At 37.5% G+C, this 72,089-nt stretch overlaps 2 protein-coding genes across 2 annotated transcripts; one reads left to right on the top strand and one right to left on the bottom strand.

Moving 5' to 3' along the window:
- The first annotated feature begins 35,718 nt into the window (after positions 1–35,718).
- LOC105060959 (protein BZR1 homolog 1) lies at positions 35,719–38,737 on the top strand. Its single transcript, XM_010944855.4, has 2 exons — positions 35,719–36,230; positions 37,687–38,737. Exons 1-2 carry the CDS (start codon positions 36,012–36,014, stop codon positions 38,395–38,397), a joined length of 930 nt encoding a protein of 309 aa, XP_010943157.1. The 5' UTR covers positions 35,719–36,011; the 3' UTR covers positions 38,398–38,737.
- A 149-nt stretch (positions 38,738–38,886) lies between these two features.
- LOC105060960 (uncharacterized) lies at positions 38,887–71,034 on the bottom strand. The gene is made up of 4 exons (XM_010944856.4): positions 70,541–71,034; positions 42,278–42,419; positions 42,030–42,171; positions 38,887–40,549 (listed from the first exon to the last, which is right to left on the bottom strand). Exons 1-4 carry the CDS (start codon positions 70,902–70,904, stop codon positions 40,217–40,219), a joined length of 981 nt encoding a protein of 326 aa, XP_010943158.1. The 5' UTR covers positions 70,905–71,034; the 3' UTR covers positions 38,887–40,216.
- Between the last annotated feature and the right edge of the window lie 1,055 nt (positions 71,035–72,089).

Below are 72,089 nucleotides of genomic sequence, written 5' to 3'. Positions count from 1 at the left end.
ATTAGAAGATCAAAAAGACTCAAACAACTCTCCACACATTATATTCTCCTATTAGGACTAACATTGGTTTGTTTAGCCTAAAACTCATCCTAAGCTAAATTGGATCAACACATAAAACAAACACAACTATGCTTTAGAGTTGTTGATGGACTCCAATTACCACTACTATTGTCATCATTATCATTGCTACTATAGCTACCACCTCTACCACCATCTTCACTGCTACGATCATCATCACTTTCGCCACATCACTAGCACCTCAACCACTACTATTGTCACTATTACTATTGCCATCAATACCTTCTCTACCATACCACTGTTGCCATAACTATTGCCTTCATCATATTATTGATGCTCTCGCCACTACCAATATCGCCTCCTAAAGCATTATCATCACCTCATCTTTGTCACACCATCATTGCTATCATCATCATCATCTCTGTCATACCATCATCATACTTGTTGCTTATAACATCACCATCTCCATTGTCTTTGCTTAACTACCACCATGCCCAACACAATCAAGATATTTATTTAAAAAAGATAATTATCTAATAAAGCATATTTATATTTTTATAAATTAGTATAAAATAAAAATAATTTTTTTATTTTATATTATTTGAAAATAGAAAAATAAAAGTGACATTGAATGAAATCTTAGCATGTCCATTACTTTGTTATTATTTTCACTTGAGGAAGTAGAAGCGTATGCTCTCATAGAAATATTATTAGCATTGGAAAAAACTAGTATCTCAAATGCTCATTTAGCATGATGCAAGCATGATTTACAAATTTTTGTTAGGAAATGGATCTAACTCTTATTGGCGCATCTATCATATCATTTCATATTGTAAGAGCCTCCTTTAAAAATCTTGATGAAGTGAATCATATACTTGGAATTCAAAATCACTGTGCTCATATTCTTATCGCAAAAGCTTTAAACATCTCAAGTCTTTAGTTTGGCATCACCAACACGTTCTTGAATGTATTGTAAATTCTTATAATACTAAACTGGTGGACATAATTATTCTTGAGAGTTGAATGAATTTTGATATTTATAACCTTTTTATCAGAAAATAAAACAATACACAATATATCAATTTTTTATATTTGTATTTCGAGTTTATAATCTAGCCTGGTTCAAACTAAGTCAAATGGTAGTTCCACTTGTTGACAAATTGGATAAGCCAAGTGGGAGACAAACATGAGCTGGCTTGATAACAGCTTAATTTTTTAGCAATTGGAGGCTTTTGTGTGTGTGTGTGTGTGTGTATGTGTATATATATATATATATTGAAAAATTATCTACTCATTTTTTGATTATATAATTGAAATATTTTTTTTTCTTTTATAAATTATCTTTACTTATTTTTACTTGGAGTGAGACAAATGGACAAAGAGGAATTTTATCATTGAAGAATTAAATCAAGACTCATTGGTTGGAAAGCTTGCACACTTTTACATGCTGGTAAAAGTTTTGATTAAATTTGTTCTGGCAGCTATCTCAGTCTGTCATATGTCCACTACAATATTCCCCAAATATTTATGTTCTGCACTTGATAATATCCAATGTGACTTTTGGTGGGTGCTATTGAGAAGAAGAAATATCTTTCTAAGAGATAAATAGAGCATTTTTCAAGGGTTATATTGCTCCATGGATTCAAATGTTTATGGAGAGAGGACACCTTGTTGGTTTTCAAAATATTGAGCAACTAACTAGCAAGATAATTAGGCATTCCCCACTGATGCAACAATATTACTCTAGTGCATAATAAACATTGGAATGAATATTATGTTTGCTTAGGCCAAGCCTGACACATAGCGAGTGACTGTAGGTTGAATGCTCTAATTAATTCTTTAGCAAATAATCCTCCTCAAGCAGTACAATCTAAGCTACCTCAACAAGCTATCAATAATTGGAAACCTCAGCAAATTGGATTCCTTGAATGTAAAATGGATGGGGTAGCATCTACCACTACTTTTGGTATTGGTTTAATTATCATAGACCCCAGTGGAAAGCATATACTTAGGGACAATTTGGCATCTCTTTATTTCTTGTTTTTTTTATTTTTAAAATAAAAATATAGAAATCAACACAAAAAAAAATATGTTTGATATTGTTATTTTTATTTCTATTTTTTAAAATATCATTTTCATTCTTTCTGAAAAAAGAAAGTAAGAAAACCTTAATTTCAATATTTTCAAAAATAAAAAAAAATACATTATATCAAAAAAAACTCATCCTCTTTGCTATCACAAACACCACCCCTAACACCACTTTCACCACCTTAGCTACTATTGGTGTTGTTAGTATAGAAGAGCACATTATCTAAAATAGATCGATCCGATCAACCCAAGATTCAGAACAGATACCAAACACAAAAAACTGTTTACATAGAATTATGAGAAAAAAAATAGTGGAAGAAAAAAAAATTAAGAGAGAAAAATAAATTTATTTGAAAGAAAATAAAAAATAAAAACTTTGGCTTTTTTATAAAGAAGCCTCATGTCTCTCCAAAATGCTTCACCTTACTAAAAAAAAATCTCTTTTGTCTTCCATCTAACTCCTCCTATTCATAAAACCGCACTTTTACTAAAAGAAAAAAATCACACTGCAAGACAAAATAGAATCCTATTAGAAAATGGAAGAGACCCCAACAATATTCCATACATCATATTCTCCTACTAGGACTAAGATTAGTTTATTTAGCCTAAAGCTCATCCTTCACTAAATTGATCCAGCATATAAAACAAAAATAATTATGCTTTGGAGTTTGTGGTAGACTCCAATGCTCTCCCTCGTTACAAAATCCGTGATAACAATTCTAAGCTTATTGTACAAATCTTCAAAAGGCTCAACTATCAATTCTTTGGTGAAGATATCTGTCAACTAGTTTATGAAAATCTCTCTCATTCTCACCTTATGAACTCATAAGAAATAAAAGAAATATCATTAGGCAAAGGACTCAAAGCCCATGTCTTATTCTTCTTAAGAGCTAAAATCTCTTCTTTCATAGTATCCTCCTAAATACTAATACTTTTGGCCTTATCATATGAAGTTGGTTCTAGTTAATCAATAATAATAAAAGCATAACAATAAGTAATAGAAGAATAATTATGATCAATTGGTTTCTTTTTTCTCTTACTTCTTTGTAGGCCTGCAAATGGGTCGGGTCGGACCGGGTCTTGAGTGATCCCAACCCGATCCGATTTTTTGATCGGGTCTTGATATTAGACCCATACCCATCCCAATAAAAAATCGGGTCGGGTCGGGTCGGATCCATGGCCGAATTTATTGACCTATTAAATCATTCGGATCGAGTCGGGTCCATATATAACCCAGTCCCAATCTATGAAATGCAGGTCCGGTTCGGATCTAATTCGGGTTGGATCGGATTATGGGTTTAAAAATCTACATAAAGTGGAATTAGAGTTCACATCGACAGCAAAATAGCATATCTATCTTTTCATATAGATATTCTCTCCTCTCCTCTCTTCCCACGTCTTCTCACTTCACCATTGATAGTGGATATTGTATACCATCCCTAAGGCAATAGTAATGTACAACAGTAAACAAGTAACTGGATATTTTAATTATGAACAACTGTTGGTATATCCCCAGTTTACTTTGTGTTTGTGGAAGGACTTTTAAAAAAATTTCGAGATTAGCTGTAAGAATGGTATTTCTTGTGCAGTGCATTAATGATCTTGTGATAGTGTGACAGTATTAAAGATTTTAGTAAGAGATTTAAAAAAGAATTTGGGTGAGTCACTCTTTTGGCCCAAGCCCAAATTCTTATTTGGATGAGTCATTCTAACTGAGTTCGGGTCTTATATTTGGATCCGGTTCGAGTCAGATCGGGTCGGATCATATATTTTGAGATCCAAATTAACCCAAAAATCTCCACGGGTCGGGTCGGATCAGATCGGGTCCAAATTCAGAAAATCCAGACCCGACCCGGAAAGATGTACGGGTCCAATTTTTGAACCCGACCCGGCTCCATGGGTCTTTTAAATGGATTCGGATCGGGTCTAATCAGATCGGGTCGGATCGGATCACGGATCAATCCGATCCGTTTGCAACCTTACTTCTTTGCAATGGTGATAGATCATTAGGAGCTTCAAGTTCATCTTCAAGTAACTTCTTGTTTTCTTCTTCCGTAATGATATGTTCCTTTTTCTTAGAATTTGAGATATGTACACTAGTTTTTCATAGATTTTTATGAGCATTTTTAGAATCAATTGGTTCTTCAATTATGATCTTTTTAGAACTTGATACAACATCCAAATGATTGGGTTGCTCCTACTTTAAATTTTCTTGTGAACTTGGTTAACCCTTGGAACTAATCAAACTTGCCATGCTTAGAGTTGTAATTTAATTTAATCTCTAACTGATCAAGCTCCTCCCACTTTAAATCATCATATCTAAACCAATTCAGTTCTTTTTTTAGATTTCTAGGGAAGCCTAAAAGTAGAATCCACTCTTTAGATAATTTTTGTTTGTGATATCTTATCTTGCTAGAACTTGAATGGATGATTGCAAGAATAATACATGCTTTCTTTGGCTCTTGTATATCTTCCATATGGAGGTAATATTTTTCTTAATTGAAATTTGAATAATCCACATCATCTTCTCAGATTTCAGATTTCACTTTCTTTTTGCAACCTTATTATTGAGAGTGTCCATTAGCATCATCTCAAACTCATTCAAGATATTCTATAAATCTTGTCCTATCAAATAAGACTTGACAATAGATTTTCAAATTGAATAATAGATGTTGTTCAACTTATAAAGAAAAGCAGTAGTATAAAAAACAACCATAATGATATTAGCGGGTCAGACATGTTAAACCTATTAAGATAGATAGTAGTAGCGTCAAAAATGATATTTCATCTCTTAAAACACTAAACAAAAACTCTCACACTTGTATCATCGCATAGTGAATTACTGTAAGTTCTTCAACTACACTGACCTACAAACAAACAAACTATCAATTTTAAAATATATAGCTTCGATACCATATAGAATGACATGCTACCAAAAATAAATTGACCGTGCCAATCCAAGATCCAAAACAAATATCAAAAATAAGAAAAAATTATAAAAAATTTGGGAAAAAAAATAATAGTAGAAGAAAAATTTGAAAGAAAAAAATAAATATTTTCAAAAAAAAAAAGTCAAAAAATTTCTTTCTCCTTACAAAAGAAGCCTCCCGTCTCTCCAAGACACTTCACCTCACTAAAAAAAATTCTCTCCTACTTTTCAAATAACTCTCTCCCCTTATTTATAAAACCACACTCCTCTCACTAAAATGTAAAATCTCACTACAAGAAAAAAATAGAGCTGTATTAGAAGATAAAAGAGACTCTAACAACTCTCCATATATTATATTCTCCTAGTAGGACTAAGATTGGTTTATTTAGCCTAAAACTCATCCTAAGCTAAACTGGATTAACACGTAAAACAAACACAACGATACTTCAGAATTGTTGATGGACTCCAACAACCACTACTATTGTCACCATTATCATTGCCATCGCAACTACCATCTCTACCGCCATCTTCATTGCTATCATCAGCACCACCTTTGCTACATTGTTGGCAACTCCATCACTACTACTATTACTATTAATTTCTCCTCTACTATACCACTATTGCCATAGCTATTGCTTTTGTCGTATCATTGATGCTCTCACCACCTCCACTATTATCATCTAAAGCATCATCACCACCTCATCACTATCATACCACCACTGCTATCATCATTATTTCTGTCATACCACCACCATACATGTTGCCTATAACATCATCATCTCCACTGGCTTTGCTTAACTACCACCATGCCCAACACCATCAAGATATTTATTTAAAAAAGATATTTATCTAATAAAACATATTTATATTTTTATAAATTATAATAAAATAAAATAAAATTTTTATTTTATATTATCTGAAAATAGAAAAAGATAAAAGTGAAATTGAATGAAATCTTAGCATGTCCATTCCTTTGTTATTATTTTCGCTGGAGGAAGTAAAGCATATGCTCTCATACAAATATTATTAGCATTGAAAGAAACTAGTATCTCAAACACTTATCAAGCATGATGCAAACATAATTTACAAACTTATGTTAGGAAATGGATCTAACTCTTATTAGCGCATCTATCATATCATTTCATATCGTAAAAGCCTCCTCTAAAAATCTTGACAAAGTGAACCATATACCTGGATTTCTAAATCACTGTGCTCATATTCTTACTCTGAAAGCTTTAAACGCGATCTCAAGTCTTTACTTTGGCATCACCAACCTGATCTTGAATGTATTGTAAATTCTTATAATAATAAACTGGTGGATGTAATTATTCTTGAGAGTTGAATGAATTTTGATATTTATAACCTTTTTATCAAAAAATAAAATAATATAGAATATATCAATTGTTTTACATTTGTATTTCTAGTTTAATCTAGCCTGGTTCAAACTAAGTCAAACGGTAATTCCACTTGTTTACAAATTGGATAAGCTAAATGGGAGACAAACATAAGCTGGCTTGATAACAGCTTAATTGTTTGGCAATTGTAGCTGTAACATGGCTAGTGTGTCAATTTTCCATGGATTTACAAGATTTTATATTTGGCCATTCCACGTCCACTTATTTACACCAAGAAAATATCAGTCCCACTCATTTAGTGGACAAAAATTATGATATCCTACTTTAATAATATTTTATTGGGTCCATTTATGTAAATTAGTTTGTTTGCGGACCCTTGTGGGCTGTGGTGTACAACGTTGGAAATAGCTGAGCCATATTATATCATACACTCTAGGTTTCTGCTTTTTTAATTTTGAGTTGATATCTCTCTAATTTCGTATTCCACTTGACATGCTATTGGTGGAAACCTCAAGGTCTCGTTTGGTTCATTGGCAGGATTTTTTTATTTAAATATTTCTTTAAAAAAATTAATATCTAGATATATGATAATTTTAAAAATTATTTTTATATTTTAATTGATCATAAAAAATGATATATTATAGAATAATTTATATTTGATTGAGTATTTTTTAAAAAAATTATATAAAATATTTATTATGTCTTTAATAAAAAAAATCTTTTTTCATTCTATCTAAAAGCATAAGGATATTTTTGAAAAAAATATCCTAATTTCCGGCCATAAAAAAATGACTTTTTCATTTTTCATATGGATTTTTTTATGAAATATAAAAATTTTATTTCTTTGAAAAAACTACTTTTTCTTTTTTTTTTTCTTTAAAAACTCTAATGAAATATAAGATATTTTTTCATTTTTTCATTGGCATACTTTTCTCTCTCCTCTTCCGGCGAATCCAATGAGTTATAAGAGTAGAAATGCCTTAATATAAATATTTACAGTGAAATTTTACACAAGACATATCATCTATTTTACACTCTGCAACATTCTCCTACTCTAAATTCGCGTGTAACTGTCAAAACAAAACCAATGTTGCAGCCTAAGCTCATCCAAAGTGAACATTCTTAGTTTTCATTTGCACCAAATAGAGCTCTTTATAAGAAAATCCAAAAACCGCTTCCTAAAAGATAGGACATCAAATTGAGGGCAGCCATCCATCACTTTGTGTAATATAAGCCGGCAGCTTTTTCCATTTGATCATTATCTTGCACTCTACATTTCTATATAGAAATGCCCTTGTTCTTGTTTCAAGAACCAATCCAAGAGACCTGCCATTTGCCAATAAGCTAAGACTCAAGTCATAGACCACATCTAATTAATTCATGCATTTTATCTAGACCACAAGCATTGACCAAATTTTTGTAATTTTATTCAGTATTCTTCTCTCAAAATATTCATAAAAATAGTTGCATTTTATAAATCATGTATGATTATAATGAATTACATAATATCTAATGGTTTGTTTGGATTTTCCTATAAGATTTGGTTGACAATCCTGTAGAATTCGTGGATTGGGTTAATACAACTAACAATATTGTAGGCTACATGCTGGGATATGCCTGCTACATGCTGGGATATGCCTGCACCTATAAAATACCTAGAAATAAATTTGGAGTAGACCGGCCTAAATCCCATAGAGAGAGCAAGATTTTAATAAACTTTTTCTCCCTATAAGATTCGGACCAGTCCACTTCAAAGTTATTTTTAGATATTTTGCTTAGCTTGGCCTGTAATATGTGACATTGCTAGTTCTACTACCCCAATTAACAACTTTTGCAAGTTTTCAGCCCATGTTATAAGAAAATCCAAATATGCCCTAAAGAATTTTTTTAAAGAAAATTGAGATTCTTGATTTCTAAGAACAATAAGAATTGCATTTTAGATATTAAAGTTCTAATTGTTTATATTTTTCTCCTATCCAAATGTACAAGGATTTGGATAATTAGCACATAGAGTTTCTTTACTAAAAGAGTGAAAGGACAAAGGACTTCCTAAATCGGAAATTAAAGGATTGTGTGCATGCATATGATGCTTGGTTTTATATATATATATATATATGCTAAATTTTTTGTCTCAAATTGGAAGAAAAACTTATGTATCAAAAAATAAAAATGCATGCAAAAAAAGAAGGAGAAAAACTTACATTTTTACCTGGCTAAATGTCTGCACATTTCTATAATATATATATATATATATATATATATATATATATATATATATATATATATATATATATATATATATATATATATATATATATATATATATATATATATATATATATATATATATATATATAATAATGAGTAGAGATTAGGGGTGAAAGTAGTATGGTTAATATGCATCTGAATCTATTTTTATATCCGAATTGATTTAGATATTAATAGAAATTTGATGATCCAATTAATATCCATATCCGTATCAATATCCGATAGAGAAAAATGGATAAGGATATGGATAGATAACTATCTGATCTGTATCCGAATTTACTTGTAATCCTATATAATTTTATATAGTACTTGTTAATTTTTAAAAAAAATATATAGCCATATAAACATGCTATTAGCTTAATTTATTTTTTTATTTTATAATATCTTTAATTTTATAGTTATAAAATTTAATTATCCAACTTACATCTATAATTATATCCATCCTTTTAATCTCTAAATTATATCTATATCCATTTAAAACAAATAGGGATATGAATTTTTGCATCCAAATAATATATTTATCATATTTGTATTCATCGGATAAAGCAAATATAGATATGGATATGCTGGTGTTCAATCCATATCTATTTTGATTCCAGTCCTGGTAGAAGTGCAACATTAAGGACCCAATCCCATCCAACTTTCTTTCTTTTTTTATTGGGGTGTTGTTCTTTAATGTGCATCGCCTCATTATCCAGACAACCTCATTAGTACAAACAACTAGAGTTGAAAATGTTTAAGATATCTTCTTCTAAAATAATATAAAAGAAAATAAAAATAGAGCCCTTTACTACCATCTTATAACATGCCTAAGAAAGATATTTTTTTTGAATAAACAAAGGTAAGAAAGTGTATTTTTAGCTTGACTTCTCATGAAGTAGAATGATCTTTTTTTTATTCCTTAACAACTAACTTTATCCTCAAAAAAAGGTTTGCTTACAATTAACATTAATGTGCATCATATACCACAAGATTCCTTGAACAATGGTAGCCTATACTTCTATTAAGCATCAGCTATCAACTGCAAGTCGGTTCTACTTGAAACAAAAAAAAGAAGAAAATTTAGTTTGAACTTAGAAATAATTTAACTTGATATCCATTTAAAAATTTCAAAGTGGTTTCTAAAGTTAGTTTAGTAGTCCAATATAGTTTGAGTCCCATCGAGCATCCAACACCATTAAAATACCATCATATAGGATAATTTTACCTTCACTAGAATGAGCATTTATCAAAAAATGTTCGTTCTTCCTTTCTTCTTATCCCTCCTCACTCTCACCACCACCTTCTCCTTCTCTCTAATTATCTTCTTGTTATTCTTATCTTTCCTTTCTATCTGCACTATAACAAAAATAGTCTATAGCAATAGAATTTTAATAACACTCACAAAAATACATTGCTATAAATGCTCTCTAGTTTTTTTTTAAGAAATATCATAAAAGGTACATAATATTATAGCTATTGATCAAGAGTATTATTAAAAGTTATTATATAGCAACGATATCTTACAATCACTATAAAAATTATATTCTACTATAACAATTTTAAAAAATATGATGAAAGGTTTATAATATTATAATGATTATTTATAAATATTGTTAAAATTTTTATGTTACGGCAATACCATGAAAAAATGATATTTTTGATTAAATAAACTTAATCAGCAATATATAGTTTAAATATAGAATACTAACTATTTATTAACGAAATAAATCTTATCATGCATATGTCATTGTATAACTAATAATTTTTAGAAAAAATCACAGAGAAATCACTTCAAATTTGAGCCTTTTGTATTTAGGCCTTAAAAGATTAGAACATGTCAAGCAAATCCCAAAATTTTAAAATTATTGCAAAGTGGCCTAGCTATCTATCTTTGCTAGATAATGTTTTAATTTGAAGATCACTTGATAGCTTAATTTTATAAATTTTCATAACTACCATTTCCAAAAGATCTCGTGTTTTGGTGCAAATTAAAGGAGAGGGAGAGAAGAGTCACATGGCTCTCATAAGATTATCTTCTCTCATCTGACTTTCCTTTTTCATGGGGCCTTTGTGCCCTATTGAATATAGTAAAGGGAATGATAGAAAGTAAAGAAGAGAGAGGATGATAGAGTAGATGAAAAGAAGAATATGGTGTAGAGGGATAGAAAGGAAGATAGAGTAAAAGAAGAGAAGAACTTGAAGTATAATGGCTTCGAACACCAGCAGCAACTATGGCTCCATCCAATACTCCAAGTAAAACTCCATGGTCTATGGTGATTGTGGGTTAAGCGAAACCTTGAGGGTTTTATTGATTATGGCTAATCCTAAATGAAGGTTCTTTGGTTGCTCCATTTATGAGATAATGGGCCTCCTAATTTCTCGTTGATTTTCCATCTCTCACTCACCCCTTTCTTCAATTTTCTAATACAGGAAGAAGAGGATGAAGATTTTTTCAGTAGTATGATCCTCCATCAATACTACATATAAGAAAACTATCAATAAATTGATCTAAAAAAATAAGAATTCGAAGAGTAATATCCATATCTACAAAGGGAGCAAAAATATTTGGCATGGTATCTACTTGCTTCTTAGGTATTCTCAAGGATAATGTTGGTACTAAAGTGGAGAATAGGACACTAGGATCTGAAAGAGTTTATTATACAGATAAAACAATCAAAGGAGGGATAGTTTTGGAAACTACTAGGGCCCAAGTGTTTGCAATGAAAACTTTTGAGATCTATGTATAATTTATTTAAAAACTTATAAATAAAAATATTTAATGTTTAATGCTTGTTGTATCCTTATATTTCATTTTTATAGTCGAGAACAGCACATTATAATATGTTTCAACTAATACCACATTAATGTATAGCTTCACCAATATATGGCACATATGAACTAATACAACACTGATTAATAATCTAACTAATGCAATCAAAGTGAACACATACAGAAGTGATTTAGTTGTATTGATTTTTGATATGTAATCAATCATAAACCAGCTATATTATGGTCTGACTAGATACAATCACCTGTTTAAATCTTGTTAACCATATCCTTAATTAATACAATTATTTTTTGCACCATGCACATCCATACAATCAATTTTGCAAATGATGTTAACAATTTATCATTGGTGGTGCTCTACACATTTATGCAATCACCTATGTGAGTCCTGCTAACATTATGCTCAATAAAATTATCATTTGTGCATACAATTATACCATACACATATGTACAATCACCTGTGCTAATCCTGCTACTAGTATGCTCAATACAATGACCATTAACATATCCATACAATTATGACATGCACATCCATACAATTAAAATTAGCACATAATATAGATAAGATTATACATGTACAATTACACATTTGTATCACATTTGAAACACATTTTTCATACAAAAGTAGTCAAAAAGACACCATTAACTTCATCAATTGAGTTCACAACACAATCCAATAAAGACATATTTCAACATATACAATATATCAATCATGTAACACCAAAATCTTTTGAATCAATAATATATCACCACATACAATGCATCAGTCATCATATATATATACAATGAATTAATAGATATATCACTATATAATTATCACTAAAAAGACAATGTCTACAAGAAAAAAGTTTGAAAAAATATGACATCAAGGTCTTCAAGAGAGTATTTGGGATGGATGATTGAATGTAGAGCTTGAGACTGATACAAAATCCTTGGAGGTTGCTGCTGCTAAAGCTGAGGCTATTATTGAGGTTGGTGAAGCTACTGTCAAAGATGGTTGGCTACTACTAGGGATGCTTGAATGCACCAAAAATTGGTAGTGACAAAATAATAGCAATATAATTGGTAGTGACAAAATTATAGCAACATATCAAACCAGCAAGAGATCAAATGTAAATAAAGAATAATCAATGTACGTCATGTTCATTTACTCTTAACGTGCCAACTTGTTGTTCTACACCTGAAAATGCAAATCAAGCATATTTAGTTGGTACAGTTAAAACAATAACTTAGGAGCATATTTTCATTGGATGTTCTTCATTACCTTTCTTGGCCTTCTCTTTTTTCCACCTTTACCATCAGATGTCTTGCTCTTTTATTTCAATGTAGCTTCTCCTAATTTGGAAGATTCTTTCCTCATGATTTTGTCATTCTTAAGACCTTTGCAGGCCCTAACATTGTGTCCTCACCATATACAGTTGCTACATCTAAAACTCCCTCTAGTTTTATGAACTTATGAGGGTCCTGCACTTCATCCTCCTTTTTTTTCTTGACTTCTTGGGCCTGCCAAGAGGCCTCTTAAGTACAAATGTAGCTAGTGGCTTAAATTAAGAGAGCTCTGATGATTTCATATTAGGTACAAGATTGATATATAGTTGCCTTGTATGCTCCTATGAATATATCCTTGGAGTAGCAATAATCTATATAATGCTCAACTTCTTTCTTAGAGAATATGATTGCTACCACTAGACGATAGTATGATATACTAGTAAGCTAAAACTTTCTACACCAAATATATTTTTCTCTAGGTCACCACATAGGTAAAATCATAGTGATCTACATTAAAGTTGCTTTCTCTACCTTAGATGATGTGGCACTACATGAACTGCAATTTTGCTAACTCCAATTTTTTTTTAAGTCTTAGGACATATAAGACTATCATGCTTCAATGCAGCTTGCCTCTTGCTATGGAACCTTGTCATTAAAAGTCTTCTAATAGTCTCCAAACATGCGATAATTGGCTTGTCTCTGGCTTCCAACATATAACTGTTAAATAATTCATATATATTATTGAGTATTATATCACACATCAACATGGGACTGAACGCATGCCTACACCATAAAGATAATTCTTGTCTAAGTAGCCCAATTTGTTGCTTTTTGATTCAAGTCAACTAATGCCTTCATCTTCAGTTGGAATTCAGATTTAGGAGAAACCCTAGCTACTCCATATAAGGCATCTTTGAAGTCTTGTCCTAGAATAACTTTCTAAAGTTTGATGCAAATATCTCATAAAAAATCTATGATCAATAGTTGAATGTCTTCACTAACTTGTACAAATTAAAGTAGATAATGGTTAGTGTATACCATGAAATATTAGAAAGGCTAGCAAATTTAAATGGCTAGCCCTTACCTTCTGCCTGTTTGAGATAAATATTCAACCCCTTTATCCCACTATTCCTATATCTCCTAAAAGATTATTAATAAACTAAATCCAGCTCTCTTTGTTCTCGATCTCGATAACTGTCCATGTAATGAAAAATATATCATCATTTTCATCTCTCCTAATAGTTGATAGTAATTATCCTCCCATGGCTCCTTTTAAGTGGCACCCATCTAAGTCAATAATGGATCTACATCCATTAAGAAAGCTCCTCTTGCATGCATCAAGATAGACAAACAACCTTTGGAAGAGGGATGGCTGTCCTTGTTAAAAAATACTATGGTTTCGTACGTGTAGTTCAAAATTTTTTCTAGATATCTATGCAGCGAAAATAAATAAATTAAAATAATTTTAATTTATTCACATATCAGATCAGATTTGAAAACCATAGCAAAGATTTTGATACGAACATGTATCTATGATCTGATATCAAAAATAGAAAAATAAACTATTAGAAAAATAAAACGAAGATCGAATCTCCATACCTTAGATCCTATGGATGTCTCGAATTCTGATCGTAGCCGCGCACGTATCCGACCTCTATTAATATCCATATAGAACTGTCTGATCGGAGTATCGAGATCACCGATGTGCTAGCACCTTACAGATCTCGCTCCTCATCCATAGATCTTGATCTTGAAGAAGCAGATCACTGTGCGAACTCTTTCGACAGATCCGACAGGATCTGAATCAGATCATCATGAAAAGAAGAAGAACCCTTCTTTTCTCTCTTCTTATCTCTTAGATCTAATCTCTATTAGATCTGGGCATGGACATGAAGTGGAGAAGGAAGGAAGAGGCATTGGGGAGGAGAGAAAGATGTAAAAAAGAAGCCTCTCGCATCTAATGCACGCCATCACCCTTCACGCATCCTCTTTTAATTTTTTGTCGCACCACATCTCAAATCCCACGCACAACTCCTTCTTAATACCCAAGAGATCTCATCTCTTTTAATCCAAGGCATTCAAAAACAAATCAAAGGATAGATGTGCATTGAGATAAGGGAAGAAAGAAGGAGAGATGTCTCATGCCAACAATTAGTGCATGCCGTCTTTCTCTAATTTTTTTTGTCACACAAAATTATGCTTCCATATCCTAATTTGAAAAATTCCTATCCTATTTTAAATTAAATTTAAATAAAAAAAATTAGATAAAAAATACTTCCAGATAAGGTGGGGCGCAACTATTGGCACCCCCTCTCCTTTCACACATGTGAAGAAAGAAGGATGAGAAAAATAATATCTCACTTCTTTTTTTAATATGATTTTTAGAGAGAGAGTCTCAAAAAACTTAGGCTCTTCGAGTCATGGTTCATCTGATTCAAATAGAGCCTCAATCGGATTCAAATCAAGTTCGAAACAAGCCAAATTCGAAAAGACTGTCAAGCATGATCCAATCAGACCTGAAATCTAAATCTGATTTGGATAATTGAATCCAATTAATATTAAATTAAATTAAGTTTAATTAACTTAAATTTGATTTAAATTAATTAAAATTTAATTTATAATTTAATCAATTCTAAAAAAAATTACAACATTTGTAATTAAGTCCCTGCGCTAACAAGTAGCAGCTGCCAAAACTGTAACGCTTACAAATTAGCAGTTTTTAAAATTCAAACTATCAATCCAATTGATAATTCAAATATAATCCAAGCCATTGATCAGGTCAAGCTTTTTTTTGTGTGATCTCTTAGGTTCTATTCTATCTGGTAGTGAGACATACCGTGATCTCCATTATAGTATCATCGAAACTCTTTTCGATGGACTGAAATGATTCCAACTCACCTCAACAAAGATCGTTGATCCAAAAATGATCTTAGCGAGTTCTCACGATCCACCAGTGACGTCTAGTAACATATAGTAATAATCCAGTAGAATAAAAAAGTAAACCCCTAGGTGCAATTATCGTGTGATACAATCTCTCTATCGAGAATTTCGACTGGACGGAGGTCATAGAGAACTCGTCAAACTCCATCGTCAATCATATGCTAGATTGGCTCGACTCGAGTTCATTTGTGAATCTCGTGGAAACTCTTTTTCAGTATTCACAGTTACTCTGACCAGAAATTTTTCTGAACTTAGTCTTACGAATCGCATAGGACTTCTCCTTTTCTACTAAGGTTGATAGATTCCATCTAGGTGTATCCTACTCCAAACAGCGAACCTGAACTTACATAGCTAACATACACAGCAAAGACCCATATGGCTAGGGACCAAGAGAATGTGCAGTCAAACTATGTAGCCCTACTGCGAATAGCCAACACACCATAGGTCAAAAGATCAGTCACACCACTGCAGCATCAAGAAAATCACTGACGAGTGAGTAAACATCCAAGTAATTTTTCGTGTTGGTCACGCTCAGTATAAGTTATTCTCTAGCAACCATCTGCACTTTCACTCCAGTATCTCTACACTATAGACTCGAGACTCATCTGTCTTAAAGGAAGATGATCCGTGAACCGATCTCGAATGGATTGATCATTGTCCTCCGTAACGATCCTTCAATCGGGAGTATTTAAAAATTAATCACTAATGATGTATGTCTCAAATTCTCAATACTTTGAGAATATATAAAATTATCTTTGTTAATTTTTAGGACAAATCATGGACATATAAACATGATTGATTATTAAGAATATCCAACAAGTACAAAATATGCCTTAAAGAAAAGTATGTGTCAGCCAAGATTAGCTTCTAGGACACACATTCAACAAACTCCTACTTGCACTAAAGCCAATCTACCATATACTTGAGCTCCATCTTCTGGAGATAGGCTTCAGTGTTTAGCTAGCTAAGTGACTTGGGCCTACCACATTCTATGTGGAGTTTACTCTCTTCACCTTCATGTATTTCTACTTGAGGTGATCGCATATATCTATTTTATATGCATAGACTTTTGGTGAGACCTTGGCTCCTTAGCGAGGGTTATGGACCATTATCTTTGCGGTACAATATCATAGCATCTAATAGTATGACATCTAAGTTTGTAACTATCATAAGAACCAAAATACATCTTACACATCTATAATATATTCAGCTTCCACTGATCGATTATTTAGAATACTTCCAATAAATCAAACTAATATAACTTAAGAATACATGTTGATGTAGACATTCTACCATCAGCATCAGTATATCCTCTCACTCTTAGCTCTAACCCTTCTTCAAAGATGAGGAATAATTTTTTAGTGCTTCTCAAGTACTGAGGGATATTTTCATAGCAATCCAATACTCTCAGTTTGGATTCAACTAATATCTACTCTTGACTTTTACAGTAAGATATAACAAGTCGAATACATAGTATAGCATACATCTATGTCCAAGAGGATAACAGATCCCTCTTGAAGGTTTCAATACTGAATTCTTTCAGCACCTCTTCTATGTACTTATCTATAAAAATCAAACATCCTTTTAGGATCTATCTCTATAGATCTTTTATTTTCAGAATGTTTGACCTAGGTCTTTGAAAAAAATTCTATATATAACCACATCATAATCGATGTCAGCATAGGATCCTCCCACTGACCTTCATGTAACTACATGATTCCTCATATCATGTCGTTGTAGGTTTTTGAGATCATCCCTATGTTCCTAATCTCACTCGAGAAATACTTTCTCTGAATCTTTTGTAAGAATACCAAGTATCTTTCTAAAGGATAGGAGATCCTACTAGATCGATGAGGTGGAGAAAGTACTATATATACTATCTCATATTAAATAGATTGTATAGGTCTTGTGACTCATTGTTCTTTAGAGATTTCTCTTTGATTTCATCCTCTCATTGTTTTCAAAAAAATAGTATGATTGCTCACAATCATATTGTGAACCACTGGGAAGAAAAAGTGATATCTCAAACATCTTTTGGGATACTCTATAAATGAGTTCTCACAGACCTATCCTCTAACTTATCCATCATATCATATCTCATATGGTGTGGTAAAACCAACTTTAGAGGAAACCTAATTTAAATTTTAGAAATTAAATCTTGTTCCTAAGGAAACAATAATTGAGCTAGTGATATTTATGATGGACGGGACCATATCTCATATAGTGCCATCACTTCTCATAGATACATCATTGAGCTGAAGTGTACAAGGAGAATTCTATCATGATGCTATACTATTTTCTTTAGATAATCGATAAATTCTCTATTTGGTATTGCATCCTCAATCCGATCGAAGTATCTTTAAAAATTTTTTGATTTATCTTTTCTACTTTATATCTGAATTCTTTAAACCATTCAAAATCTTTCAGATTTGTATCTCACATACATACCTATACAATGACTGCTTATCAATAAGGATAATAAAGTAGTGATAACCTCCTAATCTGGCTCACCAAATAGATCATATACATCGTATGTATACTATGATAAGTATCTCAGTAGTCCTATTCTTTTAACCCATAAAGGACAGCTTGGTCATTAATTCTTAAAGAGATGATTCACAGATTAGATATGACTTAACAGTCAATGAGCCCAAAAGTTCATTTTTTTCAATCGACAAATTATTTTTTTTCATATATGACCTAGCCAAAAGAACCATCTATACACTTCAAGTTATCTAGTTTTGAATCTCTCGGACCCAATGGCATTCACTATTTTGCTCAAATAATTTTTACAAATGCATCACACCATACAAATGATAAAAATTAAATCCAAATGGTAATCATCGAGTTTAGGTGCTCACAGCTGCAGTGCAATTTTTGCATAATTATCGACTCAAAAGAGTCACTTTACCTTCCCTCAATCCTCTTTCTTTCTTAGACCTTATATTAAAGTGCGTAATATGCACTAGAGTCTAATGAAAAAAAGAAAATCATAAAATTAATTTTGAGCAATTCGACATACTTTTCAAAAGTGTGTCAATATTTCTTTAGGTTCTCCAGGTATGTACCTCTGAACTTTTGAAGATTCCTTAGTTACCAGTATATCAACAAATTCAGTTAAGGTGCTATAATATTTATTCATATAATAGTTTCACAAACTATCCGTATGAATCAAAAATTGTAAGATCAAATTTATTAGTAATTTCTTATGTATAGTCATGTCGAACTTTTCAAGTTCTTTAATATCCTTGATCATCGATCTGGACAAACTGCCCATCACGTATCTCATGTATTGTACGACTCTAATCATCTCACAACTATTGTAGATGAATCAGCATGTCATTGGCAGTCTACATGTCCTTATGCATATATTGAATTTTTCATCGACTATGAAATCTAATTTATAGTATCTAATCTAATTATCAATGTCCAACTATTTATCAAGTATAACTCGTTGACTATGGATTGGATAAGCTGATGATATTGGGTTAACCTGATTAAAAATATGGTTTAATTTCTAAAAGCTAAAAACTATTCTTAGATTTATGAGCTAGAATATGTAATTGATTTCGATTAAGTGGTTAATATCTAAGATTCGAGCTAGAGAGTTGGAAGCTGAAAGAATTAATCACAGAGAGTAAAGATTTAATTAGATGATTGTACTTATAATAGTTTATTCTAAAGATTTTAAAAATAAACAAAAAGCTTCCACTAATTTTTTGAGTCTCTCACACTCCTCGGGTAGAGAAACGAAAATCCTAATGCGATAAATAGTTTTAGTGGATGCTGCAGTCCCATTGATGTACGGTACCTCACCTAACAGTTATTGGTGACACATATATCAATGCATGGATAATTTTTTATCCAAATGCTTCTCCAAGCATGTTGCAACGACTTGGTTTCTAAGTCCTGTGGCTTCACCTAATAGTTATTGGCATATTTCTTAGTTAAGTCCGACCCACCGTTCACCAGCGAGTGCAAAACCGTCATTGGATCCCTCACCTAACAGTTAGTAGACCCAATCCTATCTTCACCTCGGGGCATCTGATGCCAATAGAGTGATTGTACCTTCTCGATACAATCGAACTACTATAACTAGTCGAGAACGATCAACGTCAGAAAAGGCACTCGTATCTCTACAATGGTGGAAGACCAGTAGACTTAATATTCAATGAGGAGATTTGGGTTCAGATCTCTTCTAATTAGTCATATATATTTGATGTAATGACTAATCTAGTTTAGGTCAGCACATTTCATGTCTGACCAACCTAGTCGGTATGGGTGAACTCGGATCAACAAGTAACTTAATACAAAACATAATCTCTCAAGATGGCCAGGTAAGTAAATATGAGGGGGGGTCCCCCCGTTGCTTTCCTTAGACACCAATGAATTGGCTAGCTCAGACAACGAAACTAATTAAATAACCATCATTTAATACTTATCTTAGACACCAAACTGATTGATTAGAATTAATTAGGTTAACCTATAGATTCGGACTCAAATCGCTGAGCCAAATTCGATCTTGACTTAATCAAGTCACATCATATGTGAATCAATTTGACCAACTATAACTAAATTCAATTTTGAGCCCCTTTGACCTAATCCCTATCAACTCATGATTATGTTCGATCAACTGCTCAAAATCGAAAATGGGTTCTAATCTGATCTAATCAATGATCTTAGTTGTAGTTTAGTCTCTAAACCTAATTTGTTCAACCCATATCCGAAGTCCATATTTTATGCATTAAAATTTAGATCTTAAATTCGTAATTTTAGATCTTATAATTTTAAATCTTAATTCTTAATTAAGTGCATTATGTATATAGATTTGGATTTAGATCTCGAAATATTTTCTAATCTAAATTATTTATATTGTATCCCATATAATATGATTGTTTGCATAGTCGAATCGATTCATCCTGGTACATGAATCGATTTGTCACAGTGAGTCGGCACATACTGAGACAAATAGAAATCTATAGATCTAGAATGCACAATTGAGTCGATTCATCAGCAAATAAGCCAACCTATCAGGATCTTGAGTCGACTTCAACAAAAAATAAGTCAACCCACCAAGCACTCGAGTCGACCCAATTAAAAATTGAGTCAACTCCACAGGCTTACCAGTCATAGTTTTATTCTCTCATGCAAATAAAGCTTAGGATTTTGGATGTAGAATTTTGTAGAAATTAAGTTTTAGATCGTGTGTCAAACAATATATCAAATATAATATTTTAACGATCTAAAATATAAAAAATATATACATAATCTAATTTAAATTAAAAAATATAATATTTATATTTTTTTATTCACTATTCATCTACATAGAAAACATCACAGTCAGCACCCCTACACATCATAAGAGAGAACTCATCAAATGGACAAGAGAGGAACTTTGATCCCTTCATCATCTTATGACCGGACGACCATAGTGACTATCCTAATTCGATTACTAAGCTACTAAGAATTTAATCTAATATATCACATATGTAATCAATTAAAAATATATATTAAAATACCTTTCACATGTCAAACATATAAACCATAACTTTGAATCTATGCATGTAAGAAAATTTCAGCAACTATACTAGATCCAAATTACACCCTAATTAAAATTTTTTGACCTAAAATCAATTTTAGATCTGAATAACTCATGATTTATTTCAAATTTAAAATAATTTTAAATCCAAAATAAACTTGTAATCACATTATAGCATGTACAAAAATTAGATCTAACTTTAATCGATGTTCTACATCATTCTAGAACAATCGTTCAGCATAACAGGAGTTATGCCAGGGCAACCTTATTTCAGAATAATGTGATCAGTTTATTAATCTTTAGATCTGATTTTTATAAATCAAATATCAGATCTGAGAGAATTTCATGTTCGTATCAAAACCTATATTCTGATACAACTATTAGAAAATGCTACGATTTTGTATGTATAGTTCAAAACTTTTTTTAGACACCTATGCAATGAAAATAAATAAATTAAAATAATTTTAATTTATTCAAGTATCATATCAGATCTAAAAATTATAGTAAAGATCTTGATACGAACATGTACCCATGATCTGATATCTGAAACAGAAAAATAAACTGTTAGAAAAATAAAATGGAGATCGAATCTCTATATCTCAGATCCTGCAGATGTCTCAGGTTCTGATCGTAGCCGTGCACGTGCCCGACCTCTGCTGGTATCCACATGGAGCCACTTGATCGGAGCACCAAGATTATTGGTGTGCTAGCATCTTACAGATCTCGCTCCTTATCCATGGATCTTGATCTCTTCTTCTAGATCTTGAAGAAGCAGATCGATGCACGAACTCTTTCGCACAGATCTGATAGAATCTGAACCAGATCCCCATGAAGAAAAGAAGAACCCTTCTTCTCTCTCTTCTTCTCTCTTAGATCTGATCTCTATCAGATCTGGACATGGACATGAAGTGGAGAAAGAAGAAAGAGGCATTGGGGAGGAGAGAAAGATGTAAGAAAAAAATCTCTCGCATCTAACGCATGCCACCTCCCTTCACGCATCCTCTTTTAATTTTTTATCGCACCACATCTCAAATCCCATGTACAACTCCTTAACGCCCAAGAGATCTCATCTCTTTTAATCCAAGGCATTCAAAAACAAATCAAAGGATAGATGTGCATTGAGATAAGAGAAGAAAGAAGGAGAGATGTCTCACACCAACAATTAGCACATGCCTTCTTTCTATATTTTTTTTTCACACAAAATAATACTTTCATGCCTTAGTCTAAGAGATTTCTATCTTATTTTAAATCAAATTCAAATAGAAAAAAATTTGAATGAAAAAGACTTCCAGGCCTCTCCTTTCACGTGCATGAAGAAAGAAGGATGAGAAAAATAATGCCTTACTTCTTCTTTTGATATGATTTTTGAAGAGAGAGTCTCAAAGAACTTGGACTCTCTGAGTCATAGTTCATCTGATTTAAATAGAACCTCAATCAGATTCAAATCGAGTCCAAAATGAATCGAATTCGAAAAGGCTGTCAAGCTTGATCTAATTAGGCCTGAAATCCAAATCTGATTTAGATAATTAAACCTAATTAATATTAAATTAAATTAAATCTAATTAAATTAAATCTAATTTAAATTAATTAAAATTTAATTTATAATTTAATCAACTCTAAAAAAATTATAATATTTATAATTAAGTCCCTGCACTAACAAGTAGCAACTGCCAAAACTGTAATGCTTATAAATTAATAGTTTCTAAAATTCAAACTATCAATCCAATTGATAATTCAAATATAATCTAAGCCATTGATCAGGTCAAGCTCCTTTCGTGTATGACTCCTCAGGTTCTATTCTGTCTGGTAGTGAGACATACCATGATCTCCATTATAATATCATTGAAACTCTTTTTGATGGACTGAAATGATTCCAACTTACCTCAACAAAGATTGTTGATTCAAAAATGATCTTAGTGAGTTCTCACGATCCACCAGTGATGTCTAGCAATATGTAGTGGTAACCCAGCAGAACAAAAAAGTAAATCTTTAGGTACAGTTATCGTATGGTATAATTCTTCTATCGAGAGTTCCGACTAGACGGAGGTCATGGAGAACTCATCAAATTCCATCATTAATCATATGCTAAATTGGTTCGACTCGAGTTTATTTGTGAATCTCATGGAAACTCTTTTTTAGTATTCACACTTACTCTGACCAGAGATTTTTTTGAACTTAGTCTTACGAATCACATAGGACTTCTCCTTTTCTATCAAGATCGATAGATTCCATCTAGGTGTATCCTACTCCAAACAGCAAATCTGAACCTATATAGCCAACATACACAGCAAAGACTCATATGACTAGGGATCAAGAGAATGTGCAGTCAAACTATGTAGCCTCGCTGTGAATAGCTAACACATCATAGGTCAAAGGACCAGTCATACCACTGCAGTATCGAGAAAATTACTGACGAGTGAGTAGACATCTAAGTAGTTTTTCGTATTGATCACGCTCAATACAAGTTGTTCTCTAGCAACCACCTGCACTCTCACCCCAGTATCTCTACAGCACAGACTCGAGACTCATATATCCTAAAGGGAGATGATACATACACCAATCTCGAATGGATTGATCACTATCCTTCGTGATGATCCTTCGATTAGGAGCATTTAAAAATTAACCACTAATGATGTATGTCTCAAATTCTCAATACTTTGAGAATATATAAAATTATTTTTATTAATTTTTAGGATAAATTATGGACACATAAACATGATTGGTTATTAAGAATGCCCAACAAGTACAAAACATGCCCTAGAAAAAAGTATGTGTCAGCCAAGATTGGCTTCTAGGGCACACATCCAACAGTTCTTCCCTGGACAATGTACTGATGAGCATGATACTACTAGGGTTAGTCCTTTTAATAATGTCATAATACTCCCACGGCTTTCTATATTGCTCTTTATACGACCAGCAAATGTTTAGGTGTGCCTTCTTTGCCCTGTAGACTTCAACCTTGAAGATCAGCTCCAAATTTTCAGATATGGATTTCTTCAAGCATATAGATTTGAAGATGAGAATGCTATTTTCTTCAATCAATGTATTTAAAAAGGGTTTGAGGTAGTATATTATACAACAAGGGTTTGACATATGTACAAGCACAATGAAAAATCTTAAATCATGGTAGTGTGCAAGAAGAATTATGGTTGGAAGATTTATGCCTTTCTCCTATAAAAGATATCCATGTATCAGGTTAGAAAGTTTGAATCCACATATAAATATGAGAAATATTTTGAGGATCATCTTATGAACTTCAGATAGTTGTTGCAAGCCTACATTGAAGATATTAGGTCTGATACTAGATAAAGTATTAAAGAATTTATTACAAGGGTTAAGAGGAATATTATGGTACAGATTTTCTAGGTTGAAGTCAGCAGGGCAAAGAAGAAGGCACATCTAACCATTTGCTGGTCGCATAGAAAGTAATATAGAAAGCTGTGGGAATATTACGATATTATTAAAAAGACTAACCTCAGTAGTACAAATGTCAAATCCTTGTATCGCATACTACCTCAAAGTCTTTCTAAATACATTGATTGAAGAAAATAGCATTCCCATCTTTAAATCTATAGGCTTGAAGAAACCCACATCATTAAATTTTGGGAACTTGAAGCTGTCATCTTTCCTTTCATATGTGCTACCAATACTTCTGTGATGATCACTATGACCAAGCTTATAGGCTCTTCTCCAACCATTTCCTCTTCTTCTACAACTCTTTTTTGAGGATACTGAATATCTGTATCAATCATTGAATTATCAACATACTCCTTAAATAACTCATCATCCCCATTAAAATACAGAAAGTCACTCAAAGATAGACTACCATCACTATTGAAACTGGTTGTATGATACTGTTACTTCATCCATAGGTCTTTTACTAGGCCTTCTATCCTATTTATGCATTTTTCAATCTTTGCTCTTGCTTCTACTCCTGCCATTGCTTCTGCCCTTGCTCCTGTCACTGCTTCTGCCCCTACATCTTCTACCCCTACTCTTGCCATTGCTCTTGCCCTTGTTGTTGCTCTTGATCATGCTCTTGTTCATGCCCTTGGATGCTAGCTGTCTCATCAATCTTTTGAGTGGACAGAAGTGCAAAGGGTGCTAATACTTTATCCAATTCTATCTCATACATAAACTACTAAATTGCTCTCCTTCTTATAGACAACCATCATCTGAAACATATTTTGAATAGTATATAAAGGCTTTAGTCTCTCTTTCAAAGACTATCTTGGGATTATATAGTTCAACTAATTTATCTTTTGATAATCAAACTGCTTTATGAGATTTTCCAACTCAATAAATTCATTAAGTCTGGGTTGCAATTGTTAAAGTAGCTATCATTGTCGTTGACACATTGCATAATGGGGGAGAAAATAAGATATTGTCCATGGTGGATTTCTAGATAAATAGGTCATTCATGTTGTACAAATACATAAAATCATTATTAATGCCACAAAGTACAAAATGTATCTAACTTACACAAGTTATCTAACAATACAATACTGCTACAATACAATAGCATACCAACTGTAACTAATTAGTTTTCATTAAGATAATAAAAAATAAAGTAACAATATAATAGAATAAAAGAGTATCAATAATAACTAACTATACCTAACTTATATAATAATACTTAGGAGAAGCCTCTGATTATTATCTAACTATACTAAATATCGGATCCTACCTTTCCTAAGGGATCTACAGTGGTTCCTTGCTAGTTAACTATATTAACAACACCTATGGAAGGTTGTTAACTCAAGAATTAATTTTAATGAATATAAAAAATTTGAGTATTTATTTTGATACTAATATATTGTTGAAGTTCATATTAAGAATATTTCAAAAAGTTAAAGCCATTATGAGAAAATATTTCATGAATGCCAAATTAAGGAGTCAAAAAAATGGATGAACAAAGCAATATGAAAGAGGTTAAGAGCTAACTTTATGCTTTAAAGAGTCAACTCTAGCATACAAATGTCAAATGGCATAGTCCATAAGTCGATCTCTATTTTTATCAAGTCGACTCTCTCAAGCAGATAAAGAATTGGATTTTTTAGTACTGGCTTCAAGTCAACTCCCTTAGAAAGATAGAGAGTTATATTTTTCAGATCAGAGCTTGAATTGATCCCTACTTCTGTCAAGCCGACTCGTAGATATCTCAAGTTGATCCCTACTTAGGCTTAAGTCGACTCCACTGTAGCTAATAGCTCCAATAGATAATTCTATAAAAATTTTAAAAATATGTAGAATATGTCTAATGACTAATTTTTGATTTTTAATGGCTAGAATAGCTTTCTGGATATTTTAAAAGATTTTAAAGGCTACCAAATAAATAGAAGAGCTGAGAGAGAAAAAAATAAAGAAAAAATCAAACAACATTAAGTAAGCATTCAAGAAAGAGTTTTAGACTTCCAACCATCAAAAATCTTGAAGTATTTAAGTGGTTTTTAGTGAAAGAAAAATGTATTGATTGTCAAACTCCTAACATAATCTTCAAAGAGCTTCATCAATTTTTCTTTTGTTCTTTTAGGAGCTTTTATTATGCTTTTCATTGTTTTTCTTATTTATTATTGTAAATAAGTTTTAATTGGGATTGAACATAGGGATAGGCCCATTTAAGGCTTGAATTAGAGTAAGATTATTGTGTGAGCCTGGGATTGGCTTGAGGATATAGTTTTGATTGATTTTTATTGAAAAATTCAACTAGATTTTTATTATGAGTCCAAAAAAAAATCAAGCTATAATCTAAGAAAGAGTATAGTGGAATACCCAAGAATGGCTTGGAGAGTAGATGTAGGTGTTAAGTTTGATGCCGAACCACAATAAAATCTTTATGTTTGCTTGTACCTTATTGTTTATTTTTCATTGCTCATTGATTATATCTTGATACTATTATTTATAGTTTAACTCTTACTCATATTGTCTCACTTTATTTAATTATTGAATATAATAAGTTTTAAATTTAAAAAAAATCTAATTCACCTCTCCTCTTGGGCTGCCTATTTGGGTAATAAAGATGTCCATAAGATTCTGCAACTTTTTTCTAGAGTTGTTGCCTTGCTACCATATCATATTTTAAGGGTTTGGAAGGTGGAGTGTTCCTCTGTCTTTACCACTTCCAACTTCTTAAAGCAATTGAAAAGTGATGGCCCACGGGCTAAGGCCATAACACCTTCCAATCCATATGGAAAGTGGCCCCATGATGGCTTCAATCGATTTACTACAATCCCTAGAAAAAAAAAGCTAATTTCTTACTCTAATTCCTAAAACCATACTCCAAACTATACAATCTTATCCATTAAGAACACCACACCAAATCATAAAACATCCACGATTGTCAAACACAAATAAATTGGAAGGAAAAAATCCAAAACCGTACATATTCATTGTATTCCTTTCAAAGAATCCTTTAATCCAATTGCTGATAAGGAGTTCAGGTTCATGAAATCGTACGATGCTTCTAAAGATGAAATTGGAACGAAGAGGGCTCCACTAATTAGGATAAGTAATGGTAAAGAATTTTGAAGAGATTAAAAGGCTCTAGACATGAGCTCAGTAGCTTAAAAATTTTTTTCCTCAAAAAAACCTTCCGTCTAATCATTAACTATCCGATATAAACTAAGAATATTTTAGTCATTTTATCTCTTTCTATTAAAGTTGTTAAGTTGTAGATAGATAGCTAAGCCACTTTGTAATAATTTTAAAGTTTTGGGTCTAATTGACATACTTTAAACTTTTGGGGTCCAAGTGTTAATACTAAAACCTAAAGGAATATCTCTATATTTTTTTTAGTTTTTATTTTTAATTATTTATGGTTTATCTTTGTGATAAATTAGCATTACTACCGACTAACTTGGATTTTTCTGGTGATAATAGTATATCTGTAAATATATATTTAATTTTTTTAGCAAAAGATATTGCATATGTTTAATAAATTTTAAAAATATTGATATTTTTTAATAACAATATGAATAAGTAGAATAAATATAATGAACCATAATTTTGTATTAGAAGCTGATGTTACTATGGTGGCTAATGGTAGGCAAAAATCCAAGAGATTTTAGGTTCAATTTCTTGTATAAATAGTATTTAATAAAAATTAGAAGCATATATTTGAATCTAATTAAATATAAAGATTTTCATTCAATTTTGAACAAGTATAACATATTCGATGCCACTTGGTATGACAGTTTACTAATCATCGGTATAAGTTTTACTAATGATTTTCTATATTTTTTGTTATAATTTTTATTGCTAATATATATATATATTTTGCTATAGCTCTAACTCGATTCCATCCAACCCATCAACTCTAACCACCTTCGTTTTCAAAATGTAATACTCATTTCTAAACTTTGCCCCCAATATCATCTCTTCCTTCCATCTAATCTCGAGCCTTATCAACTCCCATCTATCTCTCCTTTCAACACCTTCTTATCCTCTCTTAACCCCACTACTATCTCATCTCTTCTCTCCAACCTAGTCCTAAGTCTCACCCCCTTCCACCAGCTCTTCTTTTAACACCTTCTCCTCCTCTTTTTTCTCTCTAAACTTTACTACCATCTTTATTTTTCCTCTCTATTTAACTTTGTCGTGGGCCCCACTCGATATCTTTTTTTCATCCCTCTCCATCAATATTTACCTTTATTTTCTCCTTTCCTTCCCTTCTCTCCCACATCACTAACATGCTCTTCTCTACTATCAACTTCACCACTCTAGTGCTATCTTTGACCTCAACATCCTCTAAACTACCCTCCATATTGTTGTCATCCTCTCCACTTCTTGCTTTGTCTCTATTGTTATGGACTACATTAGTTTTGGACTCACTGCCTTCATTTATAGTACCATTAAAAAGTGCGACCAAAATAAAAATATTTTAGGCTTAAAAGTCTCACATGACTATCATATGATAAAATCCAATAAATCTGAATAAATAAAAATGAACAATAGAACCATATTAAACCATTTAACTAACTTGAAGAACTATTTCAAGACTTTTTAAATTTGAGTGGTACTAGGTAAAAGTGGCTCTAAGTTGAAAAAGTGTCTATGCCTTTTTTTTTTTTTTTTCTTAAGAAAATGAGCCTCAAGTTGCTTGTGTTTTAGGTTGTAACTGTAGCATATAAAAGGACAAGATGCCTCCTCCAACTAGAGATATCAATACCAAATCATGGGATAAAGTTATGCAGATACAATATGGTCCAGCATATTTTAAGTTGTATTGTTGGATGCAACCTATCAGTCAATTAAAATCCACATATATCACTCCAATTGCTTGGTTCTAAGTGGTAGGAATTTTTTGCTCAAGTTATGTAGTTGTTTCAGGGAGAAAATCTCCATAAAATCTCATTGTTGTATCTACTTTCTTATTAAAAAAAAAAAAAAATCCGTTTTTGTATACTTATACTTTAAGGTTCTCTTTGGATGAATGGATTAAAAATTTTATTGGGTTTGTGGATTGAGTCAATAAAATTAATTAGACAATAGACTTACGAATTGGACTAAATTGATATCCAGAACTTTTCATAATTGATTTTGAAATAGGATGACCCAAATCCTATAGGAAGAAAAAAAAATCTATTGTGGCTAATCCAGTGTGTAAACTTATTGTCCAATTGATTTTATTAACCTAATCCATGAATCCCATTTAATTTTCAGCTAATTCATCCAAATAGATCGATTTTTTTTTTTGTATCCACCCTTACGATGACTAAGGATCAGGGTCATATTTTTCACATGAAAGAAGGATTCATCTTTTTTCACATGAATCCATAAATGGATCATTCATCGATTGCTTTGAGATATGTGTAGATGGATGGAAGATGAATTTGGAGTGCTTCGTGATTTGTGCCATGGGTGATTCAATTGTAGATTCATACAAAGGAAGATGAATCCTTCTTTCGTGCATAAAGATACAACCCCTTCCTAATCCCCCTCTGCCATCCTAAAATTGGTACAAAAAAGGAAAAAAAAAAGCGCTTACAACTTGGTTGTAGCTATTTTGGCACTTCCAAAACCAAAAGATCCGAAACGGCAGCGCATCTAGATTTGCTAGGAGACCCATCCACATCATGGCATCTCCAATGTCTCCCCGGTTGCTCACCAAATAATACCATGCGTGTTGCCTCTCCCCAAACCTGACGGTGGATTTCGTCGGCATCCTCTCACTAATAATTTGATATATAATCCTCCCAACTTCCATCATCATCGCATATATACTACTAATCAAACATTTGTTAAACCATTAACAAAACAATCCATCGCTATTCCTGGTATTAAACAAACGACTCGGCAACTGTTTCGACGACTTATATTTAATTCGCTGCGAAGTCTAAATAAGGCACGCCACCACGTGCCCCCCGGTCGCTTTCCCCAAATGAATCCGCCCGCTTACCGACACGCGTTCCCCCGTGAGCGATGGCGAGGCATCTCGGTCACGTCGCTCTCGGCTTCGCTGCACCTACACGTGTGTTGCCTCCAGCATCCGCTGGCACCGTCAGGGAGGTCCTAGCCGTTCGATTAAGATCGGCCGGCCTTAAATTTGTTGTGACAGAAGACGGCCTTATCGGAGCCATCTTCCGAGATGCATGCGTAAATATTTCTATAAAATTTTGCCGGCTCTCACAGTTGTGTTTATTCTCGTCTGATTTAATTTATTTGATTTATCAAAAAAAATATAAGATTTCCAAAAAATGATCTCGATATGATGTGTTTGCTTGTGGTGGCTTGACTAACAGATGGCAATGAGCTATAAGGTGCTATTTGTCACCACAAAAATCAAACAGTTTATACAATAATTAATACAATTTATCATGGATCGTGTGATGAAAGCCATGGGTCAAAAATTTTATTCACTACAAATTTTATATAATTCAATATATTCATATGTATATGATTGGATATATATTGGTGTCCTGATCGGTTTCCAATCTTTGGTGTGCTATTAATAACTGCAGCATAAAGTAGTTTTCTCGATATAATGCAATGAATTGTCACTATGAAAATATAAACCCCAACTTTATAAGTCCAAGTTCTTCTAGTTTGTATGTAAATCATACCTCTCCAAAATCTTTGGCATCCATCCACGCCCAAGCCAAAGGCGAGGGATTAAATAGGTTGGGCAGCTGTAAGTTCTATTGGTCATCCACCACTCGCAAATGATGAGATTCTCAATATTTTTTTTTAAAAAAAAATATTGAGAGCATAAATCAGTAGTGAAAACAGGATTTTATCTGGATGATTTCTATATCAACCCAAATCAGATATATATATATATGATAGGAAGAGATTAACGTAAGTTGCAGATTTATTGCTATACATGAGATGTTAGTTAAGATTGAAATCGGATCTGATACGAATTGGTATCAGTACATCGATATTTATATTTATTTTATTTGATGAATATAAATAAAAAAATATAAATATTAATTGGATGCAAAATAATTTATATTTATATATATTTTAGATACATATAGATATAAATTGGATACTAAAAGTATATATATAAATATGGATATAAATTGAATAATTAGATTTTGACTACAGAATCGAAAAAATATTATTACTAAGCGGATATAAATTGAGTTGGTAGCATGTTAATGTAGTTATATATTTTTCTTAAAAATTTGTAAGTGCTATATAGAATTCAATAGTGTTACGGATATAATCAGATATTTTGATATGAAATAGATTGTTGTCTATATATATCTATATTTTTTTTAAAAAATATAAATATAAATATAGATATTATGATGTTCAAATTTTTATCTATACAGATAGATTTGGATATAAAAATAGATTCGAATAGATATTATTTAATCCATTATCATCTCTAATGTTAGTTAATGATTAAATTATCAAATCAATATTTGCAAGCACAAGGTATGTTTCATGTCAGGACGTAAATATTTTTTAGATAATATTTTAATCATTGTATTTATAGACCATTTTAATAAGGATTATCGTTTGCAAACTAAAACGCTAATAACTCATGGAGGCAGTCACATAAATTTCCGTGGGTGGCTGGTGAGCTTGTCACAGTTTTACTGAGGACATGGAAGCCATTGGGTTCTTAGCTAAAGGCCAATGTGGGCATAACGAGTGCCCTCCGAGTTCCGTTACTTCCTCCAACTGGAGTCCTCCTCGGCACGTGTGAGGTCTGCGGTCCCGCCGACGCGGAGCCGACGCGTGGCCGGAGTAGGTGCCGCCTGGCACGTGCTTCGCCGCCCGGCCGCGCCGCTGTAGCGACGTTGACGGAGATCTCTTCCGATATCGACCGGTGCGGACCACGGCGATTTCACGGTCCACAGCAATTATGAGCTTCCCCTTGTTGGCAATGCAAAAAGTTGAATCCATCCTGGCCGTCTGATAAGTACTCCGTCGAGTGATCTCATGCAGATCTTTGTTCCCCATGGGATTGAAGGTTGTGTGCCCACCGTATGCGAGAGAGGTAGCTGCATGTTTGGCCCAATTAGAAATATGAATCGTAAATTAAAAAATAATAAATAATTTTTTATAATTATATTATAATATATATTATTAAGATAAAATATAATTCGAGGACACTTGGTGAGTGAATTGGCAAGTCTTTTATGTTGATGCAATAACTTGGACTGATTACACCCGGGTGACATTTGGCCAGGCTTACACATCGAAGTAGTTCTCGACCAAAAGAAAAAAAAGGGAAATCTAGCATGGTTTACATAAAAAGTAATGTATTGAAAGTATAAATTTAGGACTTAATCATATTAGCTAAAAGTATACAGAGATCTCTCCCTCCTTCAATCTCTTAAACAAGCTATTTTTGGCTAACTTTAAGTTTGGCTCACAAACAAGCGTGTTGGTTCAAGTTCTACTCCAAGTCGCCGTCATCTACAAAGAAGATTATCTACATCATTCATCTCATTAGTATTTGATTTTTCAGATAATTTTATAAAATTTTTATTTTTTATACATTTTATTGGATCCACTTTCATCTTAGGTTGTGTATTTAAATGTGCAGCGCTATGGGTAAGAAGATGCAATTTTTTTTATAATATTTTATAAAAATTTAAAAATAAATCATGGCTTACTTTTTGAGCCTTAGAAAATGATTGGTTAGTTACGGGATTTATGACAGTTTGATTTTTTTTTTACTTTTGAAAATAAAAATAAAATTTAGTCAAATTACTTTTGAACAAATTGATATTTATTACTATTACCACCACCAATATGACTTATTTTTTCTCTGTTTATAAGAGTCATTGGTTCCTAAATGCACTTGACCAAATGACAATTAAAAAATAAGATTTATCAAAATGAAATAAGAATTTATCATACCGCTAAATACTTCATGAATCTACCGTTTTGATGTGAAATGTGGTTCACCATTTCTATTTTCTTATAGAATATATATCATCTAGCATCTCTCCGGAGGATATCAAAAAGTTCTTGAAATATATTGAAGAATTAAGCACATGCTCTAGATTTGTAATGCACGGCGAATAAGATAAACATACTCTAGTTTACGTTAACCTTAAAAAGTTAAAAACGAAAATCCCTACTGCATTTCATTGCAATACATACCCACTTTTGGGCTATCTAATATAATTTTCCTTCAGGTGTATGTATGTATGTATATATATTAACATGTTAATGACAAAATTAACAATGTAAATGCTTTGCTTTACCAATAATAACATTTACAAATTTCAAAAATTTAAAATAATAGATAGGAAGATGCAAGTATTGAAGCTAGAAATCACATTGGAATTTTAATTTATGTATAATATAGTAGAATAAATAATGATGCATATATAAATGGATGTATTTTCTAGTTTATGGTTCTAAATTTTTCAGAAGTTTCAACACACGCACACACGAAAGAAACAAGAAAAATCTTCATAAACTAAATGGACAAACTCATATGCTTATTTAAAAACCAAGGAGAGAAATAAAAACTCAGAATGATATAGTAATAATGTGGTAAAACTTTGTTAAAAGATAGATGCCTATGTAGAAGGTTTTTGTGGGCAAAATTATTTGGGCAACATATAGAAATATGACGAGGAGTTTCAATGTTATGGTCGAGTAGCTTTATTAATCATATCAAAGTCATGAAATCTTAGATTTATTTTTTTTTTCATCTGAGCATGTAGCTTTTTTTATTAACCCTGGCATGTGTCGTTGAAACTTCTAAAATAGATTTAGATACTTGGTTATATAAAATTGTCATCAAATTGCAATCTACTGGTTAATCAATCAGCAAACTTGAAAGTTGAACCACTTATATGCTACCCAATCCAAGTAGAATAGCGACAAACATGTTGTTAAGTCACATTACCAAAAAAATAAATAAATATCCTATATCATACATTGTATAACTTTAGCAAATGATAGTCAAATGATTTTAATCAGTTACTCTTGGAAACACTTGGCCGAGTTTGTAAGCTAGATCACCAATTCTCCACCAAAAATTATTAGGCTCAAAAGCTAGCAATTTGTCATCAATTATATATATATAGCAATTTTTCCATTGCTATCAAATCCAAGTGCTTTTCATGCTACATTGCAGGGTTTAAATAATAATCAAATTAAAATTAATTTGGAGTCAATTTGGATATTTTTATAGAATTAGGTTAAAAATTTCATAGGATTCGTGAATTGGACCATTCTGTTATATCAAATAAATACCATGCACATTAAATCTTGTGGGAAGGAAAAAAATACTTTCATAGATACTTTTTTATTTCTTGAAATTAGGATTTAAGTTTGATTTGGACAGATTCCTAGAAAATACAAATTAGATGGGCCAACGGGATAAAATCTTATAGAATTTTTGATCCAATCGTATAAGAATATTCAAACGAACCCTAATAATTCAGATTTTCACTAAAAAAAAATCAGATCCCTTCGTTTTGAACTGCTACTGTACAGTGTTGTAGACCGTAGAGCAATGAAAAGCTTACATCAATTGAACAACTTTCAATTGGCAAGAGATTAGATCCATGCTAGCACTACTTGTAATCAAATCAAAACATTTTGGATCCAATCCAACTTTGCGACAAACCAGACGCAATCCCCCAATCCAACCGAACCCCACACACAGAGGAAGATACTGATGAAATGCAGGTAACACCATGCATGGGACCATATGCCATGACCAGGGAAGAAGACCATCCAACATCAAATGCAAGACTCCCAACCTCTTCTGTTTGTTCCCTTCCTCCCCCCCCCCCCGTAACGTACAGTCAAACCACAGGCTCGAAGGCTCTCCTCCCACCTCATAAAAAAGAAGAAGAAGAAGAAAAAAAAAAAACACTCAGTTTCTTTCTGCATTCCTGCTTGCACTCACAAAATGACAGACTAACCCACTGTTTTTTTCAAAGGTAACGTTAGCAGTAAAACATTGAGGATATACATGTCATTCTCTCTCACCACTTTCTCTCTCTACAAACAAAACCCACGCCGGGTACCCAACACCCTCCTCAAAAGCAGAGAGAGAGAGAGAGAGAGAGAGGAGAAAAAGAGGGGCCTCCTGTCACAAGAGAATCTATCCAATCTACTTGCAATAAAGAAAACGTACTCTCCTCGTGAGCTATCTCAGACTCCTCTGCCCAAAGGAAGGGGGGAAAAAAAAAAACAGAGAGAGAGAGAGAGGAAAAGGAAGCAAGGGGGAGCAAAGGGTGAAGAAAATAAACACACCAAACTTCTCTCCTTTTCGTCTCCTCTCTACCTCCATCTCTCTCCTGTCCTTCCCAAAACCAAGCAGACGGAGTGGAGGAAAAACAGAGAGAGGGAGGAGAGATTATCAGGATTGGGGAGAGATAGAGAGGAGAGAGAGAGAGAGGGAGGGATGACGTCGGGAGGGGGAAGGTTGCCGACGTGGAGGGAGAGAGAGAACAACAAGCGGAGGGAGCGGCGGCGGCGGGCGATCGCGGCGAAGATATTCTCGGGGCTGCGGACGCTGGGGAACTACAAGCTCCCCAAGCACTGCGACAACAACGAGGTCCTCAAGGCCCTCTGTGGCGAGGCCGGCTGGGTCGTGGAGGACGACGGCACCACCTACCGAAAGGTATGCTACTAAAAAGCTTCCACCTTTAATCTCTCTCTCTTTCTCTCTCGCACACACAGAGATAATAGATCTCATCCTTTCCTCTGATTTTTCCTTTATTTCCCCTTTGACTTTTGTGTTTCTTGCGATTGGAAGAGATTGGAGATGGTTGCTATTGTACTTGGTGGTCAGTGGATCGTAGAAAAGTTTCAGTTTTGATGTCAAAATAGATCTCTTTGCCTGATCCCCTGTTTATTTGTTCGGATGATGTTTAAAAAGTTTTTAAATCTTCCTCCTTTTTTAACAAAAACATAACAATCTAAATCTAGAACTTTTTTTTTTTTTGTTTGTTGGTGTTGAAAATGGGAAGAAGGATGTTTTCTTGATACTTTTGTTGGTGGTATACCTGATTTAAAATTCATTTTTTTGGGCTTATTTTATTTTATTTTTTTTTAACAAATGGATATGTTGTTATTTAGATCTTTTAACAGTGGTGTGGACCAGTTGAGCTGCTATAGTTGGCGTTTTTTTTTTTTTTTGTTTTTGTTTTGTTGAGATCTTTGGTTGTTAACCTTGTTCTCCTCTTTTGCATCTAGATTCTTCTTTTTTCCTCTGAAAACAGAAAAGTATTTGTAGGTTTATTTTAGATAAGTATTCTTCTTTTCCTTCGATTGCTTTGTTTTGAGATCTTTGATGGAGTCTTCGACCAGATTTGATGTGGATTTTGTTGAAGAAATTTGGAATCTCTCAGTAATTTTTTATTAGGATTTGTTTTGTTTTCTTTCTGAAAGTCCTGATCTTGGGCTTAAAAAAAAAAAAAAAAAATGAATCTTGGCTTCTCTTTTCTCTTTTGACTGATGCTTTTTAGGGCCAGTCTTCTGTGTGTGCATTTTCTCATCTCATCCAAGATGATGATGCTTTTCTTTTGATTGGATTGTGGAGATCTGTGCCTTTCCTGGCAAACTTTCTTCCCTTTGCTCCTTTCCTTTTGTTCCCATTCATGAAGAATCCTTGATTTTTAAGTTGGCTTCTGTTCTTTCCCCATCCTATTTCTTCTTTTAAAACATGGAAAAGTGTGAACAGGAAAACAGGAAAGTATCCTCATCTAAAGTATAACATCCTCAGGACCTAAACTATATCACCCAAATATCCAAACAAATCAAAGGGTTATGGAGCAAAAAAAAACAAAGCATATCTGAATTAATTTTAGGCCTTTACTGTTCTGATTGCATGTGTTATATCACATAAGGAACACATAATCCTCTCTCTCTCTCTCCTCCCCCCCCCCCTGTGGCTCACAAAGAAAAGAGAAAACCCTTTGTTCACCAAAGAAGTTAATGGACAACCTTGCCATCAGAAAAGCAACAGCCTGAACAGTAATCACTTCACTAGCTGCACATTCACTTCTCCCTTCACTCTATGTGGGCTTCTCTTGTTTCACGTATTTAGCTGCTGAACTATTTGTGTAATTTGACAGGGATGCAAACCAACCCCTCCACCTCCAGAGGCTGCTGCCGGAGGTCAGTCGACAAACATAAGCCCTTGCTCCTCATCTCATCATCTGAGCCCACCTTCCTCCTCCTTCCCTAGCCCTGTCCCTTCCTACCATGCCAGCCCATCATCGTCCTCCTTCCCTAGCCCCACCCGAATTGAGAATTCCAACCCTGGTGTCAATCCCTCCTATCTCCTTCCCTTCCTCCGGAACCTCTCCACCCTCCCTCCCCTTCGCATCTCTAACAGCGCCCCGGTTACCCCGCCGCTCTCCTCACCGACCGCCTCCCGCCCTCCAAAAATTAGGAAACCAGACTGGGACTGTTCTGCATTCCGTCATCCTTTGTTTGCTGCTTCTGCCCCTGCTAGCCCCACACGCGGTCGCCACCATGGGCACCCTGCCACTATACCAGAGTGTGATGAGTCTGATGCTTCTACTGTTGATTCGGGACGGTGGGTCAGCTTCCAAATGACTGCCCCGGCATCGCCGACCTTCAACCTTGTTAACCCGGTCGCCCAAATGCCAGAGACTGTAGTGGGCCCTGGAGGAGGAGGAATGTCTGATAGGGGACGAGGTGGCATGGAGTTTGAATTCGAGAATGGAAGGGTGAAGCCTTGGATGGGGGAGAGAATTCATGAGGTTGGGGTGGAGGATCTTGAGCTCACATTGGGAGTGGGAAGCAGTGGATCTAAGTGAAAGAGCTGGAGACTTGAACCGCTGCGAGCGTTGCATATTCCAATTCATGTTGCTGCATCTAAAGCTGTATCTGCTGGGCTGCTGGTGTTTGGTTCACTTCTGTGTTTTTTTGATGGTTTTATTGCCTCATTTTTTTTTGTTCGCTTCCAGTAACATGGTCATGAACGCAGAAAGATTTGTTCTTTCATTACTTTTAAGCTCAGAATGTTTTATGAGCTACTGGTTTTGGTGGCAATAGCTGATGAGTAAATTTCATGGCTGTAGTTGATGGTGTTGCTGCTGTCTCTGTAAATGCTAAGAACCCATGGGGAATTAGATTGTTCTTTCTTCTTTGGTATCAGTACATTCTATGTGGGATGTTGTGCACATTTGCTTCAGGCACAGCAATTGCAAGTGGTAGAAGTTCATGTGAACTTCTAGTTTCCAAAGGGTGTACATGCCTCTTTGTTATGTCTTGAGTGATTTTGAGGACAGGTATGTTTGATATGAAACTTTTCAGTTTGCTAACCTAGTCCTTTGCAGTGTGTATTTCATCAGCACTTTAAAATCATGAAGGTTTTTATCATCCTTGGGTGATGCATGAATGCATTCAATGTTAATATTGGTAGGCTCTTTGTAGCTGCATAAAAACTGAGGCACAACATGGGCATGCCTGCAAAGCTGCTGAGCATTTTAGAGTGGGCATGGATGTTATATAAGTAGGTGTCTGGCTCTGCCTAACCTTGGTTTTATTCCACTAAAATGACAAGATTTCTGTGCCTGTGTCCTTGAGTGGAGCTAATGTCTAGCTGAAGTCAAGCTTTTAAATGGAAGATGGCTTTTACTTGCTTGACCTTGTACCTAAAAGGTCCTGGAAACTCTTCCAATTTCTGCCAAGCTATGTATCTCAGAGCTACCAACTTTATCCTTGCAAGAAGGCCTTTTAACAGGACACCATGTATGTAATATATTTTGAGTTGTGAAGATTAGTCAGAGAACAAGTATTTTGTTAGATTTTGGTGACAATGTTGAAACAGTTGCTGTGGCAGAGCTCAAAATGTATCAAATGACGAAGGGTCGGGTTTGGTTCTTGCTCAAATGTGATAGGCTTTGTAGAGGATGCCTTGTTGGGTCAAAAGGGCACCAGGAAAGTTTCAAGGGCCCCTCTCCATGTGAGGAGTGTGTGGCAGGCGTGCTGTAGTTGCTGACCCTTCACTATATGATGCGCTCATCTACCGAACGCAGCAGAAGCCCCACTTCCCCAAAATTATAGATGGACCCACTGAAAGGGCCACATCAACTAAAACTGCTGTGGATGCCATGATCAGCATCTCTGTAGGAACAAATGAATGAAGGGGGTACCCCAAACAAAATCTACCATGCCCAATTAAACCATCACAGGGGTCCACACGGGGCCAGCTTTGCAAATGGTGCAATGATAACAAAAACATGACACCAAAAATATTAAAAATGGAGAAAGATTTATAAATCAGTGTAAAATGATATCCATCATGATATTAATATGAAGTGATAAGAAAACAGATTATCACTTTCTTGTGGTCCAAGATAATTATGATAATCCATGAAAAGGAAGGTGGATTTGATAAGGATCTATGATGACACAGAAGGATATAATTAGCAGACAGAAGGTTTGGATTTGATCAGATTAGCTTGCATTACAAATTTTGGAAGCCTGTTAGCTTAGAGTGAAGTTTTTATTGACATCTTAGTGATACAAAGACAACTGAGATAATACAGCTAAAAACAGATACCTGCGAAACTGAACATGTTAAGTGCAGTTTGCTTGATACATGGTCATAGGATCCTGGAGCCTCCTCGCTTAATCCTGTAATGAGCATTTCTTGGTCAAGCCTTTTCCTGATGTCATCGATTCAGTGCTCGTCCTGGATTCTTTAGAGTGAGAACCAATGCATTCTTCAAATCTGAAGCAGCTAGAAAGATGGTCATTAACCATGCCTGCTGCTTGCATAAAAGAATAGATCACAGTTGGGCCAACACAACGGAAGCCCCTTTGCATCATATCCTTGCTCATGGCTTCGGCTTTGGGAGTCTTGACAGGCACCTGACGGGCGTAGCGGGATCCATTTATGATCGGTTTGTGGTTCACAAAACTCCAGCAATAGTTGTTAAAAGAACCTAACTCCTCAATCACCTGTGGATGAGGAGTAAATAAGAGGGGTGAAAACAACTCTAGGCTTTCAAATTTTGTTTATCTTTTTCAGTATATATATTAGGTATGATGTAGCTTAGTTACAATTTCATGATTCAGTAAAGATGTCTTACAAACTGATGCTAATCACATAGTGTGCAATCTGACAACGTTATTTTGAATTTACATCATCAAAGTGGTCCAGTCAACCGGACTGCAAATCTTTAATCTCCATTTTAGTGTTCATACCATAGTAATAGCGAATGCAGCATCCCCTTTATAGCATCATACCATGTAGTAATGTAATGGTCCCTCATATAATGTCTTACACAGCAGACTGCACCTTCCAACAGGGCCCAATTAGTTACTCAATGCAATCTAGCAGCAGCTAGATTAAGCACCAAACAGTTCAGATCAGACAACCAGAAACTTAACAGCAGGGGTGCTTCACTTGAAGAGAAGAAATCTAAGATCAGAGCAAAGATGTTTCATAATGTATGATTCTTGGACCTATCTTGAGACATTCCAGCAATTGTCAGAATTTGTGTGCCAAACCAAAAATGTTTGCCCTAGCCTGATCTCCTTGAGATTGTTTTAGTAAATTTTTCCTCGTTATTTATTTCTGCACGGAACATGATTACATCTTGAATCACACTAGTTCAGGATTTCATATGGTAGCTTAATGTTCCAATTAGTAACCAACCACAGAATGGGACCGTATTGGTGGTTGAGAGTACAAAGGTGCTAGTAAATTGCATTGAAAAGGATCAAAACGGCTTCTGATGAAATGCTCTGCCTAAGGTTAATAATATTCTTTACATACAGGCCACAAATCTTCAAATGGGTCCAACTGTTACAAGAAAGGAGAGCAACTAAGTACCAAAGTGGGTGGGACTAACAGAGAACAGTTAAATGGTAAAGTAGGGTTGTTTTGGGGAAACATCTAAAGCAAAGATGTAGATAACAGGCATAACATGAAATTGGTGACTTAAGTGAACATAGAAAGAGAATCCTTATGTTGAATAGGTAAAAAATGAACACAACTGCTTTTGCCTATTTGAAAAGTGAATCCACGCTTCTTGAAAAGATGATGACAAAGTAAGTCCCTGCCAATAGGTGTATAGATAGGACCTCTGCCCCCTAAAAACACACATCCCCTTGTAAGCTGGAGCTCAGCCCTTGTTGATGCCTTAAAGGGAAAGGCTTCTCCAGAAATGTAGCATTTTGAAATCATTTTGGATGAATATTGAGATGGGGAAGCTATAAAAGATCCACTTGTTGTTTTGGTTGAACATTCACTACTAACTACTGCGAAGGAGATAATGAACATTCTATAATAATCTGTAAAAATGATGCCTATGTCAAATGATTCCTTGATAAAGATGACCCCAGGCCTGCTGAAACTAGCTGAATATTGTGGACAGTGGATGGTTAAATTTCTAAAACAAGGACTTGCAGATTGAGTATTGAGATGATAAATTACCTTAAGCATTTGTCTTGCATTCTCTATAACTGCCCTCATCTTCTGTTCTGATAACAAAGTGCCACCACTTGATTTGACTGAGAGAATCTTTTTCTCAGTGAATTGAGCGATAGAAGATGAATCAAAATTGTCAAACAACTTCCTGACAAAAGGAATGACAATTGTAAGTGTCAACAATTGTAAGTGTCAAGCACAGAAAAGATGCAAGCTCCATTTGTCCTAAATGAAACCAAGATAATATAGCACACCTTAACAAGTCTCGCTTGTTCAGAATAGCTGGCCAGCTAAATTCAGCCAATGCTTCTGACAATACAAGCAGCTCAAACAACTTTTGGTCATCATGAACAGGGACTCCCCATTCTTCATCATGGAAAGAGACATAAACTGGTTCTGGAAGAAATACGAGGCAAGAAATACATATAAATTGAGTTGCCCATGAGAAATCAATTTCAAAACATTCCATGAATGATGTAACTGATATGCAAACCAGTAATCTCATCATTTAGAAAACTTGCAATAGTAATATATAATGCTTCCATTCCTTCAGAACTCATTAAAACCATAATGGAGTACGACTTTTGGTTGTCTTCAGTATTTGTATAACATTTTAAATGGGACAACTTGAAATCAATTCCCCAGGGAATAATTCATTGTTCCCCTCGATATGCCTTTAGATTATTGGAAGATCATCCAAGATCTTCACATGTATCTGTTCATGTCTTGGCATGCAAAGTTTTATGTAACTAGATTTTCTGTGGCATGATTTATCAGATGCTTATTTGGGCAGTGAAACCTCCCAGAGCAATAAGAACTCCATCTCATATGCTTTGTCTCTTGTTTTTATCCTTTATTCCTCCTTTATTTATTCTTACTTTGGAACACTGTATTTTGGTTTCATCTGTATTTGTGCTTCTCCATAGTGGCTATGTCAACAAGGCAATTGTTTATGGAGATTTCAAGTCTGAGATGGGAAGTCAATAAGAACTCCATCTCATATGCTTTGTCTCTTGTTTTTATCCTTTATTCCTCCTTTATTTATTCTTACTTTGGAACACTGTATTTTGGTTTCATCTGTATTTGTGCTTCTCCATAGTGGCTATGTCAACAAGGCAATTGTTTATGGAGATTTCAAGTCTGAGATGGGAAGTCAAGAATAGTATTGGATTGGTATTTAGCTGGAAACCAACTTTTTTTCATCCAATCTGTCAGCTGTACATACTGCATCTTTTTTTTTTTTTAAAATTTAATTATGGGTTTGGATCCATATCATTTCCATTTTATGTATTGCCCAGGTCAATTGCTTAATGAATCTTATGGATTTTCCAATGCTTGTTCAGTCATTCCTTTTTTGTTGCAGTGAGAACAGAAATGGATAATTTAATAATAAGATTCATAAAGCCAAAGAAGCCAGTATCTGACCCATCAGATCATCCATAGCAGGCCAGACAAATTAAGTACTGTTATCTTCTGAAGACATTAGAATGGCCATCAGTCTCAAAGAGAAATTTTAGCAATGAAAAAAAGGACTTACGAAGATGAATATGTAAATCCACATGCAAGGCCCGACACATGATTCCAGTAAAGGCTCAAAGCTCATAATACCTCATGTGATTGCCTGAGGTGACTGATGAGCAAATATTATTGCTGAGGAGACTAATGTGATGGTGATGTGGGACTTTGTATAGAAAGAAGTTGACGAGTTGCAGAGTGAATGAAATCCTCTTGAAAATGATGACAGTTAATAAAGGCTGTAAATCTATACATGCTTAAAGACATGGACAATACTCTAGTTCACATTGAGTTGATATTCTTCTATGGATTGGTAAGAATATGTTAATGTCAAACAATTTAAAAACAAGTGTTGGTATAGGTACAATCCTATGCTATAACACATGCAAGCCAACAAAAATACCGCCAATAGTGATTTGCAGTTGTCTAATCATTGTCACAATCAATAACAATCTGTGTCAGAAGGAGCAGAAGATAAGAGGCTAAGAAGAAAGCTTTGTCAATCATATCTTGATGCTGTGATATCTGAGACGTCCAACAACATGGCAAGCATTGCGCAAAGCAACAAAACTCTAATTCACCATGTTGACAGTAACAAAGTTTAACCAGAAGAAATCAAGAAAACCATGCTTCAAGTGGGCCAATGACATCTAGTCAAACAACTTAGGCTTTAGAAGAAGCTTAATGACAGATGAGCTAATTGCATGTTATTCAATGGAGCATAAAATATCACACCATCTCAAAAAATCTAACATAAACTTGATAATGGCACAAGAAGCACTAAGATGAAGACATCTTTGGTCATGGTTAGATGCATGCTTGCACTTGAATCAAGAAATCCTTAACAAGTGAAGGTGCATCCAGATAGGAAACAGGACAAATGTAGTAGCCAAGGTAGGAGAGGTATAGGTATAGGTGATAAAGGACCAAAGGACAGGCATGATGGAGATGCTTCGGGAGAATCTACTTCAATTGATTAACACTCAGGGTCCGTTTGGTTGGGGTATGTTAGATTACGGATAATCTGACAATTCCTAGGAATCATTTATCTGAAAAAATGATTGTAGAGGAAAATAATTTTTACTATGTTTGGTTGGTAGAAAAATTACTCTGAAAAATGACAATAAAAAAAGATTACTACATTTGGTTAGAGCTAGTTCTATATAGGAATATGGCCAAATTTACTAATATATCCATCATCATAAAATAATTTTTTAATACCAGTATAGCACTGTCACGTCCAATCAGTTTTTATATAATGACTATAATCACATAGATCTTTGCATAATGTCATCTGTATCTTAATTCTTTTTTGCAAAAGCTCTTTATTGAATGAATTTGGAAAGACATCAAAATAAATTTAACGATTATATATGTACTCTATTTTTTGAGCTTTATTCTTCTCGGCATTTTCATGGTCATCAATATCTCATCCTGCACCTCTTTGATATATGTTGCTCTGCTCAGATAAATTTTTCATATCTTGCCTTCATTATGTTACATCTGTACCAATTTTTGTATTATGTTACACTCAAGATCATCAAAAATAGAATAAAAAACATAATATTCATAAAAAAGGGATTATGCATCAAATAAGGTAGAGGGCGAGAGAGAAATCCTTGAAGAGCAAAGAATCCCCAAATGAAAAATCCCCACATCTCTAATGAAAAATCCTCAAAACCATGAAATCCCTAAAATAATCATAATACTACAAAGAATCCAATAGAAAATATAAGAAATAAGATAAATTTGATGAATACTTGTGAACTTGCAACAGGCTTTGAGCGAGAGAATGAAGAAAATGTGGCTTCTCTGATGAAAAGTCCCCAAGTCAAGCAACGAGAAAGGGCATTAGGATTGAATCGACAAAGATTCCTTAGGTAATGGATGGATTCAACAGAGATAGAAAGATGGTAAGGTTAGGATTTCTCCTTTCCTTTTGAGAGAAATATCAAGTGCTCATGGAAAGAAGAAGAAGAAGGGACCAAATGAATTCAAGAAGCCTCAGGAGAAATATCCAGCACCCACTATCTGTTGGGGGTATTTTTGTCAAGTAGGAATTACCACCACTTGGAAATTTATCAAATACTAACCCTCCTATGGTGTTTGTTTTACCTTCTCTCTTTGGAAAATAAACATAGCACTCACCAATTTGTTTAACATCTCTCACTTCCCTTGTTCACACCAAATATGGTAATCTGATATGGGATTTATTTTCCCATACTAGATTAACCATAATTAAATGGACCCTCAAAGAAGAATCAATAAGCCCTAGAAGAAGGTAGAGGAAGAATCATCAATATTAGCAAGAGATAGAAAGAAAGAGGAGCCCAACTTAAAGAGTCAGCATGCAGCCACTGGAACCCACACAAAAGGTGACAGCACCGTTAAGTGGTATTTCTACAGATGAGACTTTTGCTGAAATTCACTAATACAAATCTCATTTGATTATTCATGAGCCAGATTAATGTCGTAGAAGGAGGGCCCATTCTGCCAAAAATGCAAGAACAGATTAATGGCCAAACTACAATTTTGGATAGCCAAGAGCATCATGATAAATACACACACTTCATGGAAAATATTGAAGCCCATTAGTGGTAGAGTGACTAGCCATGAAGCACCAGGCTGGCTCAAGATTCCAGAGGAAGCCCTAAATTACAAATAACAGTGGATGTCCTTTAGAAGAACTAAGTCCACTAAACATACAGTTCAAGAATGCCACATACTCCATAATATGCCACAAGATTTGTTGAACCAGTATTGACACTCAATATGCGTTTGAAGGCAGTAAGATCAAAGTGCAAAGGAAAAGCAAACATGCATAAAAAGGCAGAGTAAGGGAGAGAGACATTTATAAACAAGGAGAACTGCACATGAAAGATGAGATGAAAAGAAAGTAACTTAACATAGCACCTCTGGGTTAATGTTTAGATCCACACTCGTATGGGCGTCGGTTTACTAATGGAGGTCAAGAGGAGGTTATGATAGAATATACAGAATATCAATATACATTTCATAAGGTGGTTTGACAACCCAAAGAAGCAATGATAGCAACAATTCGAGCAAAAGCATTACTGCAGGCATCATCATCACCATTGGTTTGTACTTTGTAGAAAATAATTTCACAGTGTTGTCATCTATAGGAGGCAGAAAGCAACATGATTTTCTAGCTATGGAGAATAGATCAAGAAGAAAGAAAAGGAAATGAAGACCACTAATATTTATTCAAAATCCACAGCTGCCAGGACATCAAAGCAAACCTAAACTTAATCCTAATTGAAATAATCTTAGCAGATTAGGATTCTTTTAGAAATTCTGCTGCTAAAAAAAAAATTCTAGTCTCATGAATAAAACTAGAAATCACAAGATTTGTGTGACCAAATAAAATGTCACATCAAAACCTAAAAAAGTCAAGTGATGAATTAAATAAGCATATATCTGCTCACTTAGACAAAATGAACATACGGACTCAAAATAAGAATATGTAAACAACCTTAAAAGTGCTTATGTCTTTTCAATAAATACATTAAGTATCTCCTTTCTTAAGAAATAACAGTATTCCCCAATTTCTGACCAATAAACACTTCAAACTGATCAGTAGTTCATTTGATCTTGTACCGTACTCATCTGATATGACTTTCTCAATCTTGGACTCGATCTTGTATTCTTTCAAGATTGCAATGGATCACCATCATAAAACACTAACATCCAAAAAGAATGAATAGAATGCACAAGCTAATTCAACAGAAGTAAAAAGAATCAAGGGGGAAAAGGCTTAGGTGGAATAAGAAACTAGCAACAAACTAAACCAACAAAAAATTTTGGTAGGATTAGGATTGTCAATGAATTTGATAAGCCAAACTCCATAAAAACTTCTGATTTCATATCTGAATTATGAAGTAATATGCTTGCCGAAGTAAGAAGCAAATAGCTATAGGTGAGGGTCAGTCCAAACCAATAATGACCCACCTCATACAAAACACATTTATATGCTCTATAATATTAAAATTATGATAAACATGAAAGTTAAATAGAGATCTAACAATGGATTACATGCTGTTGTCATAAAGGAAGAAGGGAATTGGAAGCCCATTTGGTGAGACTCTCACTTTTTACTCTCTAATTCCCCTTGCTTTCGCCTTCTTTCACAAGGATTGAGGAGCAAGGTTTGCTATCTCAACTTTGGACTTTGTATCAGAACCATCTTGTTACTGCATCAATACATTTGGTATGGGAATCGGATCAGCATACGGGCACTCGATACAACTCCTGTACTATGCACCAATTTGGTACTAGTACGGTCAGTATGCACCGAACAATCGATATGGTAGATCATGTTGAGGAGTGCTAGCTATTCAATTCCCTTCCACCACCTGACTACCTTTCTACCTCTTTTCTTACCCTTTATCTTCCTCTCCCTTCAAGCTAGTAAAAATCTTCTTAGCATAGATTTCTCACCCGACCTCTTTCCTTTGACCTGTACCCACAATAACATATTTAATGAAATCTAATAACTTCATGAACCCAATAATTCCATAAATTCTTTCACTTCAAGAAACTCATGGATCCTTTCCTCTCCACTTCCTCAACCCTTTCTTGTATTTATCTCCCAATCAAAAAGCCATAATGAAATCTCAACTATGGAGCTTGCAGTGGACTTTTGTTTTGCTAGGTTTATGGTAGGGATGGAGACAACGTGACAATTACCCCTTTCTAATTGCTGATATCTTCAAGAGGACAAACTCTGTTAAGTGAGATTAGTATTCCTTTATTCTTTTCATCATTTTCTCCTTTTAGTTTTTTCTATCCACATGTATCAAATGATTGAACTACTTTTTTTTTTGAAAAATATTAATTATTTCTTATTAATCAGTATAACATTTAAGCTGGAGAGAACCTATCAAACTATACTATCTCGGTACCCTTTCCCAACTAATTTCCATACTACAACAAATATCATTCTTTGGTTCCTCAATTTAGAAATTTTACAATTCCAACTATTATAGGTCACATGGGTTTGGGTCAAACTGAGAATCGAACCACATCGAACCAATGTTGTTGGGCTAGCTTTGTTTAGGTTTCAGATCGAACTAGGTTGGTTTGGTTAACATTTGCTTATGCTTGTATTTAACATTTGATTAATCTCGGTATCATCTATAATTCTCTTCCCCTTTTCGTTTTTTCTTCTCTATTGACTATTTGATATTATATATGTATGTGTGTGTGTGTGTGTGTGTGTGTGTGTGTGTGTATGTGTATATATATGTATGTATGTATGTATGTATCTACTTTGAAAAATTTAGTGCAAACTTTGAAATTTAAGAATGCACAGCAAGAGTTTGCACTAAATTTTTCAAAGTAGAATTTTAACTGTCTTTTTCAAGGGGCTCCGGAGGAGGTGTTATATAAAAACTCTTTGAATTTGAAGTTTGTTTTGAATTTTATTAGGATAATTTTTTGGATTTAGGAGAGTATCCCAGTTTCCTTCTTTTTCTAATTTGGTTATAGGTAAGTCTGTTGTCACCCATATCCTTCCATCCGTCCAACATTTTTGTTCTTGAAAATCTTTTGCTTCCCAAAGAACATCTAAATGGTTGATCAGTAGATATTCTTCCATATCAAATTCCTCTATAAATTTGAATGGATCATTTGTTATGGCATAATTATAATTTCCTTCTGGAAATTGGGTAATGAAGTAAATTTGAAAAGGATAATTGATTTTTGCTATTTGTCTTTCTTCAATTCCACTATAGATTATTAGGTCTATCATTCTATTATCCCTTTTGAGTTGTTGTAACACAGTGTATACTACTCTTGGAAAGATATCAGTTGGATAGGCATAATCAACAGTGGCTAATTTGATTAGACCTTTATGTATAGCTCTAATTATAATTTTGGAGGGATATACATTGATGTTTGGGATACTAAGTTTGGGTCAACATCAATCCATTATGATATATAATGGAGTTCTTTAAGTATTTCTCTAACTTCATTGGGCTGGAGGATTTTGCCAAGAATAATACCTTAAAGTTCAAGGATTAATATTTTTTGAGTTTTTTTCCAATATTCAAACCTTCTTTCTTTGATTGTTGTTTCTTGTTCATTTTGATTAATTTGATCTATAGATTGGATTCTAAGACTATTTAAGTCTTTTGAATATGGTGGATTAATGAATTGAAATACCACCTTCTATCCATAAATTTGCGTTGTGACTCCTTGGTCATCAACTACAAATGGTTTGATTAGGTTCAAAAATGATGTTCCTAGTATCATTGATTGGTTCAAATTTTTGACTAGGATAAAGGTCTTTAAGCATACTTCTTCATTGCATAATATAAGCATCTGATAATATATATTTTATTTTAGGTTTTGATCTACTTGCAGTATTTAATTTTTCTTTTATTTTTTCAAAGTATTTTGTAGGGATTAAGCCTTCTTGGATACAGTTAGAATCTGCACCGGAATCTAATAAGGCTATTGTATCAAGTTTGAATTCTTCTCCTATAACTAGGGTAATTTTGACACACCATTTTTGAATCATCATTTGTGTTATTGCTTCTATGAATTCCTGATCTTCTGCATCTTCATTGGGTTTTGTTTGTAATTCATTTGATAGCTTTATTTGGCTTTTTATTTGATTGATTTCTGCTTTTAATTGACGAATTTCTGTTTGAAGATCTTGAATTGATAGAGATTTCTTTTCCTCAAGTTCAAATCTCTTTAAAATATTATTTAGATTATAAGTTGGTTTTGTATATTTTGTAGAGTTTTCTCTGGATAAAGTTTCTTTAAGTTTTGACATGTACTCCTTTCTTTGTTCAGAATTTTCTATTTTATCAATAAATTCTAATAGTAGATGTTTTTTGTGATCACACAAATTTCTTTTCCGCTTTCTTGTTCAGATTCTATAGATTCAAGGCTCTGGGGATTTTCAGAGTCTGAACCTTCAGAGTCTTCCATTTCTGATTCAAGTAGAAGGATTTTTAATTGGGTTTTTATTGATTTTAGAAGATTTGATTCATCGATCTCTAGGTTATTAATTTTGTCTTTCAGTTTGCAACTACAGCTAAAATGTCCCATTCTACCACATTTGTAGCAGATAGGTGGTTTTGATTGGGATGCCTTGGTCTTTAGCCCAATCGGCCTTAACTGGTTTGGATCTAAGAAAAAATTTATTTCTTTTATTTTTCATAGGTTTGGGCCATTCTCTTGGAGTCTAGGCCTTCTTCCTATAACAATTTTTGCAAATTTTCTTTGATTTTTTGAATTTTTTTATATTTTTGGCTTTAGAGCATGTGGAGGCCGAATTGCTCACAAAAAGTTCCTAGTTCTATTTTCGAACTTAACTGTTCTCTTTTTAGTTGTTGTCTGAGTCTAAGATCATTGCAAAGCAACAATCCTTCTTCATTTATAATATTGATAAGATTTTCATATGTTAATTTATCATAGGAAATCCTACCATTATTTTGATCCTAAGTTTAGTCCTAATTTTCTTAGAGAATACCGAAGGAAGTCCTGCAATAAACTTTTTCTTCCAAAAAGGTTGATTGCAGTCTTCTCTGGTCATTACTCTGTTTAGAAAAATATCTTTATATCATCTAAAGTCTTGTAATTTTTTACATCTTAAATTTGATAGGATTTCTATGGTTCTATCTCTTAGTTTTGAAGGATCACCTAAGAAATATTTGGCTATTGCAAAGATAAGAATCGAAACAGTATCTTGAAGATCTGATTCATCCTCATCTTTGAGGATTGTCTCATCTGCAGTTCTCCGAACTGCAGTGAGAAGTTGTTCACGATCAATATCATCTAAGTAGTGATCCCACCAATCTTTTAGTTGGTCAGTAAAACCAGCCACTAAAGCTTGGACAATAGCATAATCGGGGTATTTTTGGTTTTATAAGCATTTGAAACCATTGTCATTTCTTGGAGTACGTTTGAAATATTGTATTTGGTTAATCCATCTATATTCCATTCATAAATGGTATTGGCCGAGTATTGGTAAGATTGGCCTTGGGTAGTAGGTCTTTTTGGGTTGTCCACCCCAATTTCTAATTTTGTTTATTTCTATTTACTTTGGTCTTCACTGGTTTCAGTGTTTGAGGATTCAGGGATTTGTTGAATTAAGGTAGCCACAGATCTTGGTATGGTAGATTGCTCATAAGTACCTTCTACTCTCTGAAGGCTTTCTACTTCTTGTAATCTTTTATTTATTTCTTCTAACAAATTGGTACTCAATTCTTTTGATCATCTTTTGGATATTTCAAAAGGTTTAAAAACTGATAAGGAAACTTTGTCTTGAACTTCAATTTTTTTTTTTTTTAATCATTTCCTCTACTCTGATTAATTAATCTCCTATGGTTTTAAGATTTTGATTTGTAAAATTATTTTGTTCTATGATATTTTTTAAATCTTTCCCATTTGCAGCTTCCAAGGGTTCAGTTTTCATTTTGAAAGGTGAAGCCACTAATTGGGTTCCTTTGACTAGGATCCTGGTTTCTTGTAAAGGTGGATGAATTTTTGCTATAACTCTTCCTTTCCCATCTTGCCAAGAAACTATGATTTTTGTATCCAAGGCTCCTAATGTTTTACATCCTTTGATCTCCTTGCCAGGAGTAATCATCATGTTTATATCTTTTTTGGGATTTTTTATTGATTCCTACCAGTTGAAGAAAGGTGTTTGGGTTTGAGTCATTTCTAAGAAAGTGCAGTATTCTGTTTGTAATTTATTTTTTTGTTCTTTGGAGTAAGTTTTAAAAAATTTACTCTTTTTATTAGAGTTCTCTTTTGAATAAAAGTCTTTCTTCAAGGTTGGTTTGTCTATTTTGAACTCAGAACTGATCACATATAGTTTCAAATCTTTCCTATCAGTTATTTGAAAATAAGTTGGAAAAACTGGTGGAGATTGAGGTTCCTCGTACCTAGATTGAGAATTTTTTTATTCAAATTCAACAGTACTTAGTTTGGATGGTGAGAGATTTGAACAGCTATGTCTGGAAGGGTTTATTTGGACTTGGGCCAGTTCTAGTCTATAACTTGAAGTTCTTTGAAGTCCTCCCTAAAATCTGATGGAAACATCACCTTCAGAGTTTGTTATTATGGTATCTGTTGCGGCCAATCCCCTCGTCGCCTGGTCGTCGGGAACGAGCGCCTGCAAAAGAAGTCCACACTGACCGGAGGTGACTCCAGCGGGGATCCTCCGATGGTTAAGTCAGAGAGGAGACTAGGCAACAGTAGAAAAGAATCAGGGAGCTCAGTGAGAGAAAGAGAGAGAAAGTCCAAGGGTTTCGAAGAAACCTCCTCCAGCACTGTTGCCTTCCCCGTTTTATAGTAGAGCGCGGCATGGCGCCGTCACTGATGGCGTAGACAATGGGAGGAGTTATCAAATCGTCGGAGGCTGTCAGAGTCGCCGCGGACTGTCTAGTCACCGTGGGCTTGTCACATCGCTGGGGTTAATCTATGTCCTTCGCAAGACAATATCCCAGGGCGGCTATGCCGCATGCCTTTGTCAGGACGGCGGCCCTCAGTAGTCGTACGGCGTTTGAGGAAGCCGACCGACCATACGTCGGCATTTGATTGTGGGGTATCGGGTGAAGACCCAGGGACCCTCCGATGGTTGGTCTGGCGTATTGCAAGAGTCGGAGAAGATACTGTCGTTCGGCCAGTCGGGGACGGAAAGGGTCTGCCCGACCGACATACGTTCGGCCGGACAGTGTCGGCAATCGTCGTTCGGTGCGGTCGGTAGAGTCGGACACCGGCCAGACGGGCCCGACGGTGAGTCGGCGTGAGAGGGACCGGTCGGTATATCCCAACAGTTGCCCCCCCCACTCCTGAGTCGGATGGCGTGCTGGCCAACGTCCTCGCGTGGGGCGGCGGCGTTGGACGAAAGGAGTGGATATCCATCGCATTATGCTCCGACTCTAGCGACCGTATCAACGTTCGGTCGGCGCCAGACATCTTATGAATGTCAGGCGACTCGTCGGTGTCAGACGTTCCGTCGGTGTCAGGCGTCCTATCGGGAATAGAAACTGTCGTTTCCACCATCTCTTCGGGAATGCGAACCGCCACGTGACGGGGGGCCATTGGGCCGAATCATTTCAGGCGGAGAAGGCAACGTGGCCTGATCTGGGGCCAGTGCGTCGAATCGTCGGATCGAGGGAAGGCCCAGATGCTGCCACGTGTCACGATCTAGGAGATCCTCGTTGGGCGTACTCTCATCCCGGCCGTCAGGGAGCACTATATATACAGGGTCACCTGCATCCGAAATTTTACTTTTCAAACCTACTGCCGAGATCCTAGTTGAGCAGTCCCCCTTTGTCTCAGGTAGTTGTCCCTGCTACTCTTCTTAGAAAATTTTCCAGGGTCCTTCGTCCTCATCTTCTTGTTTTCTTTCTGCTTCCTTGGAATTTTCTATCTCTTTCTCCTTCTTCATTCTTCGTCCTCGGTTCTGGCGTCATGGCTAGAACCTCACCACGAGAGAGTCGGTCGGGGAACCCGACTGACGATTCTCGATCGACCTCGGAGGTGGAGGTCTCTTCACTTTCAGGGCCGAACGTTGATCGGCTCCGAAAGCAGTACTGCATCCCAGAGCAGTTTCGGCTGTTCGCCCCTGGAGCCGATGGTCGGGTTAACAACCCGCCTGCGGGCCAGGTGGCTTTCTACGTTGAGGACCTCCGGGCCGGTCTTCGCTTTCCGGTTCCGAAGTTTGTCCGGAACGTGCTGGACGACTACGGACTGTGTCCGGTGCAGCTTGCGCCGAACTCGGTCCGGCTGGTAGTCAGTTTTGCTTTGCTGTGTCGGCTTTTGCCGACCAATCATCGTATTTCGCTCTTTCGAGCTTTTTTTGTTCTCCGACCCCACCCTAAAGCCCGAGGGTGGTGGTATTTCAACCCTCGGAAGGGTCTCTCCTTTATCACTGGTCTTCCATCGTCGATTCATGGATGGAAGAACCAGTTTTTCTTCGTCTCTTCTCCCATTCCCTGGGGGTTCCCTTCCCGCTGGGCGGACCCCCGAACCCAACCAAATGAGAACAGTCGGGTGGAGGCCAGGGACCGAGAAGACTTCCACCGTCTGAAGGACATCTCGGTGCCGAAGCAGAAGGAGCTTGTCACCGAGCAAGCCTTGTACAACGCCGGTCTGAGCTCGATTCCTCGCCTAGGTCTGTTTTCCTTCTCTTTTCTTCTTTTTCCTTTTCTCTATCTTTTGGTGCTGATTCACTGTTGAAATTGCAGACATGCCGCCGAGGGTGAGGTTGACAGAAGCCGACGTTCGGCGACACGCGGCTCGGAAGAGGCCGGCGCCTGGAGCCGAACCATCACGGCCTCCCAAGAGGCCTCAAGTGGCACCACCGAGTGAGCCGGCGGTAGCGGGAGCTGAGTCGGACCGGGAGCCGATCATCGCACTATCGGTGCCGACAGTGCCTGTTGAAGCCCCGTCCGAGGAACGATCGGTCGAGGGAGCAGCCCCATTCGAGGGACAGACGGTCGAGGAATCGGTCGAGGATGTGCCGGCCGCTCAGCCGGTGGAAGAGGTTCGGGCAGAGGCGCGCGAGCCCGAACAACCTGCGTCGGTGGCTGCCGCGCCTTCGAGAGGGACGCAGTCGGGCTCGAGCATGCCCTCCCTTTCTGACGTCAGGGCCTGGGTGTCTGCACGAGGGAAGGCCTCGATGGCACCTGGCGACGACAGGAGGTCGGCCGGCGGTGGAGCGTCGACCGACTCTCCGCTTCCCGAAGGAGCGTCGGCCCTGGCCAACCACGACTTGGCCAGGAGGCTATGCCAGGCGGTTATATTCCCGACCAATATTGAGGTCATGAAGAATCAGCGGGTATCTGACATGCTGTCCTCTTTCTACCCAACTATGATCCGGGTAAGTCTCTTTCCTTTTCGTTTTCGTTGTCGTTTTCCATAAGTTCGGTCTACTGACGGTCGGCTTTGTTTTTTGCAGCTGATTTATAACATATCCGAGCTGGAGGCCGGATATCAGAGATTCGGCGATCTTCGTGTGGCCTGGAAAGATAAGGCCATGGCTGCTGAGGCCGACAAGATGATATTGGTCGACCAGCTGAAGCAGTCGGTCGACCAGGAGGCCCGACTTGAGGGGGAGATCTCCCGCCTCACCGAGGAGGTCTCCCGACTTAATGGCACTCTGGCCGCTTCGGGGATTGAGCTGCAGTCGGCTCGCGAGGACGCCAAGCGGAAGTCCCGCACTGTTCGCGGCTGCATCGCGAGCGGGACAACTTCGCCAAGGAACTCAAGGCCGAACGTGAGCAACTCCGAATGAGCTTAGGGAGTCTTGCCAAGGCCGAAGAGAACCTGTCCACCGCTCAAGCCGATGCGGACATAGCAAGAGCGGAGGCGGAGTCGGCGAAAGAAGCCATGGGTCGGGCCGTGGAGGACTTCCGTGACTCCGAGGAATATCGGGAAGAACTTCTGGAGAGCGGCTTCCTCTCGTACCGAGTGGGGTACGAGGACGCTCGGGAAGCCGTCCGGAGCCTGTATCCAGAGCTCGATCTCGGTAGCATCGTCCCGCCAGAGTCGGAGGTCCAAGCCGCAGGAGAGATGGCCGACCCGTCGTCGGGAGATCGCACAGCCGTGGTGGAGGTCGATGCAGACCAGGCTGCCGAAGGCCAGGCGGCGCCGACCCCTGAAGCTACCCCGACCCGAGTGGATACGCCGATCGCCCCCGGTCTTCTCCCGGTGGAAGAAGCCGACTCCGATGATTAGTCAGAGTTTTGTTTTTTATTTTTGTTTGATGTACTTGTAGTCGGGCTTCAGCCCATTTTTGTAATCTCAATATTCAAGTATGAATGAAATCGAAAACATACTTTTCTAACTCTCTCTTACTTGGATTGCTTGGTGTGTTTGGAATGTATGTTTCGCCGAGACACCTTTGAACGTATAAGTTGTAGGCCCGACGCACTACGTAAGATCCTAGATAGCTAGCTGGGACAGTCGGCAGCGCGCGCATCATTTAAAGGTGGAGCGAAATCCGATTTTCGATCGGCTTCCCGACCGTCGTATAACCCGACAGTCGAGAGTTTAAGTCGAGCGCCCGTTGCCCAAGCCTAAGTTGGGCATGTTCGTCGAGTCAGGCGTAGCTCTTTGAGCCGACCGTGTTGTAGGGTCCGATAGTTGAACAATGTCCGACGCGTTTAGTAGATGACCAACTGGTCATCTATTGCCTGATTCTCTGTCGGGCGTATGCGTCGAGACGTGCGGTAAACGATGGTAAGCCGAATACCCTTCGACCGATCGTGACCTGGTCGGTGGGTTGTGAACGCGACATGGGTCGCGTTGGCCTTTTGCCTTTCTTGGCCGGAGCCAAGTCGGCAAGTTAGCCAGTCGCCTTGCTCGGGTGCTGGCTGGGGAAGGGGCGCGGCTTAGACTCAGGGGGGTCCCGTCGCCGTCGCCAGCCTTCTGCCAAAGTAGATGTGTCGGTCGTCGTAAAAGTCCAACGCACCGTCGGCGATGGGCCGCAGATTTCTAGTAGAACGCTGGGCCCAAGTCATGGCGTCGAGGTTCGCGCTACTAGCGAGCGCTGACGTACCGTTGGAGAGCCGAGATTGTAGACTCTGAAGTTTTGAAGCTAAGTTTGTATTCCGAACAAAAGCACACAGAATTTACTGGTGGTACAACCTTAGATTCTCGACATTTCAAGTTCGGGGAATGGCGCTTCCTTCTAGAGTCTCCAGTCGGTAAGCTCCCGACCCATAGACGTCTGCTATCTTGTAGGGTTCTTCCCAGTTCGGAGCCAGCTTTCCTTGGTCTAGAGGCCTCGAAACCTCTGCCTTTCTCAAGACTAGGTCCCCAGGCCGAAAAAGCTTCGGCTTAACCCTAGCGTTGTAGTATCGGGCTACTCTCTGTCGGTAGGAAGCCATGCGGAGTAAAGCCTCGCATCGGAGCTCGAGTAGAAGGTCCAAGTCGGCCCTCCGACATTCGGAGTTATCCGGTTCGCAGTACTGCTCGACTCTAGTCGATGGTAGCCCGATCTCGAGCGGAATCATCGTCTCCATCCCATAGGCCAAGCTGAAAGGAGATTCTCCGGTCGGGACACGGGGTGTCGTTCGGTACGCCCATAGGACGAAATTCAATTCTTCGACCCAGAGGTCTTTGGCTTCATTCAGTCGGGTCTTTAGTCCATGCAGAATAGTCCGGTTGGTCACCTCGACTTCACCGTTGGACTGTGGGTGCCCGACCGAGGTCAGTCAGTGCGTGATATGAAATCTCGCGCAGAACTTTCGGAAGTCTCGGTTGTCAAATTGTCGTCCATTGTCGATAATAATGGTGTGCGGTGGTCCGAACCTGAAGATGATAGACTTCTGGATATCTTCCGCTCGGTGATCTGCGCCAGAGGTTCGGCTTCTACCCACTTAGTGAAGTAGTCGATTGCAACGACTATGAACTTTCTTTGGCTAGATGCCGGAGGGAAAGGACCGAGTATGTCGATTCCCCACTGGGCGAAGGGCCACGGGGCGACAATAGGAGTGATTTGACTGGCTGGTCGGTGTTGTATGTTGGCGTACCTGTGGCATGGCTCACACCTCCGAACCAGCTCAGCCGCATTCTTTCTCATAGTGGGCCAGTAGTAACCCTGCCGTAGGACTTTGTAGGCCAAGGATTTGCCCCCCAAGTGGTTTCCGCAGATCCCTTCATGTACTTCTCTGAGCGCGTAGTCTGCGTCAGTCGGTCCCAAACACCTGAGCAGGGGAAGGGAGAACAATCTTTTGTAGAGTCGGCCATCCATTATTACATATTGGGAGGCCACCCATCGGAGTCGTTTGGCTTCTGTGGGATCTTCAGGGTTGGTTCCGTCGGTCAGATATTGAACGATCGGATCCATCCAGCTTGGTTCGGCCGCTAGTTGCAGCACCTCTTCGGCCCTGTCGATGCTCGACTGGTCGAGGCTCTCCACAAACATCCGACCCAAGGCGTCGTAGGCTGATGTCGCAAGCCTGGAGAGTGCATCGGCCCGAGCGTTCTCCATCCTGAGAATGTGGGAGATCTCGAAATACTTGAGGTGTGTCACAAGATTTCTCACCTTCTGGAGATATTTTGCCATGGTCGGGTCTCGCGCCTTAAAGTTACCTTTAACTTGCCCCACGATCAGCTGGGAGTCGGAAAAGACTCTGAGGCTGTCGATCCCAAGCTCCTTCACTACTCTCAAGCCAGCGAGGAGCGCTTCGTACTCGGCTTGATTATTGGAGGCTTTAAAGTCGAACCGGAGGGCGTACTCGGTAACCACCCCCTCCGAGTTGGTGAGCAGGAACCCGGCCCCGCTCCCTCGAGCGTTGGAAGCTCCATCGATGTGCAACACCCAGGTAGACCCGAGGTCAGGTTCGGGGATTGCAACTTCTTCAGGGCTCCCGCCTTCCGATTCCTGGTCGATCGTCGGGCATTCCGCAATAAAGTCGGCCAAGACCTGAGCCTTCAAGGCTGGTCGTGGTCGGTACTGAATGTCGAACTCACTCAGCTTCATCGTCCATTTCGCCAGTCGTCCTGATGTGTCGGGGCGGTGCAAGATCGCCCTCAGGGGCTGGTCGATGAGGACCACGATAGCATGCGCTTGAAAATACGGACGGAGTCGTTGTGCAGACACGATCAAGGCGAATATCATTTTCTCCGTCCTTGAGTATCGGGCCTCAGCTTCGTGGAGCACTTTGCTGGTGTAATATATGGGTTGGTGAACTCGGCTCTCGTTCTCCCGGACGAGTACCGAGCTAACTACCTCTGGGAAGGTTGCCAAATAGAGGTACAATGTTTCTCCGACTACCGGCTTTACAAGCAACGGTGGGGAGGTCAGGTACCTCTTCAGATCCTCGAAGGCCTACCGGCACTCGTCCGGCCAAGAGAAGTCCTTCGCTTGTCTCAAGGTCTTGAAGAACGGGAGGCATCTCTCTGCCGACCGAGAGATGAATCGACTGAGTGCGATGATCCTTCCGTTAAGCTGCTGGACCTCCTTCTTGGTGCCCGGATGCCGCATGTCGATGATTGCCTTTATCTTCACAAGATTAGCCTCAATTCCTCATTGAGAAACGAAGAACCCGAGAAACTTTTCCGAAGTCACCCTGAAGGCGCAACTTAGTCGGATTTAACCTCATCCGATGTCGTCGAAGAGTGCGAAAAATTTCTTCGAGGTCTTGGACATAATCTGAGGTATGCGCACTCTTTACCAGCATGTCGTCCACGTACACCTCCATGTTGCGCCCGATTTAGTCTTTCAAGACCTTATTGACAAGTCGCTGGTAGGTGGCCCCGACATTTTTCAGTCCGAAGGGCATTACCCTATAGCAGTAAAGGCCCTTGGCGGTCACAAAGGCTGTGTGTCCCTCATCTTCGAGCGCCATCCGGATCTGATTATATCCGGCGAAGGCGTCCATGAAGCTGAGCAGTCGATGTCCGGACGTCGCATCTACCAACTGGTCGATTTTCGAAAGTGGAAAGCTGTCCTTTGGGCAGGCACGGTTTAGGTCGGTATAGTCAATGTAGATCCTCCATCTCCTGTTGGTTTTTTTCACCATGACAACATTGGCGAGCCAATCGGGATACATGGTTTCTCTGATGAAGCCTGCCTCGAGCAGCTTGTCTACTTCCTCGTTGATGGCCTTCTATCTTTCAGGAGTGAAAGACCGTTTCTTCTACCTCACCGGTCTCATTCCAGGATTGATGTTGAGTCGGTGAGTCATCATCTTTGGGGGGATGCCGGACATATCCGTTGCCGACCAAGCGAATACGTCGATATTGGCCTTCAGCAGCTCCACTAGCTACCGCTGTTCAGGGTCGGATAATTGGGATCCGACCCAGACCACTCGATCGGGACCTTCTGCTATCGGGACGGAAACCAGCTGGCCGGTTCGCCCCGTTCCTCCTCTTCCCGCTAGTCCATCTTGTCGGCTGTCAGGGAGTCCTTTGCTTCGTTACTTCGGACAGAGATCTGGAAGCATCGTCGGGCGAGTTGTTGATCCCCGCACATCTCCCCGACTCTATTTTTGATCGAGAACCGAACCAGCAGGTGGTAGGTCGAGACTACAGCTTTGAGGGCGTTTAGCCCAGGTCTTTCAAGTATGGCATTGTAGGCCGAAGGTACTTGGACGACTGCAAAGGTTAGGTGAACGGTGCTTTGTCGGGGTTCGGTTCCAGCTATCACGGGAAGAGTAACTTCTCCTTCCACCGTGACGGCTTCTCCGACGAAACCCACCAGGGGCGTGGAGACTCTTTCGAGCCGATCAGCCGACAGTTGCATTCGGGAGAAGGTCGAGTAAAACAAAATATTGATCGAACTTCCATTATCAACAAAGATCCTTCTTACATCATAATTTGCTATTGTCGCTGAGACAACAACAGCATCGTCATGGGGAGTTTGGATTCCCCGAGCATCTTCATCTGTAAAAGTAATTACATTGTCTTGGCGTAGCTTCTTCGTCGACTCCCCTTCAGCAGTCGTCCCGCGGTCCAGTCGTTTGGAGATCATGTTAATGACCCCAGCCGTGGGCTGATTGTTCGTCGCCTCCTCAGTCGGCTGGGGTCGTCGGTCGGAGACGGGTCGAGTCGGCGGATTCCTTCGAAATTTTTTGAGATACCCTCGACGTATGAGGGTCTCGATTTCATCCTTGAGTTGGATGCACTGCTCGGTGTTATGGCCGTGGCCCCGATGAAATCGGCAATACTTTCGCCGGTCGAGGCCCTTTGCCTTCAAAGGCGGAGGCCGTCGCAGATATTCTTTCCCTTCGATCTCCATCAAAATCTGCGCACGAGTAGAGAGGGGTATAGGAGTCATACCTGGGATGCATCGGCCTCGGACTCCGCCATCGAGGTGATCTCGGGCTCCGTCGTTCGGGTGAGACATGTCTGTTGGTCGGGGGCCTGCTAGGCTCGGCGGGGGCCCGACCTTTCCTTCGCTTCTCCTTCGGGCCCTTGGCTTCGGTCAGGCGTCGGTCGGAAGCTCCTTCGTCTGCGCGCATGTATTTGTACGCGTGCTCCAGCAGTTCGACGTATGTCCAGGGGAGGGTCTTATCCAAAGAGTATGTAAATCGGGACCCCCTCTTCATGGCTGAGATAGCCATGTCCTCGTTGAGGTTCCGAACCTCAAGCGTGGCCGCGTTGAATCGCGTCACGAAGTATCGGAACGTCTCATTTTCTCCCTGCTTGAGGGAAAAAAGACTGTCGGAGGTTCGTGGAGGCTTCCGGCTGGTGCTGAAATGGACCACGAAAGCATGTTCGAGCTGCTCGAAGGAGTGGATGCTTTCCGATCGGAGGCCGGAGTATCAGGCCCGAGCGGCCTTGCGAAGTGTGGCGGGGAAGCCGATGTAGAGAAGGGCATCGGTCGCCCCTTGGATCGTCATGAGAGCCTTGTAGCTCTCCAGATGGTCAACTGGGTCGGTGGAGCCATCGTAGGGCTCCATATGAGGCATCTTGAACCGACTAGGGATCGGCTCGTCGAGGATGAGTCGAGAGAGAGGTTGGGCGGTCTGAAAGTCGACGTCGTTCGAGGACTTCTGTCCATCCACCTGCAGCTGGGCAAGCCGACGATCGATTTCTTCGAACCTGCGTTCGTAGTCGTCGGCCCGTCGGTGCTGAGAGACTCCGGGGGTGGAGTCTCCCGACAAATCTGAGAGGGAGGCGGACGGTGTCCGCGGCCACTTCTCCTTCCTTGCTCGTTCCAGCTGGGAAGGTGTCGTCGGGATCGGTGGGCATCGTGCTGTGTCCGCCTTTCCCCCTCTCGGTGGGAGTGCCGTGACGGCTGCTCTTGAGGAGGGGATGGAGACCGGCGCAGGCATCGACGGCTGCTCCTGGAGGGCATCGGGTGTGCCGCCGGTTGCTCCGCTGGCAAGTGTGGCAACCGAGTTGGTTGTTGTTGAAGGCTCTTGACCGCATCCGTCAGCACGGTCATCTGCCGCACGATCACCGCGATCTGCACCTCCGTGGTCACCACAGGATGCGGAGAGCTAGGTTCCGCAATGAAGGGTGGAGGAGAGGCCTCTTCCCAGCGGGAAGAGTGCCTCGCCGATCCGGTGGCCCTCGATCGCTGAGCCCTGGTTCTTGTCATTTTGAAATGGTGTTTTGAGTTCTGTGGAGGTCGTGATCCCTGCTCTCCCCTACCTGGCGTGCCAAATCTGTTGCTGCCAATACCCTCGTCGTCTGGTCGCCGGGAACGAGCGCCTGCAAAAGAAGTCCGCACTGACCGGAGGTGACTCCGGCGGGGACCCTCCGACGGTCGTCAGAGAGGAGACTAGGCAACAGTAGAAAAGAATCAGGGAGCTCAGCGAGAGAAAGAGAGAGTAAGTCCAAGGGTTTCGAAGGAACCTCCTCCAGCACTGTTGCCTTCTCCGTTTTATAGTAGAGCGCGGCATGGCGCCGTCATTGATGGCACAGACAATGGGAGGAGTTGTCAAATCGTCGGAGGCTGTCAAAGTCACCGCGGACTGTCAAGTCGCCGTGGGCTTGTCACATCGCTTGAGTTAATCTATGTCCTTGGCAGGACAATGTCCCAGGATGGCTATGCCGCATGCCTTTGTCAAGACGGCGGCCCTCAGTAGTCGTACGGTGTTTGAGGAAGCCGATCAACCATATGTCGGCATTTGATTGTGGGGTGTCGGGTGAAGACCCAGGGACCCTCCGATGGTTGGTCTGGCGTGTTGCAAGAGTCGGAGAAGATATTGTCGTTCGACCAGTCGGGGACGAAAAGGGTCTGCCCGACCGATATACGTTCGGCCGGACAGTATCGGCAGTCGTCGTTCGGTGCGGTCGGTAGAGTCGGGCGCCGGCCAGACGGGCCCAACGGTGAGTCGGCGTGAGAGGGACCGGTCGGTATATCCCAACAGTATCTAATTTGCTTTGTTCTTTTCTGATAGCTGATACTGCTTTCTTTAGTAACCAGTCTTCAAGTAATTTGATTTGATCCCAATCAAGAGTTATCGAGACAAATACATTTCCTTTGCTAGGATCAACTTGAAAATAATCCGTTGATCCTAAGGTTCTTTTATTGACAATACCTATATGTTTTAGGGTGTTTTAGATTTTGTAATATACCTCGATCAAGACCGCAGCTGGGCATGATCCTGATAACATATTGAAACCATCTAGTTTGACTTCTAGTTCCAGACTTCTAAGGATGTTCTTATCCTTAGTTTTGATCGTAAGGTCCGCATTACAGTTGACGTAGATTGGTCCATCAAATAGACAGGATTCAACCATGTCGAATAGAGTATTTTGAAAATTAATAAACCTGCCGTCCTTCAGGCATAGAAAGATGGCATTATTGATCCCCTTTCTAATTAGAGGCTTTACTGCGACTTGTACCAAACCTATATGGATGAATTCAAATTTCGATTTTTGAGCAGTTTTGATTATTTCCTATGTTATGATTGAGATTAACTCATGTTCTTTTTCTATTGGAAAGGTTTTTTTCCATTATTTTTATCCTATTATCCAGTAAAAATCAGTTTATAGTTTTATAAACAGAACTTCTAAGGATCTTTGGAATTATCCATTGATCTAACTATTTATCAGAAAGCTCTATTAGAGCCTTGTCTGAGCTTGTACCTTTACCATGAGATGAAGAACTCGTAAAAGAGGATCTTGATAAGAAACTCATCTTGGGTTAGAGACTTATGTTAGTTGCCTTGGGGACTGTCGACTACCTCCAGAACGACCTTCCACACAGCCTATAAATGGCAAAGTGACCTCATCTTACAGCAACCCTATTGCACCACTCCAACCAAAGACTAATTTCTTTCTCTCAATACTCCTATACTCCTCTCTCCCCGGCTCTGATACCAAAGGTTGGACCAGGTCTGAGAAAAATTAACAGAGCTATGAACAAGATCTTGCTAACCAAAGGTTAGGCCCGCCAGGATACTGTTATAGATCGATTGTAAAAGAAATTGAATTGAAAACTTGTATCAAATAACTTGTAACTAAAATTGCATGAACAACTTGAACTAGCAAAATAAAATTTTTATATATATAAAAGATGGCTTATAGGGTTTTGAGCTCGGATACAGAGTAGCTTGATTCTTTTCCTTCGAGGAGGTTGAAGAGCTTTTGGATATTGCTTATAGGTTTGAAGATAGAGGGTTTCAAGAAGGAAATTGCTACAAGGGTTGTAAGGATAGATGAAGAGAATTGAAGAAGAAGAGAAGAGGGTGAATCACTATCTCAGGTTTGTATTGTTGCCTTCTCCAAGGCCTGCCCCCTGAATCTTGGGATCTTCTTATAGAGGGTTCCAGACTTAAGATTGGATGAAATCTGAATAGGTGGTTCTGCAGAATACCTTGGGCCTATGGTTTTGCAGACCTGTTTTAACTATTTTGATTTTTACTTCTTTTTCAGAAAAAATAGCTAAGTTTGTCTACTTGCTTGATATCTTTATTGTCCTGCTCTATCTGTATGTAGATAAAGCTTGATGGTGGTGAATAGTTTGAATCTATCCAGACATGTTGATGTTGAGATGTTGGCGTATTTACATTTGAGCCTGAACTTGATTTTGAAGAAAAATTTGAGCTTGAAGAGCTTGAGCTGGATGCTGGTACTTGATTTGATCGGTGTGATGGTGTCGACTTTCTGCATCCAATTGGCCTGCATCTGTAGACAACCTTGAATCTAGATAGAATTGAAGGTATTGGAGATGAAGCTGCTGAAGTTTGATCTGGCAGCCTCCTTAGTATAACTTGGACTCTGGCAGATGCATATTCTTGAAGAGAGTTTTGACTGATTGGTGATTGTTGGCTGGCTTGAATTTCTGCATCTTGCGGCTCCGATGGGGCTATTGGTATCAGGGCATTGCAGAATGATGAAGAGATATAGACTATTTGCTCCACATGTTGGGTTGGTTGAGGGCCTAACATTCTGATGTTGAGAGTAATATAGATTGGTCTCGAATAATGGTGACGATGTCTTGGATGGTGATGGTGGAGGTATTGATGATACCGATAATGCTTCCGATGGTAGTGTCGGGGAGGCATCTATTCTTGAATTGAGGAAGATAGTAGACAATTGCTTGGCTTTCAAGAGATCTTGGTGATTGCCTTTTATAGATGAGTTGCTTGTGCCAGAAGCTATTAATGGCTCGGTGTCGGTGGAATCCGACTAATTGATTGATAGAAAATCTCTAACTTTGGTAGTTGGTCAGAAATCTTGCAAGCTATCTTTTACTGATTGATTATTTGAGAATCTTTAGCTTTTATAATAGGTTGGAAATCCTGCAGATTGCTAAGCTTTTGCTCTGACTTTTGGTTGATTGATAGGGAGTCTTTTCCTTTAGTTACTTCGGCAAACGATGAAATTACTGGTCAAAGAATCTTGTCTCCTGTTTTTGCAGAGTGAAATGACTTGGTGTTACTGGTCAGAGATATTTGCTTATTAAATCTCTTCTGCCGTGTTGATTTGTGGTGAGGTGGAAGAGCTGGACGAAGCTTCAGCTTCTTCTTCCTCAATTTGAGCAAGGGATTCAAGAAAAAAAAATTTTGTATTCCAACTTGGACTTAACTCCTACCAATCTAGAGCTAGTAGAAGATTTTTGCTGGAAAAATCTGGCAGTTGGAAGATCAATTGGAGGAGGATTTTAAGATTGTTTAGAGATCCATTCAAAGACTTTGAGTTTAGTGGCTTTCTCAGGATTAAATTTTTGCCATCATTTTACCTTGAATTTTCTCTCTAGAATAGTAGGAAGTGGAGGATTTTGAACGAAAGTGTACTCCCAACAACTAATCCATGACAAGACATTGGGAGAAAAAATTGAGAAGTCATGGGAATTTTTGTTCCCTGAGATCCAATTGAATATTTTTGCAATAGGTTTCAAAGACTTCTTGAACAGTTGATGGTAAAATTTTGGTGGTTGGACCAAATTATTCCCACCAATTGGAGAACCAATAAGGGAGTTTGAATAATACTCCTACTTTGAAATAGAAAAACCACGAATGTTTGAAATCACTATTTTTGAAAGAAATGCAAGATGCCATGCATTTTGATAATCTCAATAATTGAAAGATTATGGATTAAAATTTTAGGATAACCTTTTAAAACTGTTGGGACTATCATTCCAATCCGTTGGAGTTAAAACCTTGAGAATTTGCATTAATGAGTGCATAATTTCTGAAGGATTTGTTTTGCTTGTATGATGCTTAATGGTCACAAAGTCTGTGTCCACTAAGATGAATTCATAAAACTTTTGGATTTTTGAAGAATCTTTTGGTTGAAAATGCCACCCAGATGGAAAGACTTTTTCAGTAATAGCTCTGGGATTTTTTTCAAAATACTCATCCTTTATAGTGAGGATTAATTATTGTTAAGCTTATCAACATATTTTGAAAAAGAGGATCTTTTAGTAAAACTTTGAATTGGTGTGGGATCGGAAATTCCTACAACCTCTTTTTATTTCAAAGAAATTTGTTGTAGACCTTTTTGTGAAACCTCTACAACAGCCTTTTGAAAAATCTCAATACCCAGTAAGGCTGGGTTAGCCTTTGCTAAATTGGCCAGTTGTTCTGTAGATGGGGTGTTGGTTGAGCTCTCCAAAGATGTTTTGCCTTTCTGTTCTTCTTCTTCTTTCATGACAATTTCATACCAAGTGAGAGGTTTGAAGGATGGGATGTGTCTAAGAGGGACAAATTCCCAATTTGGAGAGGATGATGATTAAGCATAATCTTCTTGGTTTGTTTGGCAACAGTGGTGCATTTTTGTTTTTCAGTTGAGGATTTTGAGACTAAAGTTTTCTTGGGGGCCATCTTTGGTAGAATTCCCCTATAGGAATTCTCGAAAAAATCAAGCAAGATTTTTTATATTCTTTTTGCAAAGTAGCAATCAACTCTTAGTAAAAACTTTGAAATTTAAGAATGCACAGCAAGAGTTTGCACTAAATTTTTCAAAGTAGAATTTTAATTATCTTTTTCAAGGGGCTCCAGAGGTGTTATATAAAAACTCTTTGAATTTGAAGTTTGTTTTGAATTTTATTAGGATAATTTTTTGGATTTAGGAGAGTATCCCAGTTTCCTTCTTTTCCTAATTTGGTTATAGGTAGGTCTGTTGTCACCCATATCCTTCCATTCATCCTACATTTTTGTTCTTGAAAATTTTTTGCTTCCCAAAGAACATCTAAATGGTTGATAAGTAGATATTCTTCCATATCAAATTCCTCTATAAATTTGAATGGATCATTTGTTATGGTGTAATTATAATTTCTTTCTGGGAATTGGGTAATGAAATAAATTTGAAAAGGATAATTGATTTTTGCTATTTGTCTTTCTCCAATTCCACTATAGATTATTAGGTCTATCATTCTATTATCCCTTTTGAGTTGTTGTAACACAGTGGATACTACTTTTGGAAAGATATCAGTTGGATAGGCATAATCAATAGTGGCTAATTTGATTAGACCTTTATGTAGGCTCTAATTATAATTTCAGAGGTACATTCAATTGAATGTTTTTCTATTGCAAAAATATTCAATTGGATCCTAGGGAACAAAAATTTTCATTACTTTTCAATTTCTTCTCCCAATTTGCCTTATCATAGATTAGTTGTTGGGAGTACACTTTCATTCAAAATCCTCCATTTTCTACCATTCTAGAAAGAAAATTCATGGTAAAATGGTGGCAAAAATTTAATCTTGAGAAAGCCACCAAACTCAAAGTATTTGAATGGATCTCCAAATAATCTCAAAATCATCCTTCAATTGATCTTCCAACTATCAAATTTCTCCAGCAAAAATCTTCTACTAGCTCTAGACTAGCAGGAGCTAAATCCAAGTTGGAATACAAAAAACTTCTTCTGGAATCCCTTGCTCAAATTGAGGAAGAAGAAGCTCCAGCTCTTCCACCTCAGCACCAATCAACACGGAAGAAGAGATTTAATAAGTAAAAATATCTGACCAGCAACACCAAGTCATTTCACTCTGCAAAAGCAGGAGACAAAATTCTCTGACCAGTAATCCCATCGTTTACCAAAATAACTGAAGGAAAAAAACTCACTATCAATCAACCAAAAGCCAGAGCAAAAGCTTAGCAATCTGCAGGATTTTCTACCTATTGCAAAAGTTGAAGATTCTCAAACAACCAGTCCTTCAATCAATCAGCAAAAGATAGCCTGCAAGATTTCTGACCAACTACCAAAGCTAGAGATTCTCTATCAATCAATCAGTCAGATTCCTCCGACAACTAGCCGTTCATAGCTTCCGACACAAGCCACTCCATCTATAAAAGGCAATCGCCAAGATCTCTTGAAAGCCAAGCAATTCTCCACTTTCTTAATTCAAGAATAGATGCCTCTGTCACCACCATCGGAGGTATTATCGACATTATCAATACCTCCACCATTACCATCCAAGACATCGTCGCCATCATTCGAGATCAATCTACATTACTCTCCACATCAAAATCATAGACCCTCAACCAACCAACATATGGAGCAAATAGTCTACATCTCTTCATCATCCAGCAATACCCTAATACCAATAGCCCCATCGGAGCCGTAAGATGCAGAAATTCAAGCCAGCCAATAATCATCAATCAGTCAAAACTCTCCTCAAGAATATGCATCTATCGAAGTCCAAGTTACACCAAGGAGGCTGTCAGACCAAATTTCAGCAGTTTCATCTCCAATACCTTCAATTCCACCTGAATTTGAGGTTATCTACGGACACAGGCTAATTGGATGCAGAAAGTCAACACCACCACACCAATCAAATCAAGTACCAGCATCCAGCTCAAGCTCTTCAAGCTTAAATTACTCTTCAAAATCAAATTCAGGCTTAAATACAAATACACCAACATCTCAATATCAACATGTCTGGACAGATTCAAACTATTCACCACCGTCAAGCTTCATCTACAGACAAATAAAGCAGGATAACAAAGATATTAAGCAAGTAGACAAACTTAGCTACTTTTTCTTAAAAAGAAGAAAAAATCAAAATAGTTAAAACAGATCTGCAAAACCATGGGCAAGCCCAAGGTATTCTGCAAAACCAGCAAAACCACATATTCGGATTTCATCCAATCTTAGGTTTGGAGTCCTTTATAAGAAGATCCCAAGATTCAGCTGGGGGCAGGCCTTAGAGAAGGCAATAACACAAACCAGAGATAGAGTGATTCATCCTCTTTTCTTCTTCTTCAATCCTCTTCATCTATCCTTACAACCCTTGTAGCAATTTCCTTCCTCTTTTCTTCTTCTTCAATCCTCTTCATCTATCCTTACAACCTTTGTAGCAATTTCCTTCTCCTACATACATACATACATACATACATACATACATACATACATAAGGAGAGAAAGGAAGAAAGGAGGAGGTTTTGCCGATGAGAGGGAGGAAAGAGTTTCATTTCAAACGAGATGGTCTACTCTTTCTCTTCTTTCCAGTCCCATCCCCATTAAAGCAGCATCATAGCCTTAAGCAGAGAAGAGACGCGAAGAAAAAAACGACGATGTGGTCCCATTTAATTCTTTTGGCTTTTTTTTTTTTTAAACAATGCCAGATCAGCTAACGGGTGAGAGAAATCCTCTGTTTCCTTTTAGGGGAGTCTTGGAGATGTGCTCCAATCCAAAGGCCGAACAGCCGACCGGATATAGATTGGGATCCAATCAACTGGAGCCCAATCTATCTCTCTCTCTCTCTATATATATATATATGTGTGTGTGTATGTGTGTGCGCGCATGCGCGCGCATGTTGTTTTGCACTCGTCCATCAAGATTTCATGCCATGGTAAGACTTTGCATGAACACATACAGACAGACAATTAAGAAGTTCAGATCCATAGCTGTAAAATGCAACCAGATCCAAGAACTCATAGTCAAATCTTTTCTGAAGCCACTTTGTTTTAACTAGACATAAAAGAGAATAAAACAAATATAAGTTATAATAACCAAAAGAAAACCATAGATAATCACATAAATTAAATATAAACAAATATCCTACAACACATATATGCACAAATCGAGAAGAAGATTAAAAATTGACGATTTATACAAAAAAGTACGTTCTTTACGAAACTGGCATAAAATTAGCGACTCACCGGAGTTCGGTGTGATCCAAGCACACCTCTTCTTCTGCACAACCAGCTTCGAAACAGGAAACATCAACAACACAGCAGCAGCATCAATGCCCTCAGGAACGACCTTCACTGACCTCACTCCAGTATTCTTCTTCCTGCTCTGCAAGCCCCCACCTTTCACCAAAGTCCGGCGGCCACAAGAAGAATCCGAAGAGCACGAGCCATCTTCGGAAACATCACTAGATTCCAAAACCCGAGCAATCGACCTCCGCACAATCTTCGCAACCTCCTTCTTCCTTCCGGACGGCGGCGAGCTCGAAACATTCGCCCTGCTGCCAACCGGCTGGAGCTCAGAACTGAGCTTCGTCGCAGACTTCACTTCCATTGCTCCAGAATCAGAAGCAGAGCCAATTTGATCTCTTTTTGCGAAACCCTAGGACGCTAGGGTTTCAAAGAAGAACAGAGACAAAACAGAGGACAAGGAGAGCAGAGAAGAGGGGGGGGGAGGATTGGAAAAGGAGAACGGGCTTCCGAGGTTTAAACAGGAGCAACCGACGTCTTTTCAGCGACCGGTTATACCCGGTGGTAATGCTGACTTGTCGGTTCCCCTCGCGTCCCTAATTTTAAACGATGTGAAATTTGGACACGACTCCGAAAATACCACCGAACTTTGCTTCAATACCAAAGAAAGCATGGAATGCTTTCGTTGCGACGCTCTCAGTTATCGAGCGGATAAGGTCACTGGAGTAATTGCGAAGCGTACTAGGGGTAAAAATGTCATTTTAAGGTGGTAGGCTAGGCGTCGCAATCGCTTGCTGGTGAACGGTTAGGAGAGTAGCTTGGCTCCGAAGGTCCATACCGTTGCGAAGCAGCATCCAAATAATGATTACATGCGAGTCTGGTACATATGAGTGAATTTGTATAGGCTCCGCCGGCTGACGAATCTGCACCATCCAATGAATGGACTTCTGATGGTTCTACCGGTGATGCCTGTGCCATGAATGGTTGATCTATCAGATGGTCGTGAGTGGCAGACGACAGGAGTGTTGAAAGGAGATATGGATGACACAAGGTAGTGCTTATAGTGGACTCACACGGCTAATTGGTGAGAGTGCAACGGTTACATTCTGAAACGGCTAGCGGATGGGACCACCAGAGCTTACGGTTTGTAACGACTAACGAGTGCCGACTGGAGCTTTTCTTTTTGTTTTCTAAAAGAAAAGAGTCGTTTAAGAGATTTTTGCTGTGGTGCGCGGAAAGATAAAGGGAAAGAAATAGGGTAAAGAATTATCTTGTTTTATTGGAGTTTGCAAAGAAGCTAGATTGAAAAGTAGCGTTCCCTTGAAATTTTTTTTCAAAATATGAATTAGATAAGAGTTTTTTATTAAAAATATAATTAATATTTTATATAATTTTTTAAAAAATAAATTTTCCAACAAATATAAAAAATTTTAAAATGTGTCATTTTTTTCATGATCAATTAAATATGCTAGAACTTTTTTGTATTATATTTTTAAGAATCGTCTTCTTAGAAAAAATATTTCAACAAGAAAAAAAAATTATAAAAAAA

Source organism: Elaeis guineensis, chromosome 13 (assembly GCF_000442705.2).
Source record: "Elaeis guineensis isolate ETL-2024a chromosome 13, EG11, whole genome shotgun sequence".
Taxonomy (NCBI): domain Eukaryota; kingdom Viridiplantae; phylum Streptophyta; class Magnoliopsida; order Arecales; family Arecaceae; genus Elaeis; species Elaeis guineensis.
The sequence above is the reverse complement of the archived record's forward strand: the minus strand, read 5'-3'. Positions and strand labels throughout refer to the sequence as shown.

Bases quoted from the DNA above. Each gene is read 5' to 3' on its own strand.
- LOC105060960 (XM_010944856.4), bottom strand. From the start codon at position 70,904: ATGGAAGTGAAGTCTGCGACGAAGCTCAGTTCTGAGCTCCAGCCGGTT. The intron at 42,420-70,540 runs GTGAGTCGCTAA...TATTTCTTCCAG, and splicing joins TTGGATCACACCGAACTCCG to AACCAGTTTATGTCTCTTTC. The intron at 40,550-42,029 runs GTAATTTATCAT...CCTCATCCACAG, and splicing joins ATGCAAGACAAATGCTTAAG to GTGATTGAGGAGTTAGGTTC.
- LOC105060959 (XM_010944855.4), top strand. From the start codon at position 36,012: ATGACGTCGGGAGGGGGAAGGTTGCCGACGTGGAGGGAGAGAGAGAAC. The intron at 36,231-37,686 runs GTATGCTACTAA...GTAATTTGACAG, and splicing joins ACGGCACCACCTACCGAAAG to GGATGCAAACCAACCCCTCC.